The sequence below is a fragment of the Apodemus sylvaticus genome, chromosome X (assembly GCF_947179515.1).
Source record: "Apodemus sylvaticus chromosome X, mApoSyl1.1, whole genome shotgun sequence".
NCBI classification, from domain to species: domain Eukaryota; kingdom Metazoa; phylum Chordata; class Mammalia; order Rodentia; family Muridae; genus Apodemus; species Apodemus sylvaticus.
In genome coordinates, this window is record NC_067495.1 from 57,954,233 (window position 1) to 58,026,321 (window position 72,089).

The 72,089-nt window shown below is 37.1% G+C and overlaps 1 protein-coding gene across 2 annotated transcripts; it reads right to left on the reverse strand.

The window, feature by feature from the left end:
* Window positions 1–11,746: 11,746 nt before the first annotated feature.
* On the reverse strand, window positions 11,747–53,060 carry Eda2r (ectodysplasin A2 receptor). Of its 2 annotated transcripts, none has more exons than XM_052171601.1 (7): window positions 52,986–53,060; window positions 47,163–47,259; window positions 37,776–37,872; window positions 18,088–18,266; window positions 17,474–17,559; window positions 15,834–15,998; window positions 11,747–12,912 (listed from the first exon to the last, which is right to left on the reverse strand). In XM_052171601.1, exons 3-7 carry the CDS (start codon window positions 37,860–37,862, stop codon window positions 12,530–12,532), a joined length of 900 nt encoding a protein of 299 aa, XP_052027561.1. In that variant the 5' UTR covers window positions 37,863–37,872; window positions 47,163–47,259; window positions 52,986–53,060; the 3' UTR covers window positions 11,747–12,529. The 2 variants fall into 2 exon arrangements, with proteins under 2 accessions (XP_052027561.1, XP_052027560.1); XM_052171600.1 differs by having other exon boundaries at window positions 52,977–53,045.
* Between the last annotated feature and the right edge of the window lie 19,029 nt (window positions 53,061–72,089).

Here is a 72,089-nt window from a genome sequence, read left to right on the forward strand (position 1 = left end):
AAAGGTACAAACCGGAAAACTGACGTGAGTTTTAAACACAGGTTTATATATAGCAGGCAGACACAGGACTGAAAATAAGCCCATTGATTTCTTGTTCTGTGTTCTACCTTCTGAATAACAGACAGTTGCTCTACTGGTAGATTCTGGAAGTAAACATGGTAAAGACTGAAGAGTAGTCAGCAATCTTTGAATGATGCTGTATGACTGTGTTATATCCTTATAATCCTGACACTAACATGCTGTGTGACATAGGGATGGCTGTTTAACTATCCTCTATTATGGCTAACCACTTAAAAATGAATGCAGTTCTTTCTGTCCTCATTTACTTCAATTAGAAATCAAGCATGAAAGGTTATATAAGTATAAATGAGATGATGCCAAAAGGAAAGAGACTAGACAAATGAGGTTAGTGTTATGGTATTTATGGGTTTGCCATGGAATTTATTAGTGTGTAGAATGACATCTGTTATACTTGTTTGCATTAACAAACATTTTCTTGCCAATGCAGAGATTCATAGATGGTAAAATTGCTGTGACTTATTGACTATGAGTGTTCATTCTTAAATGGATCATCTATATCAAGGTTCCCTAACGTTCAGAAAACATCATAGAAGAAAAAGTGGAATCCAAGAGTTATAGGATGGAAGAGGAGGGCGACGTTGTGAAATGCTATCTTCTGGTTAAGACATGGCTATTTCATTTATGAGCTCACAACAGCTGGGGTTATCTGCACAAGACTCAGATTAAGCAAGTTAAAATTCCAGCATGGGTGGGAGGAACTCATAAGAGCTCATCCCTAACTAAGATGCTCTTGGAAGTTGGTAGTTGCTGGAAGAGCAGAATCATTATTTCTGAGGATTTGGGTCACAGGGAAGATAAACTGCCAAAGTCTTAGGAGATGACTCCATACTATGCACATATGGGTAATGGTATTTGGATTCAGTAGGTTAAAAAATAAAATAGTAAAAACAGCAGAAAATAAGGATGTGAAGTTGGGAGGGTGATGTGTTTGGTGAGGTCCTGGGGGAGAGTTAGACGGGGGAGTGGATAATAGATAACATGCTCCATTATGTTCATAGCAGCCCTATTTGTAATAGCCAGAAGCTGGAAACAACCCAGGTGTCCCTCAACGGAGGAATGGATACAGAAAATGTGGTATCTATACACAATGGAGTACTATTCAGCCATTAGAAACAATGAATTCATGAAATTCTTAGACAAATGGATGGAACTGGAGAACATTATCCTAAGTGAGGTAGCCCAGTCTCAAAAGAACACTCATGGTATGGACTCACTGATAAGTGTATATTAGCCTAGAAGCTTGGAATACCCAAAGTACAATTCACATATCAAATGATGCCCAAGAAGAAGGAAGGAGTGGCCCCTGGTCCTGGAAAAGCTCAGTGCAGCAGTGTTGGGGGAATACCAGAACAGGGAAGTGGGAAGGGGTGGATTGGGGAACAGGGGGAGGGAAGCGGGCTTATGGGACTTTCGGGGAGGGGGGATCCAGGAAAGGGAAACTCACTTGAAATGGAAATAAAGAATATATTGAATAAAAAATATATCTCTATATCTGTATCTATATCTATAGATCTATGTATCTATGTGTATCTCTGTATCTATGCATCTATGCATCTATCTATCATCTGTGTATCTATATATGTATCTTCTATCTATCTATCTATCTATCTATCTATCTTCAGAAGAAACACTATTTGAGATGCAAGAAAATCAGGAAAGCCTTCTTTTAATTGGTAACATTTAAGAAGAAACTTTGAGAATAATGATAATAGTGCAGAATTCATGTTACACAAAGGGGATGGTAATTCTAAAGGCCCCGAGGTGATAAGCATGCTTGAGATGATTCATAAATGGGCGGAAGTGGCCAGAATGCTTGTCACAGTAACTTAAGGTAGAAGAATTGCAAGTAATAAGGGTTACAAGGAACCTGACACCACAGCAATTGAAGGACATGACTCACCCTGTTATTACTGCCGGCTGCTGCTGCTGGTGTCAAAATGTTTCTCTCAGTCTCTCATTATTCCCTTGAGGTGAGAGACCCCTCCTTGGTCTTAGTAACCTGAAAGTTTTAGTTCATTTTGAGATAACTGTAGATACTAACCTCTCCAAAAAAAAGGGTACTATATTACCTTTTCTAAGATAACTACCACTGACATCTTTGAATGGGGAGAGACTTTGTTACTTCAAGATGGTATTAAATTTTCTGTCTATTTTTCACATAACTTCCACTGAAACTGGCAGGGCCAGAAGTTGGAGGATTGCTCTGTAGCTATGCACCAAGCCTCCACTGAAACCTTAGTGGTATGCTTAGTGGAATGTAATTAGCAACAGACATTTCCGGATTACATTTGGCCTTGTTTGGTAGCAGCCTGCTAAGAAGGAAAAGAGTATGTCATTTTAGGAGAGTAAGGATATAAGCTTTGACTATGACATCACACTATCTACCTGGCAAGGGTAGGCTAAAATAAGAGCATTCTGTATTTGACTTAGGTAATAGAAAAATAGCTTATGATGATGCTATTTGTCTAGATTGCCCCTTTCTTTACATTTTCCCTTGAACAAACAAACAAACAAGCTTTCCTTGATAGCTTTTATTGTCTGTCCTCATTGTTGTATTATTGGCTTTTCTTATATCCAATCTTTACCTTATAAGGTGCATGGACAGATTAATTTTCCTAATGCCTATCATTGAGATGCTTCTGTGGAATAGTGGAATATGCTTAACTCTCAGGGGCATACAGGCTTGAGCTAGAGTCTCAGAACATGCACGTGTTCCAGTATGTTCACAGAGGCCTTGTTTGTGATAGCCAGAAGCTGGAAACAACCAAATGTCCCACAACAGAAGAATGGGTACAGAAAATGTGGTTCATTTACACAATAGAATACTACTTAGCTATTAAGAACGAGGACATCCTGAGTTTTGCAGCAAAATAGCTGGAACTAGAAAATATCATCCTGAGTGAGGTAACTCAGACCCAAAAGGACATGCATATAATATGTACTAACTAATAAGTGGATATTAGCTAAAAAAAAAAAGTATAGAATACCCAAAATAAAGTCCACAGAACTCTAAAAGGTCAACGTGCTGAAGGGTCCAAGTGAGGAATCCTCAGTCCCACTTGGTAGGGAGAAGAACTCAATCACAAGAAGGGAGGGAGGAAGGGACCTGGGAGGGAAGGTGGATTAGGTGGGGTAAGCGTGGGAGAGGGAAACATGATCTGGTATTGGGTTCAGAAAAAGGATTGAAGCCCCTGAGGGTCAGAATAAAGAATGAAATTGGCAACCTCAGGAGGTAGGAGGGTAGAAGATGCGGGGGTGAGGGGTGGGGGGGGTGGAGGGGGCGAAGGGGCTCCAGAATGAACCAGAGACTTGGGTGGTGAGAGGCTATCAGGACTCAAAGGGAGGGACCTCAGATGAAATGCCTGGCAGTAGGGAGAGAAAACTTATAGAGCCCACCTCCAGCAGGAAGACAGGGCATCAAATGAGGGAGAGGGGGCCATCCTACAGTCACAATTCTGACCCATAATTGTTCCTGTCTAACTGCAGGGACAAAAATGTAGAAGAGCTACGGTAAACGTGACCCCCAAAGAACCAAAGTGGAATCCAACTCATTGAGAGGCCCCAAGGCCTGACACTATTACTGATGCTATGGAGCGCTCACAAAAATGGACTCATGATTGCCCCTGAAAGTCCCAACAAGCAGCTGAAAGAGTCAGATGTAGATATTTGCACCCAACTAATGGACAGAAGCTGCTGACCCCTGTGATTGAACTAGGGAAGAGCTGGAATAAACCGAGGAGGAGGGCAACCCTGAAGGGGGACTCCCAGTCTCAATTAACCTGTATTCCCAAGATCTCTCAGACACTGGACCTCCCATCAGGTAGTATACACCAGCTGATATGAGGCCCCCAACATGTATACTGCAGTGGACTGCCAGGTCTGTGTTCATTCAGAGATGATACACCTAACTCTTCAGAGACTAGAGGCCCCAGGAAGTTTAGAATTCTGGTGAGGTGGAGGCTGGGGAAGTGTGGACATCTGGTGGAGACAGGGGTGGGGGTGGGAAGGAGGTATGAGATGGGGAATAGTCAGAAGGTAGACCAGGAAGGGAATAAAATCTGGAGTGTAAAAAAAGATTAAAGACAAAAATTTAATTTTAATTAATTTATTTTTTTACACCCCATATTTTATTCACCCCCCCAGTCCACCCTCTGAGTGTTTCACATCAAAAACATAATCATCAGAACATCATTAAATCTGTAAGAATTTAAGTTTTTTCTGCATAAGATGAAGATTATCAAGGGCAACTACTATCTAAAACTATCATGAGGGTTTTGCTCAATAAAATACAGAGTGGCAATGCATATGAAAGTATCAACTTATGTAAGAGAGCCTTACTGTGTGTGTGTGTGTGTGTGTGTGTGTGTGTGTGTGTGTGTGTGTGTGTGTGTGTGTGTGTTTATGTATGTGTGTGTGTCTGTGTGTTTATGTATGTGTGTGTGTTTATGTGTGTGTGTGTGTGTTTATGTATGTGTGTGTTTGTGTGTGTGTGTGTGTGTGTGCGCGCGTGTTTATTGCTGTGGAAAGGACTATGACTGAAAGGATCTTTTGGAGGAAAGGGTTTTTTGGCTCACATGTCTGGATTCATCATTGAGAAAAGTCATGGCAGGAGTAGGAGCAGGAACCTGGAGGTAGAAATTGAAGTAGAGACCATGGAAGACCCCTTCTTACTGAAGTGTTCTCTATGTCTTACTCAGTTTGCCTTCTATACCCCAGGATCACTTGCCCAGGAGCAGGACCACCCATGATGATCTCGGCCTTCACCTCAACCATTAATCAAGAAAATGTCCCACAGTGTTCTCTAAGGACAATATGAGAGAGAAGCATTTTCTCCATTGTGGTTCCTTGTAAATCTTCTAGACTGGGTCAAGTTGACAAAGAAATTCAATCACCACATACTAATGTTCCATCCCACTTCACTGTCACTATACTATTACTTACAAAAGAAAGATTAAGGAATGGAATCTGCTACCAGGAGAAACCACAGGATAAAGGCCATGCATCTGAGCAAGTTCTCTAAGAAGGAAGACATTTTGTTCAGACAGACAGCATCTGAAATCCCAATACTCATGTACAGATGATTTCTCAGTCCTTAAAAGGCTAACTTCTAGGTATACAGAAACTTACCAGTCATACTGTGAATATAACTAAGGAGTGCTACTAGCACAGAAAAAGGCAAGTGTTCCTATTCACTAATAAAATGATTAATAACCATTTAAAAATTCCCTGTTTGTTGCTGTGATGACTTTATTGCTTTGATCCATCTGTTCAGAGATCTAGTTTCCCCTGTGTCCTTCTAGGGTAGTGTGGGAGTTGATTGCTCTGTGTCTAGCACAGGCACACAGTGACCTCAACAACACAGCAGACAAGGCTCACATATTAACTCTTTCTGTGCCTCCATCACTATGTATATATTTATTGATTTAATCTTCCTTGCTATAGCAGTATTCCTAATTTGAATCAAATGAGAATGTAAGACCTGGCAGGTTTTTTCACACCCTGAAACAGGAGTTGTCTCACTACATTTTCACTTAACAACTAGTAATTGCCAACCAATCAATATTTTGCTCGTTGATAATGCTAATATGCCTTACTGTAGCCTGTACTGGAAGTTCCTTTGCCTAACATCTCTTTTCTTTGTCCAATCCTGAGATTGTAGTGACTTCCCCTGTACTTCCTCCTTTGGTCTGAGTGATCTGCCTGAATGTTCTTCCTTGAAGTTCCTCCAATATACTCCCCTTTTCTCCTTCTCCCTGGCTATGTTGATAGTGCAAAAAGAATAGAACTGAACAAGTCCCTTTTTGCCCTGAAGTCAGTAAGTACATAATATAGAAAAGAAGGAAGAAAAAGGGAGGTAAGTGAAGGGAGCAAAAGAAGGACAAAGGGGAGAAATGGAAGGAGAGAGAGAGAGAGAGAGAGAGAGAGAGAGAGAGACTCAGGCCAGGCAATGAAAGAGTATGGAAAGTGTTTAAATTGACAAATCACAAAGTGAGCTCAGAGATCAGTGATCATGAAATATGTTTTTTAAAACAGCCTTATTTGAATATTTTATATAATAAAATCCATCCATTTCCATTATGCCAGTCAGTAATTTTTTAATAAATTGACTGAGAAGTGCAGCTACCATCATAACATTCTTTTCTTCTAAATAAGACCACATATGGCTACTAATATTAGTTGTTTCTCTTGAACTCAGTACCAAGAGACCACTAATTTACCTTCTGTCACTACCAGCTTACATGTATAAGATGTGCCTTCTGGTACCTGGATTCTTTCCCTTAGCATGCTTTGAGCTTGAACTCTGACATATCAAGTATCATAATTTCAATTATTTTAATTGTTTAATATCTTCTATTGTATTACAACTTTATTCATTCATCAGTTGATGAAATTGGATTACTATAAATTTTGATTGTTATAAACATTCCTTTTAAGCATATTTAGTCAATGCATTATATGTACGTTTTTAATTATCTTGATTATATATTGATGGGTAGAATTATTGAATCATATGGCACCTGAAGTTTTAAATTTTACAAGAACTGCCAGACTGTTTCTAAAAGGTCATGCCATTTTACAATCTCACCAACACTGTATGAATTTTCTTTCTTTCACATCTTTGTCAGTATGTATTTCTATTAGGATTAGCCAATATTTGAGATAGGAAGAAATTTAATTTGCCTGGTTTTAAATAAAATTATAGTAGAGAAGAACATTTCAAATCAAATGCTGTCCCTTTAGCAGCCCCTTGAATCCAATAACACTATAAACAAAAATGCAGCCAAACAATGGCAAAGCAGTGTTTTTAAGAGGCAATCTTACTATCTAGTTTGTGGATGTATGTGGTTGAATGTGCAGGCCTTCAAACATGTGTGTATATCTGTTTTCTTTTTTAAAAATAGTATGATCAAATGGAAATGTGCACATATAAACTACAAGAGATTGTTTTATAGGTCTAAATATATGCACACAGTCTTGAAGACTACATAATCCTCATTAAGAATTGTAAATTTAGGGCCAGGTGTGGTGGCACGCACCTTAAATTCCAGCACTGGGGATTCAGAGTCAGGCAGATCTCTGTGAGTTTGAGGCCAGCATGGCCTACAAAGGGATTCTAGGATACCTATGTCTAGTACACAGAACAACCCTGTCTCAAAACAACAGCAAAAATAACAACAAAAAAGAAAAGGGTTATACATTTAGAATACAAGCATGTCTGGTAGATCTGTAGCCAGACAAGATTCTAAATGTCATAAACAATTTGAAAGCAGAAGAACATAGACTATAACCGAGATCTCCTGGGTTACGAGTCAGAATTGCCATAGCTCTGGTGCTAAACCCAATGATTAGAAACACATTTCTTTCTGTACTGACTAAGCAGACACCCACAACAACCGAATGAGTCACACCAGTTCACTGAAAGCAGAGGAATAAACAAAGCATTTGGATGTACTTCTGTTTATTGATTAATATGAATTGTTTGCAGATTATCACAAACCAAACACAACTTGTCAGTATCCACTCATGCATATGGCTCAAAATTTAACAAAATCTCTATAAATAGCTCATTTTAAGGAAAACAGTAATTAAAACCTACCCACATTGAACACAAAACATGAAAGACCTTGGTAATAAATTGAATGAGGGTGACATCTCAGTGTGCCAGGACTATTTGTTGGGAAGAATGGTATAGTGTTGACATTTTTACTTAATATAATTTTACTTAACGACCTTAGGGAAGAAAGTTGATTTCCCATACTACATAAAACCTTTCAAAATTCGAGTGACATTTTTAAGTGAATGAAAAAAGTGAGCCCTGAAGTCTGACTCACTTCCACTAAACACCTACCTCTATCCCTCGTAAACAAAATATTTTCTATTGCTAGTTTAAATATGCAAAACACAACTACTGTCTAGGCTCAGAGTTATGTTATATACATTTCGTATGAATTCTTCAAATAGAAGACACAAAAGCATAGTACTCAAGTGGTCCCATTTTATAAGGGCACTACTTGAGCAAATATGCAAATAGGAAGTAAGCCAAGGCCAAATATCAATTATAAAGAAAAAAAGCTATCCTTCACTTTGCTTCTACCCAAGATACCATAGAAAGCAAAGCACAAGAAAACTTCATTTTATTTTAATTACCAACTCCAACTGTTCAATTCAAGAAAATTGGAACCAAGGCAATTCTTGGCATGAATGGATAACAACCTTGCTATGTATAGGCGCAGTGAAGCAGGGTGCCTGAGTCATTTAATCACACTGCTATTTTTTTTTTCTGTTTTATCATCATAGTCCTTTTCTTTTGAGAAGCAGTGATGGGCTTGAGATTGACTCAGTGCCAGGCACATGGTGACTTTTCTACAGGTGGAACTCACACTGAATCCACCTCAGACTGGGTGCTAGTTCTTCTCTACCATAAGTATCGATATGACTAATTAAAGTTGGTGAGATAGCCGTAAGCTGTCTCAGAAAAAAAAAAAAAAAAAAAAAAAAAAAAAAGGACAGAGAGCCCAAAGACCAAGGTCTAAACCTTGGCTCACACATATTTGCTAATGCTTACATGAGACCAGGTTGCCAGGTACAGACTTGTGATTCAATCGCTTCTAATACCCTTCCAGGTACAATGGGACCTTTTAGCATTTTTTCACTTATCAGTGGTTTTACCTTAAGGCCCTTAATCAGTGTTTGTGGATGAGCTGTTATTAAAGATACACTTAACAGAATCTTGTAGAGAACATTGTCTGTTAAGGATAAGTCCTGGTGATGAAGTCCACATTTTACCCAATCCACCAATTGCTTGTAGGATAGAAACAAGCTGCATACGCTTCATAAAGATTCAGAGATAAAAAAGAATAATAGAATCTCCAAGGAGATTCTTGTTCTTCTCTGTTCTTGAGATGTACAAAAAGAATTTTCAAAAAGAATCAAATGGACAGTAAAGTAGGCATCGAACTGATATGTCAAAAGAAATACCCCTACCTTGGGGGACCCTTCACAACCTCACTTAAGCTAACTTGAAAAATGCTTTGGGTATCTTTGGAGGCCTGGTGGGTGGTTGGTTGGTTGGGGAGCCCAGATATAGGAAAGGGAAAATTGGCTCAGAAATGTACTGTAGGGTCCTGAAAGATCAAACTGTAGCCTGGCTTTCGGCTGGCGGTAGAGAAATACATAACCTCAAAGATTAGATAAGGCCCAGGAGACCCATATTAAAATTCCTTTATCCAAACTCAGAACCACTGCTCTTTGAATATCCATCAAACCTTCCGGCAGACTCACAGAGTGCTGTGAGTCTAGGGAACCAAGAAACAAACAGAAAAATATTATAAAATATTTTAAAAATATTATAAAGTGTTTAAAAGCTTAAAGCAAGAAAACCTTCTCATATAAGATGAACTCATGTGAAATTTTCCAAAGGAAAAGGCCACTACAGCCTCTGTAGCACTTAGCCAATTACGGGATCTGGTATACTTCTTGATGTTGGAAATGTTTTATTTCCTTCTTTACTTCTCTCCTTTTCCCCCTTCCTCCACACTTCTTTCTTCTGCAATGCTAGGATGGAATATAAGACCTTGTTCATGCCAAATGCAAGTACTGGAACACTATCTAAATTCCTATCCCTTGTGTTTTTGAGAAGGTGTCTTACAATGCAAGGCAAGCTTGCTTCCAAATTCCATTACTCCTACTTCTGCTACCTTGATATGCAGCCATGCCCTATACTTTTACCTTTTAAGAGTCAGCAGTAAGTGTCAAATGAAGAGAAATGATTGAAAGCATTCTAGCCTTTCTATGCACCCCTATTTCACTGAGCAACCCCTGCACTGCCTATATCCACGTTTGTATAATATGTCCCAGAGACAACAGCTGTGACATGAATAATGTAAAGTGCAGCACCCACAGGTTTAGTGCATCTTTACATCTTTGACTCAGAATAATTGTGTGTATTTTTAGTTTGTTTTTAATAAGCTAAGTCACATCAACCTCCAGGATAGTATATATTACTCCCAAGCAAAAAGGTTCACTTGCTTTACTAATTTGACTACTTTTCACCATCGAAACCTGAACCACTATGAGGGAATAGACATCAATTCTAGTGGTTCATTTTGAACATACAGGGATACTTAAAGTCAACACATGATAGTCATATCTAAGTCCTGAGGGTCACATCTAACATATTTCACACACACACACAAAAAGATGAAGAAAAAAGTTTCAATTTAGGCTGAGAAGCATGTAAAACTGAACGTTCAGGCCTAAGAGAAATAGACTGACTATTCTCTAAGCCAAGACAGCACCAAATGGTCCCCATAGTTCCACAGAGTACTACTTCTGCACCTCAGAAACATCACAGTCAGTCAGGACTTGACTGGAAGGGGGGAAAAGGTAAGAATATTGGAGTAATAAAAATGAAAAGAAGTTTAGGAAACAACAATTTAAAAAGCTATAAGACACCAATATGAATCCCCATCAGAGAGTAGTGGTAGCCTGTCTCTGAGAATGAAGAGTCTAAGAAATATACTAGCTTAACAATTATCATAGCTATAGAAGTCTAGGACCTGAGTTGTAAAATCCAGGCTTCAGGCCTCCCCATGATACCATCCTCAATATCCCCTCACTCTGTTTACATGTTTGTGTGTGTGTGTGGGGGGGGAATCAAAGCAGAAAGCTAAAAGGGGAAGTATTTCATTTTTCTCTTCAATGTGGTAGGCAGACGCCAACATAATTCTGTATACTCCTTTTTGTAAGTCTACTTGTCGAAAATAGTCAGGAAACATACACATAGGGGAAAACTCTACCCCATTCATAGTTATTCCCCTCACTTCTATAATTAATTAAAGAGAAAGAACAGGCCCAGCAGTCCCATGGCTATGGAATCTGGATCCCCAGACTAGAATAAGAAAACAAAAAGTGTTCAAGGTCAGTCATTGGGGACTTATTCTTCTGGTAGCATGGGGCTCCGTAGACCCCGTTTTTGAATGCTGGTTATTGTGGGACCTACATCCCAGGCTCTTGCTACTGTTGTTGAATAAAAGAAGAGCAGGAAAGTCCAGCAACAAGCACTGGCAAGGTTGCCAAGAGTGAAAGAGACCTAGAAAAAGAGCAGAGCAAGTTAGAATCCTGTGATGCAAGCTCATTACCACCCTCCTTTTCCTTTTCTCTAAAGGTTAATGGTTAGACCAGAAAGTATTTAGGGCACAATAGCAGAAATACATCACCCGGCTATAGAGATGACAAACATATCCTATTGCAAACTAGTAAGATTGTTTTTTTTTTAAATATTGGGTTATGTTTTAAGCAACATGTTTAAAAAAAAAAAAACTGGTGTTTTCCAGACAGGTGTTGTCTTCAGTTCTCTCACAAGGAAAAGAAATCAGAACAGAACCAGAACCAGAACCCCTAGGTAAGAATGAGATACAATTATGCTTTTTACAGTTGTGAGCTCAAGAACTACAGAAATTTTTAATGAAGAAAGAGATTGGGCATCCTTAATCCAAAATTAAAAGATTCAAAATCAAAAAATGCTAAAAACATTATACTATTTGACATAATACTGTAAGTGAAAATTTTCACACTTGATCACACACGAGTTTGTATTGTGAATACAAGAAAAAATTTCAAGATCTATGTATGTTTTCTTCAAAGCTATTCCTTCATATATATATGTATGTGTATACATACACACGTACACATATGTATATGAGACATAGGTTAAGATACATACATATATATTTCAAATTTAGTGATGGTGTTGAATGAATTATCTATAATGGGAATGCTAATCCTGGGTTCTAGTCTATTTCTGAGATTGGGTTGTTCTGTGATTTTAAGCAAATCATTTTTCACCTCTGATGCTCAATTCCTGCTTGTTTAAAATGTTATTTATTTGCCTACAACAGAGAGTTGAAGTTATGAAGTTCAGAATGATATGTAGCCAATATAAGAGGAATTCCTAATTTTTGACTGAGTGAGCACAGGGAACGGAAAAAAGGGCCTACCATTCAGACACTATAGAGGACACTTGCATATGCTTTCATGCATTCCCAAAAAACTTATGAGCTGAAGGCTCGGTGTCTAAAAGAAGTAAAATGATGTGCACAAGTGTATAAATCTATTCACGAACTGGTATTTCTCTGAATATGGAGCTGCATATCTCTACAGTGTTGTGCTGCTTATACGCACAAAAGGAGAAAACTGAATACTGCTGATTGATAGAAGAGTCCGGATGAAGAAATTAGCCTCATGTCAACCTGCCTGGTCTCTGGACCATTGTTGTCCTAGAAGTCCAATGTAAACTTAGCTCAAAACTTTAGTGCCTCTCCAACCTCTATCAGTCCTGGTTTCTTGATATTCTTCCATCCAAACCCTACGGAACAACAGAACCTAGGTTGGAAGTTTTGTGAGGGTAGTCTGCACCTTTAGGTCCTTAAGCCCTACCTTGGTAGAGTTAAAGGCTGGGAACTTCAAAAGGTACATAGAGCTCCAGCCTGTCTCCTGAGTGTTCAGCTGTGTTCTCTCTCAAGGTTTCAGCACCAGTAGAGGGCACAGAGCTGGAAAACTTTTGCAGGTCCAACTCTGTGCATTCAATGGGGGTATGGACCCATTGAGAATGGCTCTCTGAGGCACAGGAGGCCATGGTAAAGGACTCCTGGGTGGGGAAGCCGCGAGTGGAGCTGCAGTCATCATCTAGGATGGAGTTAAGTGGCTTGATCTCAAAGATGCTCTCATTCATTGGAAATTCAGGACTTGTCTCCTGGTCAGGTGGCACGGGGAAAAGAGAATCCTCCTCCACTGCTTTTTCAGCCTCATATTGCAACGAACCTCCTGCAACTGGAAGTAGAAAGCGACTGAGTCAGCCAAAGTCAGGGTCTCTTTTCAACAGTTTACCACTTATTGAGCATAAAATACTGAAAGGGATGGGGCGAACTAGGGGCTAGAGTTCCTCTTCCCCTCCTGGAAGACCAGAGCACTTATAAGTGAGCTAAAATGACACATTTCAGAAACATTTTCATTGGGGTATCACATTAAGTCTGCTAGATGCTAGATTTGGGAAGACAAATGTGTTCAGATAGAGATAAATGCTTTGCAGAAAAGAGATTTTAACATGTTCCCTTCTTCCATGATCTATGGATATTATGAAATATGGCGAAGGGACCAGACAGAATTAAGGTAGTACATGTTAAAATAGGAAGATTATCTTGAATTATGCAGATGGGTTCATATACCTCCTAAAGCTAAATCATGATTTTTTTATGCCATGCTTAATGATAAAAATTTTAATTTAGTTGCATTTTTCTAGTTACTAGATGTATCCTTAGACGATTTAGAAGGCAAAAATGACACTAGAGAGATGTGGCATAAAACAAAATTAATATTCTATCACTACTTTTAGAAGTAGAAGAGAGCTATGAGCCAAAGGAGATGTTCATCCCCTAGAGCAATGGTTCTCCACCTTCCTAATACTGTGGCCATTTAATATAGTTCCTCATGGTGCAGTAAACCCAACCACAAAATTATTTTCATTGCTTTGTCATAACTGTAATTTTGCTACTGTTCAGTCATAATGCAAATACCCGTGTTTTCTGATGGTCCTTGTGAAAAGGTCATTTGACCCTCAAAGTGATCTTGACCCACAGGTTGGGAATCACTGCTCTAGAAGCTGTAAACGACCTTTAGTCTTATGAATTCATGAGGAAATAGACTCCCATAGGGTGTACAGAAAGAAATACACTCCTGTCAATTTCTTGATTTAGGCTTTATGAAGACCCAGGGAAGCCTGTTAAACTTCTGAGATATGGTAACTGAGATAAACCATTAAATGTGTGATAATTTGCTAAAACAGTGATAAGTAACACAACCTCCCCCATGAGTCTGATTCAATATGCAGTTATAAACTGAGTGTGTATTCATGATTTCTATACTGTAGATAAGGTTCTGCTGTTTGTTCAAATTATTTGTGAGTCCATAGCAAAATTTCATACAAAATTGCAATGTTCTGGATTCTTTGAAAATGTGGAAGGTTTTGCAGTGTTAACCATGAGGAAGAACTAAATAATGGAGTCTTGATTAGATAGGAGATGGTCTTTCTAGTATGTCACAATCTCTTTTTTGATGCATCTACATTAGATTTAATTCACACCAACTTGACCTTCAACTACACAGCCCTAGTGAGTATGTGTAAGTCAGTGAGTACTGATAAATATCTTTCTCATATGAAAATCAATGGGACGCTACCTGTCCTCATGCTCCTGGGAGGGTACTACCATAATATCTTAAGGCTAGAGAGGGCTCCTCATTTCTTGTCTCCCAAGGAAGGAATATGGAGACAGGCATTTCTCAGATGTTTCATTACATTCACATTCTGAGACCCATACATTTCATTACCCATGATCCAGGATCAGGCAAGGGTTCTTATTTCACATACCACCTTTCAAAGTCTGCATGGTTAACGAAACAGAAATACTGTGGTCCACCATTATCTTGAGTGTCTGAGCTACCAGATCCGTCCTAAGTAAATTGAAGTAGAGTTGAAGAAGAATCATTTAGAATCAGGAGGGGAATACTATACCTCATGAAATGCTAGATTCATCTTTGCCTAAACAGAGTATACACAAACTATTGGTAGGCTCTAGATCAAAACTGACTAAGCAAGTTCTAAGAAGGATTTTTCCAGCATAGAGTGAAGCTAAAATAAAGTGTTGCTTCAGTCACGGTATCCATTAAGTAATCCTGAGAGTCCTTGTATCTAGTAAACTGTATCCTTTTCTTTACTAACACAGATCTACTTGTTAGTCTGAGTCAGTTTTGTTGTTTTTGTTTTTGTTTTGCTTTGTTGTTGTTCCTCTCCCTGTTTAGTCCACAGTTCTCTTAATTGCACTGAAGCTGCTTTGGACACTGGTATTCTTGTCTGGAATTCTAATGTCTTAGTCTTGATCCCACCTCTTCCATATTTGTCCCTTAATGAAATGTACTTTCTGACTTACATTATTGTGTGGTAGATGAAGTTGAAAACAACTAAAAGTGTTATCAAGACTTTAAATATAACCGTATATTTTTATTTTCACTGTATAGCCATTTCACATGGCTTTGGCCAGATCTCGTTGGGCAGCAGCATTTTGGACGAGAGAAAAGTATAAGAATTTTGACTAAACACTATATATTCAGTTATCCCATTTTGGGAAATTACTATATTGACAGCATTTACTGCAAGCCTCATCAACTTCTATTATTCATGTTTTAGGTATAGCTAAATCTTCTTTAACTCTGATGTTTCAGAATCTATTTGTATATATGTATACTAATACTATATTAATATATATGTCATATATATATATTGCAAAAACAACATATCTAATCCCATCTATCATTTTGAAGATTAAAATTATATAAATCAAAAATCTAGATAATTTGAGTTAGACTATGATTTAATAATAAAGTTGGATGTTCGGTCTTCACTTTCCATTACAAATTGATTTCCCATAAAGGAAAATGTTCAATGAAGCCTTAAAACTGAATAAACATGTCCATTTAACTTGTATGCAGACTCCAGCCCCTTTGACTTCCTATATTTTTTATAGCATCCCAGATAGTTCTCATAGAGCAACAGAGCATCATTGCTGGTATTTTCCAATGTGTCAGGGAAAGCCCATAATCATGCAATGTCAGAAAAATTTCTCTTTTTACCAAAAAAACCAACCAAACAAAAATAGGTATCTTATTTCTGATTCATGTGAAATGTTAAATAGACATACCACATTGACAATGTCTGTTGAAGATCTGCTTGCAATAGAGGAAGAAGAGTCCAAGGATGGCCAGGGCAAATACCACTAGCAGACTTCCCACCAGTGCAACAAGTGTGGCTTCCTTAGTGGGAACAGTGTGTGCATCTACCTTCACTAAGCTCAACTGGAAGGTACCTATAGAACAACAACAACAACAAAACAAAGTGTAAGGCCAGTCAACATGAGCAGTAAACTGTCATTCTGACAAGGGCCCTAAAGTTCTGTAGGCCACATCTTCTCCTTTAGACCATCTCTATCAGGTCTGCTATCTTTATATTTGAGAAAAGATAAAATTATAATAAAATGAAGTAGAGATCATAGGTTGCAGATATGGTATAAATTAGCAACAGTAACCAAAAGATGCCATATTCTCCTTCACTCATTCTATGTTTAGTAATATAACCTAAAAACAAACATTATCAGATTAAAATGTTCATCAGTGAACTCTGGATCAGTAAATCGTGATTTTCTAAGACGTCATAAAAGACCTTTCATTGATTAATATAAATAACCTAGTGGAGAAAAACAAAGTGAAAAAAGGATAGCTTATGACCTTTATAGAAAATGTTGTAAAACACAAAGTAATAGCAAATATTGTCTAAGAATATGAATATAAGTGAAGTAATACAAACATTTAAATAGCAGTGGAGAATAACACAAAGAAATATGCCAATGGATTCACAAAACTCTGTATATACCCTTACAGTAAAGCCATCAACCTTTAATACCAAATACCATTGCACTTTGAATAGAAACAATGTATGTCACTTTCAGACTGAGTCAGTTAAGAGCTGATACATCTTAACCACTTCTTTCGGTGATAAGGACTTGGACACTACCTGGCCTAGCAATCATAGGCCCATGATGGAAGAAGGCCTTTACCTTATGAAAAGAAGCATGGGATTGCAAAAACATTCTTAAAGTATTTATTTCTGTGGAGAAAAGGATAGAAAACTCAGAAAGGATGTAAAGAGAAATTTATTATGCCTGCTGTTTAAAAATCTGAAGAAAATATACAAAATTTTGGGATTAATTATCTAATAATCTCAGATAATATAAGATTTTATCTTTTGGTTCTATTTATTGTTTTAATGTCTGTTTTATATGTCATGATTTTTTAGGAAAACACCAATAATTTAAAGAGTATATAAGAAGATAGGCAAAAATTTAGAACATCAGATAAATAAGTAAATGTCTAATGACACAAGCCAAAACTAAATTCTAGCTCCTTTTACAGCTTCTAATGTAGTCCAAGACCTAAGGATTTCTATATGCTATATATATTGACTCTAATAGCAATTAAGTGTAGAAATGTTATTTTTAAAATACACTGTATCATTTATTAATCCATCAAACTTAGCCTGGTAGCTCACAAAGTATGAATAAAAATATTTTCTCATTAGATACATTTTTTTTGAGACAAGGGAAACAGGTCAAATGAATCTGAACACTGAAAAGTTGGGATTTAATCATAGGCAGACTGCCTCTGTTCAATATGTCAAAGGAACCAGTGCCAAGGAGTTTTTTCCTCCTACAAGGATAAAGAAGTTTATTGATTTTGTTGACTAATAGTGTTTTAGGGAAGAAGGGAGAGAAAAATAGATACACACACTGAACCTCAGAAGAAGGAGTCTGCTTTGTACATGGGATGCATTCTTGTTCCTGAAGACCCCCAATGCGTGTCTTCCGGTAGAACCTGTGATCAGAGCAAAAAAGGAATGGTAGAGTGGTGAACAACAAGCAATTGACTTGTAACAGCCCTTCTTGACATGATAAGGAATGTCCATGAGTCTTTTCTTAATGGGAGTGACTACTCTTGGGAGATCTCTGCCAAGTGTGATTCAGGCCATGTTTTCCCCTAATTATCCATATCCTATAGCCCAAAAAGGGAGCTAAAGTCATGAGACAGGCAAGCTGTTATATGATGTCAACTTCTTCATGGTTCCTATGTAATCTATCTAACATGACATTTACTTTAAATTTTAGACATAATATTAGTGTGAGCAAAAAGCTTCTAGGTGCTCATCTGTGTTTGAAAATTCCTGGATACTTTATATAGATAGATCTAGTTAGAAAAATACAGATTCCCCATTCATGGAGCTTAATTAGAGCATGAAACTGATCCTTTAAAATACTTTTACTAGGGTCTTAGAGGTATGATGATAAAGGGCATCAAAGACTGTTAAAAATCCCCAGAATGACATATGTAATTTAGTAGGCTTACCTGGGCAGACAGTCTCCACAGATAGCATTAGAGGTATTTGTGCAGTTGGCCTTCTGGACCCGATTGATGACAGCACAAGTGATGCATGTCTGACATCTGTGATGTCCCCAAGTGCTTTTATACTTTCGGGGAGGGCAGGCTATGCAGTACGCATCTCCACCTTCTCCATAACCACAATCCTGAAATATAGAATGTGTTCATAAGAGCTAAGGGAGAGGAACTGTTATGACTCAAGAGAATAGGCTGTAAGACACTATTTTTCAAACAGAAGTTTCATTAAACTTGTTATTACAAAAATTTACCAGCTGTAACCAGCACTGAAAACTGATATGTAACTAAAGAGAATAGTTATATAAAATGATGTAAAGCTAAGTACATCAATCAAAATAAACAAGATTATAATATGGGTAAAAAAAAACAAATTTTAGTTAATTTCTTACTCTTTGCCTATTAGAGACTTAATGAGGGTTGGGGCCTACATTATCCACAATGGGGCATCCCATGCATGAATGGTTTCATTTTGTCATTGCATGATTGGAACATCATGTAAAAAAGAACATTTTGTCCCCAATAAATAAAACACTTCACTTTCATCATATGGCACAGGCCATACGTGACGACTGATCATTATTAAGTATAAAGCATATAAGAAAGCCTAATTATTTTTTTAAATTAAGGGTCATTTGAGTTAAGTTTGGAAACTTGATACAGTAGAAGTTTTTAAAATAATATCCATACATGAAGACAAATAATGGGGTAGCTAGATCCCCAACTGAACATATCTTGTTACCAAATTAAACCTCCAGTAGCAGAACTAGGTTATATTTAATTGAGTTAAAACAGGTCCTATGGGAACCCCCAAACAATCTAGGCTGTGGTCAAGACTATAGGTTTTGTCCACAAACTGATGACAAGGCCAAATTCCTGAAGACAACATCTACACAACTCATTAAACATGGTGAACTCTAGCAAGTGCATGTGGACAGCCTTTACCCATAAGGACTAGTATTCTTGGTATCGGAAGGTGCTCTGTATACTACCAAAGGAGAAATAAGAATAGCAACCCAGGTAGAAACTCTTTAATCTAAAATGGTATCTTACCTGTGAGATATGGTAGGGCAATGGTGGTTCATTGGTGGTTGTGGGAGTAACCAACAAATATCTAATTTCATTTAAGATCCACTACAGAAGATGAAAACCATACCCAATACTGCTTGGAGGACTAAGAGAGTAAGACTAGATATCCGAGGACATTGGGTAAAACCAAATGCTGTTGTTATCATCATGCATAGTGCATAGTAATTGGAACAAGTAACACTACATATTGCTATGTATTCTGAAATAATAAGTAGACCACCTGTATCAGAAAAACATGACATGACTCCCTATTAACTCACTCACTAGAGAGACAATGATGGCAGTTAGACAATACTCACTGATAATTAAATAACAATTTTACTGGTTGTTTAGAATTTTTCTTGATTTTACAGATTAATTTATATAATATTTATTGAGCAACTAATACATGTTGTGACTCTGGCTTGTGTATTGACTGAATAATTAAAAGTATCAGAATAAAAAAAAATCCCTGTATTCAGGAACTTTTATACATGTTTATTCACCATAAAACTTCTAAGATTGCATTATTATCCCTATCTTAAATGTGAGAAAGTTTTTGTGTCAAAAGAGTTGTCTAGCTCATGAGACTTCAACATGCACAGAGATACTAAGTTTTAGGAGACATGAGCAAGACATGATACAAGTACCCAGTCCAATTAGTCTCTTAATCTTGTGGGACTAAGAATACTATTATATAAATCAGTATGGTTGAGTGTAAACAGGTAGCGAGTTTCCTACAATGACTAGAGGTATAGAAATTTTCTTAATCTCCAAAACTGAGTGATGTCTTTATTTCACATGAGATAAATAGAAAAATTTCTCTAGAAACATCTTTCCAAATATCAAATAGTCTAGCAGAGAAATGTAAGACACAGCAGTACTAAAAAGCAATATAGACCAAAATAATGCACCAGGGATAGAAGACCAGAACCTGTATGTTAACACAGCCTGCTAAATGGAAGGTTTTAGCAATACTCTGAGTCTCCTGAAAAAAATCCAACACAATGAAACACAACATCAGACATAAAAAAAAAAAAAACACCCATGATAACAAGAATCAAGAAATCAGATTAATGAAAAAAAGACAATAAACAGATATCACCAGCTAGATGAATCAATTAGTAGAATTATTTAACAAGGATTTTTAAAGCACCCAAAAATGCATCAACAAACAATTATAAAATTTATGTAAATATGAAAGAAAATTAAAATATCACAGCACATGTATGGAATTTTTAGAGCAAATTTTGTTTTTAAGATATCATCTCTATAGCACTATTTAGCCTAGAACTCATCGTGTAGCCCAATATGGCTTCAAGCTTGAAATCATTTTGCTTCTGCCTTTAGAATGCTGGCATTAGAGCTGAAAGTAACTATATTCATCCAGCTCAAATAAATTGTTTTTAAGAGCCAAATAGAAGTTATAAAAATAACTAAATAAATGAACAAAATTCTCTGGTTGTACTGATTATTAGAAAATTAGAAAAATCACTGAACCTGAAGATAAAACTATAGAAGGAATACAGTTCAAATAGACAATTAGACTAAAATAGACAAAAACAAGAAAATGACTGGAGAAATTTGGGAATAATATAACAGAGCAAGAAATAAAACTACCAAAATCATATAAAATCAAAACAAAGTATGTGTCAGGAAATAGTCAAAGAAACAAAGGCCAAAATTTTAATAGATTTGGAAAAAAAATCACCAAATATTGCCATATTTAAAAACAGAAAGTAAGTTAAAACAAATACCCACATGCAGAAAGAATCTTTTGTGTGCTGTAAAGATGCAGGACTTATCAATAAAATGCTGTTTTGTCTATAAGCTTAGACAGAAAATAGAAAGTAGGACATAGAGTAGAGTGAGTGAATTCTGGAATAGAGACAGGGGAGAGGACACCCTGTAATATGAAAGAGAAGACCATGGAACTGGCACAGAAGAAACTAGTCACATGGCAGAACTTAGATTTAAATAAATGAGATAGTAACTCATGAGCTAGTCAAGGGAACATGCATAGCTATATGGTCTAGGAATTTGTAAATATATTTGATTCTCAGAGTTGTCATTTTTCTCAACAGGAGCATGGGTTGAAAAACATTCTATAACAGACATGTATTTATATACCTCACATATGTATATTAAATGAAATCCCCACACACTCAGACATGCATTACACATGCGCACATGCACGTGCATGCACTTGTATGTGCGCACACACATACACATACATATATATATATACATGTGTGTATGAATATATATGTATATATATATATGTGTGTGTGTGTGTGTGTGTGTGTGTGTGTGTGTGTGTTTGTATGTACTGGAGATTATGTATATGTGTATGTGTATATAATGAAACTTCTTGGCAAAGGTCAGTGTTTTAGTCAGGGTTTTTATTCCTGGACAAAACATCATGACCAAGAAGCAAGTTGGAGAGGAAAGGGTTTATTCAGCTTACAGTTCTGCATTGCTGTTCATCACTAAAGGAAGTCAGGACTGGAACTCAAGCAGGTCAGGAAGCAGGAGCTGATGCAGAGGCCATGGAGGGATGTTCCTTACTGGCTTGCTTCCCCTGGCTTGCTCAGCCTGCTCTCTTATAGAACCCAAGAACACCAGCCCAAAGGTAGTACCACCCACACGGGGGCCCTCCCCCCTTGATCACGAATTGAGAAAATGCCCCACAGCTGGATCTCATGGAGGCACTTCCCCAACTGAAGCTCCTTTCTCTGTGATAACTCCAGCCTGTGTCAAGTTGACACACAAAACCAGCCAGTACAGTCAGTTTTGAAAATATTCAGCAAGGTATGACATTAACTCTAAAACAACAAACACTGAAATGACAGTGATTTTTTTCTGAAACTTTGAAAGTTTTCTTAAGCCATATTTTTAAAATATTGAGAATACATAACTGCCAAGTGCAAATTGTAATATCCTGTGAAACTTTAACTTATGAAAGAAGGGAAAACAAAGATATTCTTCAGGCAAGAGAAAACTCCCATGTTTCCCAGAGGACACACTATAAAATAGTATCTACTAGAAATTTTCAATCAGAAAGAAATGATCAAAACTGGTAGCTTGTAAAGCTTCAAGAGAGATGAAAATATTGGATCATAAAAATACATTTATAAAAACTGGGCTTTTACTCCTACTTTAAGCACTAGCCAGGCAACTAAAGGCATAAAAAGGAAATTAAAGAGATACTAATTGGGAACCATAAATTAAACTATCTCTATTGGTAAATGACATATTTTATGTTAGAGATTGCAGATATTCTCCAGAAGATTTGTAGAAACAAGTAAAAATGAGATCCACTACTACTACCATCAACCAAAAATTCTATAGAGACAGAGCACATGGAAAAGCTCTCATTCACAATAGTCTCAAAGAAAGTTAAATGCCCAGGAATAAACCAGACCAAGAGATGAAAGACCTTTAAACCTCTATAGAAAGAGATAAAGACGTAAACATAAATCATGGTCATTGATTGGTAGAATGACTATTGTGAAAATGAGTGTTCGCTCAAATGCCATTTAAAGTTTTAATGCAATTTTAATCAATGTCTCCATCTTATTCTTTACAGAAATAGAAATGATCTATCCTAAAATTCACATGAAACCACATGACTCCAGGTAGCAAAACTCATTTCAGTTTCAAAATATATTACTGGGTTGGTCAAGTAATGAATATAATATGATAATGGCACAAAATAAATTTATTGACCAATGAAAGAAAACTGATGATTGAGACACAAGTACGCATAACCACATTCATCTGATATTCTACAAAGATACCAAAAACTAACACTGGTGAAAATACAACATATTCAACAAATGGTGCCAGGAAAAGAGGATGTCTATATGTAAGAGAAAGATATCAGAACTATATCTATTACCTTTGACAAAGATTTAAATCCAAATGGAGCAAAGACCTAAATACAAAATATCAATTGGTAGAGGAAATATACAAAGTACTCTACATAAAATGAATGTAGGAATGGATTTCCTATATAGCATACTACTTTAATCAGGTATTGAGGGTAATAACTCATCTTACAGAATGAAATGAATATCCAGAGAATTAAAAAGTGGAACTCATAAAAACTAACAGGCTTCTTCACAGCTAAAGAAACAATCCCATGATGAGTATTCCCAAATAATAAGAATTTTTGCCAGCTATACATTTGAAAAAGATTAATATCCAAAATATGTAAAGAGCTCAAAAAATAAGAGGACAAACAACCCACAAATAATATTAAGAAAATTGGCTTAAGATCAGAACAGAGGGAAACAGCAGGATCCAAATGATGTGATCAGGGAAATGGGAAAAAGAGGCTCAAATTATGGGAGGGAAAGGAAGATGAAAACAGAATAGGAAGGATAAAATAACAGTAAGCATATCTGAAAAGTTCACAAGGAATCATATTATTAACTACTTATTATATTCATGTATATTTCTTTTTTATAGGTTTACTGATTATACAATGTTAAATGTTAGAGTTCTTAAACGGTCAGAACCATGCCTGAGAACCCAAAGAAAGAAATGGTGCAATGGACAGCCTCATCCACCCAGACAGTGTATTAAAACTTGATTCATATGCATTTTGATGATTTCACAATCTTAAAAAATTGTAACAAGACTTGGAATTTACATCTGTTGCAGGTCTTCAGTGTTCTGGTACAGTATGCCATTAAACAAAGCCCATCATATGTCTCTGTTCACTTCTTAAATCACAACACCAAACAGAATTTGTGTGTGTGTGTGTGTGTGTGTGTGTGTGTGTGTGTGTGTGTGTAGCTGTGGTAAAGCATATTGTAAGGGAAGTTTGTGGTTCATGGTGTGAGATTACTTGTTAAGATTTCTGGTGCCCAAATTAAGTCTTCAGTTTAACTATGCTCAGGCTTTTAATCACCCAACCTCCTCCTGGCTAGCTCAGATCATGCCAACATTATTGCCCAAAAGCAGAGTACAGTTTAATCAGGAGACACTGGCCTACACCCCCTGCTTCCTACACTAATCCACTAAACTGCAAGACATGCTCTCCAGCTAGGAACACTTCCCCCATTTACCTGTTCCAATTCTGTAAGTAGTAAGTAAGTCTGAACTGTGTTTGGCAAAGAATTTATTTACAGAGAGAAACCCAGGCACTGCCATTGTATCACATTGTCATCTGCCAATATAGAGTATGTATACTGAAACATTTGTAGTGCCATAAAAGTAGGTAACTGACAGACTATTTCATTAGGTGTAAAGAAATTTAGTAGTAACCTCTTCTAAGAGGCAAGTACTACTAGATAGTTAAATTGTATCTACTAACAACACAAGTGCTACATTGCTGGATATTCCCCTACCTCACCAAGTGAATACCACAAACATACTCCTAAGGTGAATGTCAAGAGCTGGCTAAACAATGAATGGATCTACAGAATAGTCGGTAACATTTAAATTTGAGGCACATACAAGGGTTTATCTGGATTGGCAATGCTTCCTCTAAAAGCCAAAGACAATCTAACACAAATTCAAAGAGCAGGCATGAGAAACCCTCTTTTGAGTTTTTGTTCAAGATTATCCAAGAGACTCCCCCAAACAAGCAGCTTATTGCTATCAACAGTGATTGCCCTCAAAAGTAGAAGGTAAGTCTCTGTTTCTATACACATTATGCACTTCAAGAATAGGGTTTAAAGGAGCTGGTGCTACAACTCACTTGAATACCTCATCCACAAGGACTAGTTTTCACAATACTAGAAAAGACCATGGGGCATTACAAGTTTCCAAAGGAAGGACACAACTAACACAATCCTACCAAGGTATGATGTCTATGAAACACAGCAATGATAACCATGGCACAATAAGCCTAATAAGGTACAGCAATGGCACACATACTTAGTGGTAACCAACAGCTTTCTAATTTCGCTTAAGACCTGCTCAACAAGAAGGAAATCATGCCAGGTACAGGAAACCTTTTTAACTACTTAGTATTAGTGCAATCATAGAACTTGGATCTAAGTACATATAACTACCACTTCACTAAACCACCAATAGCTCTAACCACATTCTGTATAATGTCTTTATATCCACAGATAGTAATAGTGTTGTTGTTACCCCTTATCTAATAAAAATTATCTTTGCTACAGGACACCATTACAGAAAACCATGATTAATTAAAATGCAGTGATGTGATGTCCAGCCCCAGTGGATACATCTACAAAACCACTCCTGTAGCTAAAACACAGTGAATATTGTGAAAAAAAATATTAGAGCCTAAGAAGGAGAAAGTTTGCTATAAGATTGTATATCCTAGTAATGTCAGAAGTACACCAATAATCTTACTAACATCAGTGCCTCCTAAACATGAACTGAACAAGAACAACAAAATGGACATATTAAAGTTAATGGGGAAACCCAGGAGACCTTAACCACACACAAAGAGCTTTGGTCAACTAAAAAAATGCTCCAAGTGAGAGAAATAGTCTTGCCTAGAGATGATCACACCAGTAAGATGGGGGAATACATGGTAATGGTTGTAGGGAGAAAAGGGAAGGAAGAAAGTTATGTAATGACATTTTTTATTCGATATATTCTTTATTTACATTTCAAGTGAGTTTCCCTTTCCTGGATCCCCCCTCCCAGAAAGTCCCATAAGCTCTCTTCCCTCCCCCTGTTTTCCAATCCACCCCTTCCCACTTCCATGTCCTGGTCCTGGTACTCCCCGACACTGCTACACTGAGCTTTTCCAGGACCAGGGGCCACTCCTTCCTTCTTCTTGGGCATCATTTGATATGTGAATTGTGTCTTGGTTATTCCATGCCTCCAGGATAACATTGATTTATCAGTGAGTGCATACCAGGAGTGTTCTTTTGAGACTGGGTTACCTCACTTAGGATGATGTTCTCCAGTTCCATCCATTTGTCTAAGAATTTCATGAATTCATTGTTTCTAATGGCTGAATAGTACTCCATTGTGTATATATACCACATTTTCTGTGTCCATTCCTCCATTGAGGGACATCTGGGTTCTTTCCAGCTTCTGGTTATTATAAATAGAACTGCTACGAACATAGTGAAGCATGTATTCTTATTACATGCTGGGGAATCCTATGGGTATATGCCCAGGAGTGGTATAGTGTGGTCCACCAGAAGTGTCATGCCCAGTTTTCTGAGAAACCACCAGACTGACTTCCAAAGTGGTAGTACCAGCTTGCAACCACACCAGCAGTGGAGGAGTGTTCCTCTTTCTCCACATCCTCCGCAGCACCTGTTTTCTCCTGAGTTTTTGATCTTAGACATTCTGACTGCTGTTAGGTGAAATCTCATGTTTGTTTTGATTTGCATTTTCCCGATGACTAATGATGTTGAGCATTTCTTTAGGTGCTTCTCAGCCATATTCCTCAGGTGAGAATTCTTTGATTAATTCTGTACCCCATTTTTAAGGGGAATATTTGGCTCTCTGGAGTCTACCTGCTTGAGTTCTTTGTATATCTTGGATATAAGCCCTCTGTCAGATGTAGTGTTGGTAAAGATCTTTTTCTAATTTTTTGATCGCCATTTTGTCCTCTTGATAATGTCCTTTGCCTTACAGAAACGTTGTAGTTTAATGAGGCCCCATTTGTCAGTTCTTGATCTTAGAGCATAAGTTATTGCTGTTCTGTTGAGGAAATTTTCCCCTGTGCCCATATCCTCAAGGGTCTTCCCCAGTTTCTTTTCTATTAGCTTCAGTGTGTCTGGTTTTATGTGGAGGTTCTTGATCCACTTGGACTTGAGTTTAGTACAAGGATATAAGAATGGATCAATTTGCATTCTTTTGCAGGCTGACCTCCAGTTGAACCAGCACCATTTGTTGAAGAGGCTATCTTTTTTCTACTGGATGGTTGTAGTTCCTTTATCAAAGATCAAGTGACAATAATTCTCTGGGTTCATTTCTGGGTCTTCAATTCTATTCCATTGATCTACTTGCCTGTCACTGTACCAATACCATGCAGTTTTTAACACAATTGCTCTGTAGTACTGCTTGAGGTCGGGGATACTGATTCCCCAAGAATATTACTGTTGAGAATATTTTTAGCTATCCTGGGTTTTTGTTAGTCCAGATGAATTTGAGAATTGTTCTTTCTACATCTATGAAGAATTGAGTTGGGATTTTGATGGGAATTGCATTGAATCTGTAGATTGCTTTTGGAAAGATGGCCATTTTTACTATATTAATTCTGCCAATCCAAGACCAAGGCTGAGGTCTTCTTCGATTTCTTTCTTCAAAGACTTGAAGTTCCTGTCATACAGATCTTTCACTTGTTTGGTTAGAGTCACACCAAGATACTTTATATTGCTTGTGGCTATTATGAAGGGTGTCATTTCCCTAATTTCTTTCTCAGCCTGTTTATCCTTTGAGTATAGGCAGGCTACTGATTTGCTTGAGATAATTTTATAACCAGCCACCTTGCTGAAGTTGTTTATCAGCTGTAGGAGTTCTCTGGTGGAATTTTTTGGGTCACTGAAGTATACTATCATACCATCTGCAAATAGTGATAGTTTGACTTCTTCCTTTCCAATTTGTGTCCCTTTGACCTCCTGGTGTTGTCTAATTGCTCTAGCTAGAATTTCAAGTACTATATTGAATAAATATGGAGAGAGAGGGCAGCTTTGTATAGTCCCTGATTTTAGTGGGATTGCTTCATGTTTCTCTCCATTTAGTTTGATGTTGGCTACTGGTTTGCTGTATATTGCTTTTATTATGTTTAGGTATGGCCCTTGAGGAAATCCAAAAAAATTATCATATCCTACTACAAAAGCCTATACTCAACAAAACTGGAAAATCTGGAGGAAATGGATAATTTCCTAGACAGATACCAATTACCAAAATTTAATCAGGATCAGATAGACCATCTAAATGGACCTATAAACCCTAATGAAATAGAAGTGGTCATTGACTGTCTCCCAACAAAAAAAAAAGCACAGGACCAGATAGATGGCTTTAGTGTAGAATTCTATCAGACATTCAAAGGAGACCTAACACCAATACTCTTCAAACTATTCCACGAAATAGAAACAGAGAGAACATTATCCAACTCGTTCTATGAAGCCACAATTTTGCTGATACCAAAACCACACAAATATCCAACAAGAAAGAGAGCTTTAGACCAATTTCCCTTATGAATATCAATGCAAAAATACTCAATAAAATTCTTGCCAACCAAATCCAATAACACATCAAAATGATCATCCACCACAATCAAGTAGGCTTCATCCCAGGGATGCAAGAATGGTCCAGTATATGGAATTCCATCAATGTAATCCACTACATAAACAAACTCAATGAAAAAACCACATGGTATTTTCATTAGATGCTGAAAAAGCATTTGAAAAAATTCAACATCCTTTCATATTAAAGGTCATGGAAAGAACAGGAATTCATGTAATCATATTTCATTTTTTTTGTTTTTTTTTTTGCTTGTTTGTTTTAGAGACAGGGTTACTCTGTGTAGCCCTGGCTGTCCTGGAACTCACTCTGTAGACCAGGCTGGCCTCGAACTCAGATATCCCCCTGCCTCTGCCTCCCAAGTGCAAGATTAAAGGTGTGTACCTCCACCTGGCTTCATCTTTTAATTTTGAGAACTAAAGAACATCTTTGAAATAATAAACTTTATTTTCACATATTTTATAAATCCTATGTGGTGATTATAGCATAATATCACATCGATATCTATGCCAATTATGTATAGTATGAATACATTGGGTGTAATGGCACAAATAAGAATGGTCAACATACACTCATACATTTCAATGTTTAGTCACCAGGGAGTGGCACTATTTGAAAAGGAATAGGAGATGTTGCCTTGTTGGAGTAGGTGTGTCTTTTTGGAGGGAATGTGTCAATGAGGGAGTGGACATTGAGGTTTCAAAAGCCCAAGCCAGTCCCAGTGTTACTCTCTCTTCTTGGTTCCTATGGATCTAGATATAGAACTTTCAAGCTACTTCTCTAGTACCATGCCATCTTCCTGCCATGCTAATTATAGACTAAACCTCCGAAACTGTAAGCAAGCCACAATTAAAATATTTTTACAAGAATTTCTGGGGACATAGTGTCTCTTCATATCAATAGAACACCAACTAAGATATTGGGAAAGTAATGACACTTAAATAGATGTTTCTACACTCATAATGGGGAAAAGTTGAAACTAGCAGACCCTAAAACGTTACTTGTGTGTATTTTAGTATTTAGAACAGCTAAGTAAATAATACAAAAAATACAATAAAATTGGCACAAATACATCAAGGTAAAGTTCTAAAATAAAGCTTTGTAAAACCAACAGGGAGGCAAGAAAAGACAAATAAGGGAATAGGAATGGAGAGCCCAACAATAAAATAGCAGCCTTCAGGCTTAAAGTGTCAATCAATAGCAATCTTAAATTTAAATCATGTAAGCAAAGCAATTAAAAGGCGAAAATGAACATTGTAGATAAAATCAGATACTATCAAATTACCCCCCAGTAGCCATTTCTTTCGCTGATGAATGAATCATTTCCCAAGAATTAAAAACATGCAAATTATCATTTAAAACTCTTGGTGAGAATCATCTTTCATAGTTAGGAACAAAAAGTTTTGTTTTTTAAATTATTCAAGTTTCCAAATGCTTTTGCTGCTAATCAGTTTTATAACCAGGAAACATTTATCTTAATTTTATCATGCTTTCATGATGTTGACACAAAATTTTGATGCTGACCTTGGAGTAAGTATAATTATTTCTTTTTAAAAGTTGTTTGTATAACATGCAAGAACAATTAACTGAAAATCATAATCAAGAATGGTTTATGCTAAAAATATACAATATTTTAACCTTAAGAACTTATCACTATAGTATCAAATAAACATAAGAGAAAATATATTAAAAACTGCATACAAAATAATGAAATTAAATAGAATCTAAAAACATTTCTGATTTTAATATATTTATTTAATATAAAAAGGATTAAAAATACTTTATTTTATAACATCTGTCTATTCAAGTACTTTACTTGAGTAGAAGTTAAACAATAAACATTTTACTAAGAAATAGTTCACAGGTTAGTATATTTCCCTGTCAAATATTTGAAAAGTAAAAAAAAATTCTCAAAGCTTCATAAATTAGTAATTAATATTATAGAAGAAAGCACAAAAGTAACAAATGATAGAAATACATATTATTTACTTTTGAGTTTGACTTTTGGGACATGAGAATTTCATGCATTATTGAAAATACATTCAATTGTCATGGAAATCAGTAAAAAAGTTCAAATGTGATGTCTATGTCTTTCAAGAATATTAAAATTGTATTTAGCTTACAAATTATATTTCTAGAAAAATATCCCAAGGAAGCACTGTTAATCTTCTATAATAATTTGTTCACAGCAATGTTTATATTTCATTGAGTGAAGTATAAAATTGAATACCGGTAACTGAACAGAAATGTTGTCTTGGATGTGGTTCGCTACTATTCCAAATGTCACTGGCCTCTCTTAATCGATTGCTCATTTCATTTTAAGTAGTAGAATGACCAGTCTCAAAAATGGTTTCTTAATTTGTTTAGCAAACCATGCAGGAATCATTCTTGTGGGCCAAACATTCATTCATAGTCACCCTTCTAGGTATACAGAAATGCATTACCCAGTTTTGTATCATAAGATGCAAGGAAAAGTCTTTTTGGAAACTTCCGGGGAAATTTTATTCCCTAATGTAAAACTAGCTCTTTTTCTTTGTCTGTGCTTTATGATTTTTGAGGTATGCAGATTTGATGCTTTGGTATTATATGGACATAGATCTGGTTTAATTATTTCACAGGGGGATATCCAGCTTGGCAGAAACATTTCTTGGTGAGGTTATCTTTTTTTTTAAAAGAATGGTTTTTAAAGCAGTATTATAAAAAGTTATATTTGGCTGTAGCTGTGTAGGCTTATATCTGGGTCCTATATTCTGATGCACAGATCCATCCATGTGTCTCTTTTGCCAGTCCAGTGCTCTTTTATTACTATGGTTCTGGAGAACAACTTAAAATGATGTGCGCATGTACATTGCTGTGATATGTGTCTTTCATTTTTCTTTTTCCCAGAATTGATGGCACTCTCCAAGGTCTTTTGTGCTACCACATGAATTTATTTATTTTTTCTGCTTCTTGCATTGATATTTTGAAAGGAATTATATTGACCATGGAAGCTTTTTGGCACTATAGCCAATTTCAAAATATTATTTTCTCATTTGTGAGTATCAGCAGTCTTTCCATCTGCCTTAAAAGGTTTCTATTGCTGTGGTAAAATATTATGACCAAAAGCAACTTAGGAAAGAAAGGGTTTATTTCAAGCGGATAGTATTTACATCACAGTCCACCATCCAAGGAAGTCATGGCAGGAATCTGGAGTCAGAAACTAAAACAGAAGTCATGTAGAAGTGATGCATACTTGTTTCCTTATTGGGTCCTTTTCATCCTACTTTTTTTTTTTTTATAGAACCTGAGACCATCAACCTAGGGGTAGCACCACTCAAGTGAACTGAGGATTCTGATATCAATCATTCATCAACCATAAGACTGAGTATGGGGACCCCAATGGAGAAGTTAGCAGAATGACTGAAGAAGCTGAAGGGGTTTGCAACCTTATAGGAAGAACAAGTATATCAACAAACCAGACTCTCCAGAGCTCTCAGGGACTAAACCACCAGCCACATATATAGGAGAAGATGCCCTTATCTGGCATCAATGGGAGGGGAGGCCCTTGGTCCTGTGAAGGCTTGATGCTCTAGCATAGGTGAATGCTGGGCACTAGGGTGGTGAGGACGGAGTGGGTGAGTGGGTGAGTGGGTGGGGGAGCACTTTCATAGAAGCAAGGAGGCGGATAGGGGTTTTTTGAAGGGGAAACCAGGAAGGCGGATAATATTTGAAACGGAAATAAATAAAATAGCTAATAAAATATTTTTAAAAAGAAAATGGAAAAGCTACAGAAAATTGGTGCAATTAAAATTGTTCTTTGAGCTGGGCAGTGGTGGTGCACGCCTGTAATCCCAGCAGTCTGGGAGGCAGAGGCAGGCAGATTTCTGAGTTCGAGGCCAGCCTGGTCTACAGAGTTGAGTTCCAGGACAACCAGGCCTACACAGAGAAACCCTGTATGGAAAAAAACAAAATAAAAAAAATTGTTCTTTGAGCATTCTTGAAAAAAGAAAAGAAAAAAAGAAAATGCATCACTGTCTCTGTCTCTGTCTCTCTCATTTCCTTTGTCTTGTTCTTCTTTACCCATACTCTCTTTGCTTTCTTCTCTTGCTTCCCTGGCCTCTTCTCTCATCACCAAGTTCAGTTGCTGGCTATATTCAGCCTACTACATTCTTTCCCTGCTTTGGATGGTTCCAGATAACTCAAGCTGCACTCTCCCTCATATCTACATTAAAACCTTGCATTTAACCATACTTTGTAAAGATCATTTCATCAGTTTGTACAATAGTAACTGAATTCCCAATTATTGTCCTTCAGCTCTTGAAATGCATCATTGTATGCTCTCCAGACTTTCAAGGTATTTCATCAAAACTCTATTAGAATTCTGATAGGTTTGCCCTTGGTGCTTTTTCCTGTGCTTTTTCCTTCAATCCTATCTATCTATCTATCTATCTATCTATCTATCTATCTATCTATCTATCTATCTATCTATATCATATTTGGTACTTAGGAAAGATCTATTTTCAGGTCTTTCCCATTTTGACTGACATACCTCCTGATCCTGAATAGTCAGCCTGTTAATCTAGATTTTGAAAGTTTTTAAGTAAAGACAGCTTTCTGAGTTGATTTAGTATTATTTTTATATTTATGATTTCAGGGTTGACCACTTGGCATTGCATAACCAATTAAGAAGCTCATCCTTCAGTAAGTCGAATTCTCTTTCTCTCAGCAGTCCTAAGTTGCTCATAGCTCTTAGTTTTGGGGTGGGACTCCCCTACTTGTCTTCATGTGCTATTTATATTGCCATTGTTCAAGTTGTGTCTAGGCAATCATATCACTGAGGTGTTGTGGCTGTAGCTTTCTTTTTATTTTTTTTAGGCATTATGGTTTTATTTAGATAAAATTGATTTATTCAAATAAAGTAATAGAAACTATATTCTACATTTTTCATATATTATAGAGTTGACATTGTCTCATATTCAGCACATTGTTTCATTCTTCTGGGAACTTCATACATGAGTACTATATTTATTTCATTTTCCTCATGTACATACTATCTTTCATCCAACTATTCTATATATAACAGGGAACAGAGTATTACTGGGTTGTCAAAACAAAACAAAACAAAACAAAACAAAACACTATAACATATGCAGGCAAATGGTTCCAAATAGAAAAGGAGATGCAAAAAGATAATTGTGTTATTCATTCACTTACATGTAGATAATAACGGTTAAACAAATGATAACTAAGCTACAATTCATAAACCCAGAGAGGTTATATATAAAGGAAGAGACTGGGAGGGAGTAATAAAACAGAATTTATCAGTGGACTGAGAGTGGGTAATTGGGAATGGGATGATGAGTGCTATATGGAGGGGAAGTGGTTTGAGGTAAGGAATGTAAGGAGAGAATTGAAGCTGGTTTGACAGGTGGTATGCTGGAATAGAAACTTCCTAAAGTATATGAAGGTGATCATAATGAAGTCTCCAAATAATGAGGTAGATACCATATAAACTGGCCATTCTTTTTTTTTTTTTTTTTATTTCCAAGACCGGGTTTCTTTGTATAGCCCTGGCTGCCCTGGACCTCACTCTGTAGATCAGGCTGGCCCAAAACGTAGAAATCTGTCTGCCTCTGCCTCCCACATTCTTGGATTAAAAGTATGTGCCGCCACTGACTGCCGTCTTTAGTCACCAAGAAAAGTGTCAAGTGGTGAGACTGGACATACATTCGAGAAGTTGGCCAAGTTGCTCCCACAGTAATCCATAAATCCAAGGTAATAAATCATTCTCCTCAAACTGACAGCAAGATCTAATTGTCGAAAAAAATAACTATACAACTCATTGAACTTGGAGAAGGAGAGCTTGTCTCCACATGGAACTTTATCCCTATTCTCTAGTATCTTTGGTATGGATATGCCTTTCTTTTGAATGCTACCAAAAGAAAATGTAATCACCAACCCATGTGATAGAAGTAATAACTAATATTGCCTCTGTGACCAAGAACGAGGGATTAGACAGCTCATAAAAGCAGGTTAAATGCAAATACTACTTGTCTATAAACAATAGTAACAAAATGACTCATATTGATATTAGTTGTCATCAAAGAAGTTTCCTTCTATAAATGATGGGCACTGTCATTTCTAAAAGATGCACTTTCACAGCAGACTTCCTTGTCCTCTGGCATGTACAAATTTTCTGATACTTTCCCAACTGTCTATGGTGTTCCCTGAGTCCTTGGTAGGGTTGTGCCATGGGAAAAAAATCAGTCTTTGCATGGTGTCCCATAGAACTCTGTTTAAGTTACATTTTCTCATTATTTTGCGTTTGTTGACATTTTCAGTATTTCTGTTCATCTGTCTCTAGAATTCTTTCTTCCACATGATCCATTGTATTATGTAGGCTAGAATTCTTTCTTCCACATGATACATTGTATTATTTAGGATTTCAATTGAGTTTATTTTGCATGCTGACTTTTATATAACTAAAAATTTCCATTTTCCATATTTCTGTTTCTTCATTAAATTCCAGTTTTTATATGCTAGATTAACTTTCTTATTACATTCAACTGTTTATTTTTACTCTTCTTCAGTTCTTTCAGGATTTTATTTTTTTCCTCTTTTATTAAACAACTGCACTTTTCTGATATTTTGTCTAATTCCCTCTCACTATGGACCAGTACTATATTTTCCAAGGGGAGAACATCATTCTTCCATGATTTGTCATCTTTTTTGTTCTATTCTGTTTAGATTTTTGCATCTGGGTTATTTTATTAGATTTTCTTGTAGTCAAAAATATTTTCTGTATTCAAGTGATAGAATTTATATGTATAGTTTAGAATTTACATCCCTAGTCATGTACTAAGGGACCCTGGTACAACCAAGTATTTGAATATCAGCTGTAGAATCAACTACAATTGCTGGATAGAATGCTTACAAAAATGTCCTTCTAGCCAATTAACAGTGATCTTTTTTAATCCAATAACTATTGGAAGATTAATATACAAGAATAACATGCTATATAGTAGAGCATTATGAAGATTACAAGCAGACAGAATGTGGTAAGCATAAGAATTAATGTTAGATCAACTGGAAGAAAGTTGAGATGAGGAAAAAATACTGGGAGGAAAGAGTTGGGATACTGTTAGTGTCTAATAGTTTTATTAAGTTTTGAAAGTTTTAAAAGGCTAGAATTAAATGAAAGAAGAGGGGCAGCAGGGAAGACAAAATTGAAAAGAAAGTGGAAATTAGGAAGAAAGTACATGGGTTGTATGTGGGAAAAAATACTAGAGTATGTAAGAGTGTAATGGGTTTAAAAGCATGCAAAACAATCATGCAAACTAAACAACGTGTGACCTAAAGCAAGATAATTTCAAAGTATTTATTCAAGAATAAAGACTTAAAAATGAAAAGAAAACCTAAAAATTATCAAAAACATCGACAGGAGCAAAAAAGACAAAGTGTAACAAAAGCACTTTGGATTTTAGAAAAATCCTATCAGTCACTATTTCTTTCATCTTGAATGGGTTTTGAATTCTTTCTTTTCCCTTCAAAAGTTTCCTCTGGCAAATAGTACTAATGGGGGAGATGCAATTTGTTTCTTATTCCAGTAGAAGCTGTAAAGCCTGATTTTGTGTATGTATTGTCCCATAGAGATCATATAATAACACATTGGACTGAGTATTTGGCACAGCTGCAGTGAGATGAGCAGTGTAGTTCTCAATTCCCTTCTTGGTACTCTGTGTGGTTTGGCATCACTGTGCTGGAGAAGCCAGGGTGGGATCCCTTGCTGTGGATTCCCATAGAGTATAGCTACAAACTTGGGATAAAGAGGGTGTCAATTGCACTATCATGTTTCAGCCCCTGGACCAACTCAGGTTTTGTGGCCAGACTTTCCTCAGGCTGTGCCACCATGCTGGTGTATGGGGAAGGGGAAGGAGGTGTAGGCTTTGTCCTGCAAGTCCGACTTAACCTCAACTGGAGCCCTGCTGTGAGAACTAAGCTTTAGTTCCAAGGCTTCATCTCCAATTGCTATCCAGTCCTTGGTTATGAGCTAACTGTTACTGCAGTGCTGCTGGGTGTGTGTGCTGTAAAGTGCCTCCCTGTGGTTTCCAATTACCTCACCAGAGCCAATTTGTGCAGCTAGGCACCAGTTCACAGCCACTCTTGTCTGCTTCCCCACAGAGATCTCACTTGGCTTAATAAGTCCATTTACAGCTACTGTCTCTTGCAAGAATAGAGATTATCCTGTACTATCCTGTTTTCTTCCACTGAGTTGCATCATAAGATCTCTAACCTGCCAACTTCCTTGAAAATGCCTATTCTTAATTTCTTGTGGAACTCCTGTGCAATTTTACAACTTGGCTTCATTCTTACCATAGTGTACCATCATTTTTAATCAAATTAAGTATACTTTGCTTAACAGATTTTTTCTTTTTTTTTTATTCGATATATTTTTTTATTTACATTTCAAATGATTTCCCCTTTTCTAGCCCCCCACTCCCCGAAAATCCCGTAAGCCCCCTTCTCTTCCCCTGTCCTCCCACCCACCCCTTCCCACTTCCCCGTTCTGGTTTTGCCGAATACTGCTTCACTGAGTCTTTCCAGAACAAGGGGCCACTCCTCCTTTCTTCTTGTACCTTATTTGGTGTGTGGATTATGTTTTGGGTATTCCAGTTTTCTAGGTTAATATCCACTTATTAATGAGTGCATACCATGATTCACCTAGACAAATGGATGGAGCTAGAGAACATCATACTAAGTGAGGTAACCCAGACTCAAAAGTTGAAACAGATTTTTTTTAATGCAGTAAGTTTAGAGATCTGTATTGAAATATCACTTCATGAGGTTCCCTAATATTTCATTAAACTCTTCCCTGCCTCTGAGCCTGCTTGCTTCGCTTCTTTTGAACAATGATTACTATTGAATACTATTTGCATCTCATTGTATTGGCTGAACTGAACTATTCATAGCTGTGATTAACTGTATTACTAATACTGGCTTTTCTCAGATCTTTTTCTGTTTAAACCTTCTTTACCCCTTTTACAAAACACACACACACACACACACACGCACATGCACACGCACACACACTCACTCACATGCATGCACACATACACACAAACACACGAATGCACACACATACTTCCAGGTTCCTGAGGTTTTTTTTTTTTAAGTACTGATCAAAAGGAGTAGAGGAATACCAGGACAGGGAAGCAGGAGATGATTGATTGGGGAACAGGGGAAGGGGAGATGGCTTATGGAATTTTCAGAGGGAAGGGGGGACCAGGAAAGAAGACAACATTTGAAATGTAAATAAAGAATATATCTAAGAAAAAAAGAAAAGAAAAGAAAAGAAAAGAAAAGAAAAGAAAAGAAAAGAAAAGAAAAGGTTTTACCTTAGAGAGCTCCTGTCCAGGGCCACATTGTTGGCAGGTGACACAGCGCCCCCATTGGTCCTGGTACTCATTTTCTTGACAATCCATGATGAAAAAACTGTGGGTACAAAAATAATCACTACAGATCTTAAAGAAAGATTTTAAAGTAGTGACTTCCATGACATGTGACTTCTGTGTCTTCTTTACTGTGTGTTCTAGTGAAAATGGCCAAGAAAGCCAACATAAAGCAGCTAAAACTTTTAGAGTACTGATATTAACTCTTCTAAATGCTTTCTAGATGGTAATACATTCAATTCTCCAAAAAGATGTCACAAATTATTATTAATTTTATTTTACAGGTAAGGGAACTAAGGCAAAGGGACAAATGTACAGCTTGTGGTTATATCAGGAGCTTTACTGGCAAAAATTAATAAATAAATTAGAAAAAAACCATTGGCTTCCTTCTACTGGCTACAATAAAATATGTGAAAAGCTCTTTAAAAACTGTACATTTATTTTATTTGTCAATATTTTCAATAGTTTTCTAGACTTAAGCAATATGGAAAATATAATCCTTATTTGTGAATGAAAAATTTGAAACATGATTTTCCTTTGCCAAACTATCTGATTATTTTGAAGGGGCCATTCCATTTCAACTTATAGTCTTTCATGGATTACTTATGGCTTCAGTTACTTAAACTGAGGAAAAGTTACATTGTGATCCTCCACTACAGCAGATAGCTTGAGAGGACTGAATGTGTTATGTTTTTTCAAGTCATCATGAAGACATTGAAGAACTATACAAATTAAAAAGATAGGTATGGAGCTAGGTAGGCTTTTTAATTTTTTTATTATATATATTCTTTATTTGCCTTTCAAATGATTTTCCCTTTGCAGGATTCCCCCCCTCCCCGAAAGTCCCATAAGCCCTTTTCCCTCCCCCTGTCCCCCAATCCTGCTTCCCTGTCCTGGTATTCCCCTAGACTGCTTCACTGAGCCTTTCCAGGGCCAGTGGCCTCTCCTTCCTTTTTCTTGGGCATCATTTGATATGTGAATTGTTTCTTGGGTATTCCGAGCTTCTAGGCTAATATCCATTTATCAGTGAGTGCATTCTATATGCGTTCTTTTGTGATTGGTTCGCCTCACTCAGGATGACATTCTCCAGTTCTACCCACTTGCCTAAGAATTTCATGAATTCATTGTTTTTAATAGTTGAGTAGTATTCCATAGTGTAATACACCACATTTTCTGTATCCATTCTTCTGTTGAGGGACATCTGGGTTCTTTCCAGCTTCTGGCTATTATAAATGGGGCTGCTATGAACATAGTGGAGCATATATCCTTATTACTTGCTAGGGAATCCTCTGGGTATATGCCCAGGAGTGGTATAGTGGGGTCCTCTGGTAGTATTATGCCTAGTTTTCTGAGGAACCACCAAACTGTTTTCCAGAGTGGTTGTGCCAGCTTGCAACCCATCTGACAGAGGGCTACTATCCAAGATACACAAAGAATTCAAGAAGGTAGACTCTAGGTAGTCTTATATAAACACAATTTTTTTTTATAACAATGTCTCAATGAATATATACATGGTACCTGTCTCTCTAATATAAAACTCTGGTGGGACATTTTTGTCACTCCTCTGTAATCTTAAACAAGGCGGTATTTCATGTGGTTTCTCAACCTATGGAAAATCCTTAATATATACTTTTAATTATAAGAGAGGATGATGTGACCCCAATCATCTCCTCCAAGGTCACCATTAGAAATTGGGTAAGACGTCCTGGGTGCCATTTTTGCTAAAGTACAACTTTTCTCATAACTTTTCCCCATTTCTTCCCTCAACAGAAGGTAGCCTATGAAGTTCACTTTTTGAACAAAATGTACACACTTTCTTCTCTGTTGTTAAACTATCACCCTCAAAAGACAAGCTTCCCCTCTTTGCTCTCTATCCTTATTATTGAGGGGAAAACCCATTAGTAGTCACATAACCTTCACTAATAAGGGAATTCAGTATTATGGCAGCAAATCCAGCATAAATTATCTAAAGGAAAATTTTCCTGTATAGTTTTCTTTCCCAGAAAACTGAAAAAAACAATTGATAGGGTGCACAAAGCAGACCTCCTTTAGAGATACATTCTTAACATAAGCACCTAAGATATTGTGAGAGCTTCTGTCCATGAAGCATAGGTGAGACCTTATTTTCCAGACTTCAACTCACCCAATTGGCATCAAATTGCATGTAGCTTAATGTCTCTCATTAACCTTGGTTTGAAATTGTTTTCTATGTAGGCGTCCTTCAAATACACGTACCAGGACATAGTAAATAACACAGAGTTTCTTTGTCCCTCCTTTTCATACAAATGGTTATCCAAAACAAATTAAATTGACTTTCAATTGGAGTTTAAGAAACTGCTTTTATTAAAGAAAATGTGTATTATGAACTGTTCTGAAGAATCCTGGGTATACAAATAAAACTGCCTAATAAGCAATAAATGTCATCACTCATGGATAATATGAGGCCTTATACCCTATGAATAGCAGTATCCTACAGCAGGTGTTAATTTATGGTAAAATAAAGAAGGAATAATTAAGTTTTGAGAATGTATAGCTATCGCTGTTTTCATCTTTCTACAAAGTGTTACAGAAGATGTAGTTTTAGAAAGGTCAGCAATTCACAATCAAACCTATGAATTTTATAGTTAAGAACAGTTAATGCCCTAAAACAAGTTAGTATAGAAATGGTAATCCAACAGTGCTTGCTGTTTGTTAGTTTGTGAACATGTTTACTTTCCTTGCCTATGGATATGCTACCTAGGAAACTTAGATTGTTTACTTTCCAATAGTGCCTTTCCAGAAAAAGCATTATAACCCCATGTCAGTGATATTTGGGTCTGAAACACAACTCTATCATTTACTGACTTTTAAAATCGTTTTCTTTTTCACAGCATCATTCATTTTACCCATAAATTTAGTATTTTAACAATAGGTACTTTCCATAATAATTTACAAAGGGATAGATATAACAGTATAATGTTAAAGCATCTAATACAAGAGCTTTCTGCAAGTGTTACTACATGGTAATTAGTAGATTTGTTCCTAATTTACAAGAGACTTTTCAAAAGTGTGTACAATTCAAGGGAATCCACATTTGTCATTCCCATGATTTGTAAGAAAGGAAAGGGAAAAGCACAGAAAATGCTTCAGTGGCCCACTGCATCAGGTACATGGACATCATGCCAAGAAAAAGGTGTCTGCAGACCTCACACATCCTCAGCAACTGCTCCTCCCAATAACCTGAGGCTAAGAAACAAGTTTCTGCCAATGTGTGTAGTGTCTAAATTACCTTGGTTCAACTGACCATTGGTTTGGTGTTTATTGACTATGTCTCCTCAGGATATTTCTACACAAGAAGAATTAAGTAGACAAGGCTTAAAAACTTTGCAGGAAAAATTATTTGTAAAATGGAAGTGGAAAGAAAAATACACAAATGAATTGGGGATGATATTAGGGATATCACTGGGCATCAGTTCATTTCCCACAGATTAACCACTCCCATTGACACAACCTAATGTTGTAGCTGATCCCTGACATGGGACTGTGTTCTTTTTATAACATTCGATTAGTGGAAAGAGGGGAGATGGAAGAACTTGTAAAGCATCTCTGGTCTCTTCCTTTGGAGCATGACAGAGGCTAAGTGGGGTTCTTTCTGCTTCTGTCAAAGTTCACAGTCCTTTCAACTGTACTGTTTAGGCCACAATCAAAAATTCCGCCTATGCCTTGAGCAACAACAAAGGAAGAAAAGTACACATAAAGAAAACAGATCAACATTGAACAAAGCCCAGATGCAGTGGATAACATCCATGGTTTGTGACAGGAAATACTCTTCAGGTAAGATGTACAGCCTTTACATTGCCTACGCAGGTTCCCCTGTATCCCTTTCACAGCAAATACGACCCCTTCCCATAGGAAATTGTCATTCTAGTTTCTGCCATTATATGTTATCACTGTCTTTTAAGTCACTTAATTCCAAATATAGAACATCACATTTTTGTATATAGTTTATATGATCTTTCTCCTAAGAGATGTTAAAATGTGTAATTTAAAATTGCTTCGATCAAGCACTATAGATATAAGTTTTTGTGATCTTAGATTATGGTGGGAAGACAAGTTATAGTGAAATTTAGTACTTAAAAATTCAAAACATTTTTTTGTCTCAAAGCATGATTATGAGCCTAAGAAAGAGCCTCCTTTCAGATCTGAAGTTATCAGGAACCTCTGGAGTCCCAAAGTACAATTGAACTTTGGCCACCATTGAGCAGGAAACTAAGAAACCGAGATTCTGGTAGTCTGTTGACCAAACACCTTTAGAATATGAGAAGTTGCTGTCAGTTTTAGATATGCTTGTTTTCTGGGAGCAACAAGCATTTGTCACTGTTTTCAGAGTCTGAAAAAATTGAAGGCCTATTATTATTATTATTATTATTATTTCCTGAATTATGCAGACAAAATATGAGTAAAGGGGAATCATAGTGCATTATGTCACTGCCTGAGTATAGTGGCGCCTACTGCTCCCAACAGACTCCTACCCCTCAGGGAGCATCTTTCTTCTAGCCAGAGAACATGATTTGCAAGAAGGTACCACACAATGCCATTAGGAAAGCCTGGTATTCCAGGAATGCCCATGACTTTTAGTGAAAGCATGATGTCCTGCAGTGAGTAGCCATCTAGGGTCAGCTTCTAGTGGCATCTCAGTTATGTCCACCACCAGTGCCCCTGACAGTAACTTCTACCACAACCTCTTTATCATGTGAAGTGAAATGGTACCAATACCAGGCATGCCTTCCACTCAGGCTCAGGCTACTTTCCCCTCTATGGGTCAGATGCTATTTCTCAGAAATTCCTATGACTTTTGGATTACTGTGTTTGGGCTCCAGTAGTTGCTGACTTTAGTATCTCAGGACTCACTTGTGAACCAACCAGACTGCCAGGAAGGCCCTCTTTGTCCACAGAGTACATAGAACTTCAAGGAGCATCCATGAGGAAATCTCAGTTTGAAGGCCCTATTCCTGCCAGTCTGACAACTATGGGAAAATATATACCAAACATTCTCACCTTATCAGTTACCAAATACAGAGCAGAGTAAGAAGCCCTGCAAATGTAAAACAATGTACATAGTCCTTTTCTGCCCTGATATGTTTATATGTTTTAATGTGAATATACTCTAGATACGGACCTCATAGATTAGATGAATATAGTTGACAGTTCATTAGATATAACCATCTAGCTAATGTGAAAGGATTCATCAGTGGATTTTAGTTTGCCTAGAACCTCAGGCCAAATGTGGAGGGGCCTAAGGTCATTTTACTCCTAGCCAGGATCTTTAGGTAATTTTCTTCCTTTGACTCTCTAACCTGTGACCTCACTATCTCAGGCCAATTCATTTCTTTGATATGTAAAGACTTACATGGAGGAAGGAGTGTCAGAATGTTCAAGCTCAAAGCTATTGACTTCATTAGGGATACCTCAAAACCCTCAAAAATAATTTCTGACACTTTCATCTATCAGAACCACATACTCTACCCTTTAGCCACATGAATAAAAACTGGAAAAGAGATAAGGGGTTTTAAAAAGTTCTTATTGTCTGTCGCTCTTTACCTCAAAACCCTTTACTGACTTGTTTTCCAGCTCCATAAAGTGCAGGATCTCTCCCTAGATCTCCCACAGTCTCCAGCATCAGGTTTATGTTCAAAATTAAAGCTATCACTTACTGGAAAATGGCCTTGAGAAAGGGCTTTGAACACACCACATTTTATTTCATTATCTTCTGGAAAGTAACAATAAGTGGATTTGACTAAAATGAACATGTCATATAGAGTCCTTCTTACATAGCTAATCACATATCCAGAGTTCCTGTACTTTCCCACTAGATTTAAATGGAATTCTGTGCCACAGGCAATGTGATCTGGGATCTGAAATTCTGTACAGTCACAGACTACCTGTGGGACAAGTAATATTCATGGGTAACATTTGAGTAATGGTTAAAGGGTAAAGAATTAAACCAAGAAGGCAAATTTTGCCTAACTTCTCTCAGATTTTAAACACTTCTGAAAGAAGTACAAATAACCAATAAACACATGAAAGTGTGCTTGGTAAGAATGTGAATTAAAACCACAATTTAATATTTCATTATACTCTGTAGAATTACATATTTCTTAAATATGGATAAACAACTATCATGGAATATGTAGACAGCTAGGATTTCATACAGTGTTGTTGAGAGTTTAAAATAGTGCAACATTTATAGAAAATGATTAATCAGTTCTTCAAAAAGTGAAGCATTGAGTTATCATATAACAATTATTCATAAATATAGATTCCTAAATATATATGCCAAGAGGTGAAAACGCATGTTCACACAAAGCCTTATACATAAATGTTCCTAGAAACATACTCATAATAACAGAAAAGTAAAAAAAAAAATCAAATGTTCATCAACTCATAAATAAGGTTGATAAATAGAAATTAGTTTGTAAAATAAAATACTATTTATCTAGAAAAAGGAATGAAACACATTATGTATGACATAATGTATAATCAATCTTTATTATGATTAAGAGAAGTAGCTAGACAGGAAAGGGCAATAATGTGATTTTATTTACATGAAATGTCCAAAATAGACAATCCACAGAGACAAAAGGCAGATTTATTATTTGCCATAGGCTGGCAAAGGAGAAGACAATGACTAATCAATGCACAATGAAATTGACTTGGAATTACATGGTAGAAATTTATGAATATATTAAAAAGCATAAAGTTGTGTACTTGAAATGGTAAAGTTTATGTTCTATGAATTATGTTTCAGTTTTTTGGAGAAAAAAGACTGTCATTTTTTAATACTTGAAATATCCCATATTTTTCTAGTGAATATTGCCAAAGTTAGCACCAAAATTAAAATAAAATTTAAGGCTACTATAAATAGTCATGATCCAACTGACTTATTTTATTCTACTTTTAAGCCAAACTTGGTAATTGATGTATATTAACACATGCATATACTTAATGTTATATTGTTAAATTAATATTTTATTAAGTATATGTACATACATATATTTATCCAGTAAGGCTGGAGTGACAACTGCAAAAGTGACTAGGGCTTCTTCACTTGTCCTATCTCTGCCATCTGCATAATCTCTGAACCTGTTCCCATTGTCTTGATTCCCCAGAAAGTAACTTAGAAGTGAGTGAATGCAGGCAGATAGGAAAGAGAAAAGGAATGACGTAGGCATTAATAATAATCTCAACATTAGCTCACTGTGCCCTGAATAAATGATGTTGGCTAAATTTCTTCTGGATGTAAGGCACTCATGCTGCTGGGTGTGCAGCTGCTTCTAGCCACCCTTTGTGGCTGTTGGTCTTCTCAACTTGCAGAAATGCCTGTGGCATGAAGCATGGTCTCTCTATCTAGGATGGGTAGAACTTGTAGGATGACAAGTCTAAATTAAGAACTCAGGACTTTAGGCTATTTGCTTTGCCTGGGCAGTACACAAGGCCTGAGATTAAAAAAGGGTGATGAAGATAGCAGCTGGCCCATGCCCTTCCCATTCCTCTCCTGCAAGCTCAGTCACCACCCATGTGCACAGGTTTGTCACAAATCAAAGCAGTTGCTCAGCTTGGCCTGGAGAATAATTTTTTCCTTTAAAAAATCCAGCTTCTAATCTGTATAGTAACCTCATCAATTCCAGATGTTTGGCCTGTAGCTCAGATGTTGCTCCAAATGGTTAGATACTGTCACTCAGTTTTCTCTTTTCTGGTCTGGCTCAGATTCATTTCTAGCACAACTTTCTCTTGTCATTTTCTTATTTTCATATTATCAAGCATCATATCATCTTTCTAGCTCACTCTTTGTGAATTTTTATTTCTTATTTTACTTATAGTGAATTATCCCAGGTACAGCTCTGCCAAAAGTAACATTCATACTCATTGCTGACTCAAGCTACACAGTATCAAGAGAAGGTTGATTAGGTTAAACACTTCAGATCAGTTGTCTTTATTATTAGTTATATTTTGGAAGCTCTAATATATATTGATACCTCAGTATAACTACTGAGTTTCTGATATAATGAGTCAAATTCTGACCTAAATTTCTGGAACTTATACAGTTTATCCATTGATTCTCACGTCCAGTTATTCTAAATAATAGTGTGGATTCAAGGGTTTTTTTTTCTTTTTCTTTTTTTTTTTTTTTTTTTTTTTTTTTTTTAGCTTTCTGTGTTGCTTGAATAAAAGTCACAGCCAATAAAAGGGAATTCTTATTGTTCCACAGTCAGAGGTAATCCACCAACATTTTCTTTTTTTATAGGAGAATGAGAAATGAAGAAGCAGAAAATAAGAGAATGGATCCTTTAGAACATATTAGATTACATTCTTTTCAACTCTTTCATTAGTTTTCATTTCTACTCACAAGAAATCTGAAGTTCTTTTAACCGTGGTGGTACTTTACATAATCCTGCTACCTAATCTTTCTCTGTTATCTCTAGCCATAGGCTTTTCTGTTCTTCCCCTTACTCTATTCACTGCAGTCATAATGATCTCATTGCTATTGCAATTAAGCAGGGATTTTTTTCGGTAGAAGGCCAAAATACTGAGTCAAGCCAGGAATCTTCTCCCAAATACATACATTTGATTACTTCTTACTCCTTCAGTTCTTTATTATTATACCATCTTCTTAATTAGGGTTCTATGGCCTCTATTTAAATTGCAATTTCCTTAATCATTCTATCTCTTTTCATTTCATTATTCTCCATAGTACTTATCATCTTCTTATACATTATGGTTTTCTTATTAACATTTGTACTATTTTTTCTCCAACTAAAGTGGAATCACTATGAGATCATTATACGTATTATGTTTACTACACCATCCAAAATATTTAAAACAGTGACTATTATACTTTAGGTACTAAATAAGTATTTATTATTTGAACAAAGGATAAAAAGGACTTCTAGATAATAATAGTGATAATATTGTTACAGTAATATTTTGATACAGGCATGGGCAAAAGGGTTATGATATGTAGTTTTGATTTTGGTTTGTGTAAAAGTAAAATTTCATTCAGCAAAATAGCTCAGTGAGTAGAGCAATGGATTTATCATGAAAGCCTGACAAAGGCTTTGATCCTTAGATCAAAAGGCTTGATCCGTAGAACACATATTTAGAAAGTAAATTGTCCTTTTGTGCTTAAATGTCTTAAAATATATGCCTGTGATGAAAATAATTGAGAGAACATGGTTGCCTATTGTAGATTTCATTGGCTTCTTTTTCAATTTTCCTAATGAGTGTAAAATTTCATCTATTAATGATATCAACTTCAAGAAAATAAAAAGGAGTTATATATAATTAAAGACTCACCTGTTTGCTTTGCCGTTTATTACAGTGCACACAGCAAGAGGTGATGTCCCATCTGAGGTAGGCAGAAATATAGAGTTCTTTTTCAAGTCAGTTGTCACTGCAGAGGTAGAATTAATACTTGACTAGGGTCACATTTACTTATCCAAAGGCAAACTGTAATATATAAGTTAAATTTCAGAATGTGTGCATGCACACACAGCTACCACACAAAAGGACACAGATTTTTCAAAAAAGACAAATACAACTTAGAAAACTGTAAACTGACCAGAAGAAATGGCCAAAACCTATAAAACCATATAGAAGTATGATTAATGAAAGCATTAATAAAATTAAGACCAGTCAATCCCAGGCTGATTATGATTTCTGCTGAAACAGTCATCCCAAGCAAAAGGCACAGAAACTACTTTGGATTATGTTCAAGGGAAAAAATGAAACAATGTGTGTGAAAGTGCTGTGGAAAGTCCAGATTGTGCTTCATATGTGAAGAGTTGCTATGACTGTTAGTGCTCCATTCCAAGCAAAGTAGGAAAGGGTAGTAGAGAAAAGCCACAGACAATGTCAATATTGAGCCAATATTTTAAGCCTCTGATTTGCTCTATTGTTACCGAACCTTAAATGAGTCACTGGTTTGTGTATTGACTACCATAAGACAACATGAAACTGTGCCATGAACAATAATTAGTTATCTACCCATTAAGTGCTCAAAGTGGAGACTCATTAGCTAATCAAGGAAGTTTGCCAGAGCGTCCCAGAAAAAAATCAAAATTATATGATTTCTTTATGTGGATGACTCAGGAAGTATGGTCTAATTTCTGATTTCCCTTCCTATTGTTTGGTCTTACATCATATTATTTCTACTCTGTTTAGATTACCAAGCAATCTAGAAGAACTGGATCACCTTGACTCTGTTAGTCCTTTTTACCCAACAATAATCAAATATGCCATCTCTCCCTCTCAAAGCCAGGGAATAAAATATCCTACAGAAATAGTGGGCAAGCCAGTAGGCATGTGTAACACAACGCAAGGCAAAACCATACAATAAGACTGGGAAAAATCAGCTCAGAGATTGAGTCCTATTTGTAGAAAATGATGTTCCATTGCTAAAGTAGTTCCACCCTCTCTTTTAAAGACATGCCCAAGAAACAGGGAAGGGTATACACTTATAAAAATGTCACAAAGAAACTCAGTTTTGTATGCTAACTAAAATCCTTACAGAAAAGAAAATGTGAAAAATGCCTATGAAGAAGACAAAATATAGAACTTGAAAGAGTTGACATTATAAAAATATCTGGTAAAAATAAATCTATTATTTCATATATAATTATGCTCTGTGAAATAACTTTCAGAAATAATTTCAGATTTCTAAAACTCCCACACAAGAGGTCATAATAGCCTCATCTTTTTGTTTAGAGGAAACTACCATCTATCGCTATTTGACATCCTTAATAGCAGGCAACTAAGTACTCACAATATGTCTTCATTATGCTTTTTTTTCTCCTTTTTTCACAAATGGATAAAATATAAGTTAGAACTGATTGGACTATATAGGTATGAAATTCTACAAGGGTATATCCAGGTAACTTCAGTCCTTAGGATCCAAGTCAGAAAACTGGAACTAAAAGAACAAAAAATATTCCTCAAAGTTATATAGTGTATTGTCTGTTTCCAATACACAAAGAAGTAGGCCACCTTCAGTCTGATTGTCCACTATATTACCAAAGATCAGCTTCTCTTTACCTCTTATTCTCCCAACAGAATATTGGCTCTGTAATATCTCAACCAGAAAAAAATTTCAAAGGGTAGACTGGTTCAGGAAAGGTAGTTCATGAAAGGGAAGTAGTACTGCCCACACTTTCTGGCTTAGTCACAATAGTGACTAACAACCTCCTGGAAATAATGACATTTTACTGTTTGATTCCATCATATATTATATGGAAACCACTTCACTTTTTCAGTGTGGGTTGGCGTCTCTTAGGGATACTTATATAGAGTAGCTTTAGATGCTTCAGGATAGATGATTAGTCACTAACCACTCAGTTGATGATTGTTTTCAAAGTTAGGCATTCTGTTAGAACTTAGTCAAAAGAGAGAAAGCCACACTGGAATGAAAAATCCTTATTATCATCTATAAGAGAACAGGTCTAGAGAAACACTGAAAAACATAGTTAATTCTAATCTAAGGCAGACTAGAGCCATCCTTGTATCTCTCATATTTATCTAGTAATTTTCCTTCTAGTATAAAGAATGATGATAAAACTGACCAGTAGTCTTCCCATTAAGCACCTTAGGTGAGAATATATAGGTGGAGCCAGTCTTCTAAAAGAAGCAGAGAAAAACTAGTTTCTGCTTCACAAACTTCCGTTCTGAATAAGGAACTTGTCTGCAGGGAATGTATCAGGTAGCCATCTAAGTAAAGAAAGGCTATATGGCCTGCCTGAGGTTTCTACACCGAGTTATTATTTGTTTTTCTTTTGGGTTTTGGGACTTTTTCTCCCTGTTTTTTCTTACCAAAAGATTTCAAAGACAAAATACCTGGTACAGGGCAATTGAATGATTATCATCCTCTCTAGTGTAAGAATTAACCTAACTAGCCATCATTTTATATACAAACAGCTGCTGTAAATGAAGAAAAAAATGAATTAGAAAAAATGTGGCTTGTAGTTATGACTCAGACACATACAGACCAAACAATCTTGAGCAGGTTTCATTTTCTTTAAGCACTGTCTACAAAGAAATGATGCAATTAAAGAATTGAAGGATATAATACATTATAAAGAATCTTGTCACATGCTCCCATCGTGTTTCTTTTAGAGTTATTGCCATCTCTCTGAAGATGTTACCACTCAACTTTTGTATAATTTAAAACTTCAGACTTATATTTATTTAATATCAAGTCAGCCTAGAAATGGAAGAAACCAGCTGCTTTATCAGGGAACATAATATGAGGGAACGTTGGTCTCTTATCTTCAGATCTCTGAACTTTCAGAAAAGAGAAGTAGGTTGCTGTAAGTATCCCCAGCAAGCTCTCCTAGAACATCTGAATACAAGTCAGAGAGGCATAATAAACGCAGCCGGACAAAGGAAACAACTACCAACAGGCCAGGATTTCCCCACGCACAGATGATGGGTTCTTTCAGAGAACAATGAAGACTTTTCCTCTAGAAATGTTCAGACAGAGATGAGATGGATGCTTAAAGGTGAAGTGAGTTGTTGTAAAAGGAAGCATATGACTCACAAAAGCCTGCTATTCATCAAGCATTGGGCTAGGTCTTTTACAGGGATTATCATTTTTAATCCATTCAGTAAGAGGGAACTATTTCCCATTTTTCCAGAAAACAGAAGCTTAGGGAAATTTTAATTTTCTCCCCAGGCTTACTCATGATTCCATAGGTAGACAGAAAAAAAACCTCTTTGTTATATACAACTAGTAAATACTAATGCAGCAAGAAAATGCTGTGCACACAATGCACTTAGGATTCCAAACATCAGGTAAGTCTACCCAAGATTTAAAAACATCTGTCTGTAACTCTATCCAGAGAGATGGGATGAAAAATAAGTGCTCTTTCAAAAGTATAAGCCACCCATAAGAGACCCACCATCCTTCCCTTTTTAAACCCCATGCAATTCATCAACTTCAAATTTCTAAACAGTCAGAGTTCCTATGACTTGATCAATAGATTATGTAGCCTCCTTTTTGTTCTCATAGCCACTACATCGGGTCCGGTGGGCGGCAGAGGGGGGGTTGTTTACTTTTCATTTGTCCACTATTGTGTATTCTTCCTCAAGCCTTGCTTACACATTTGCCTGAAGTATAGATCTGACTTTTCTTCAGTTCAGCAGCAATTGGGATATAAAGTGAATAAATAAATAAATAAATAAATAAATAAATAAATAAATAAATAAGGAAAAAGAAACTCACAGTGGCTCTATGATCCTCTGTCTAATAAACAGAACCTCAAGAATCCAGTCTTGTGTTGTTTCCCATCAATCTAACTTGTACTTTTCCCTAATTGTACTAAAACATCCACCTCAACTATTGCTCCTTTCTCACACTCTGTGCTCTGAGTTCCTAGCTGTCAGGCCGTTACTCATGTTTTCTCTACTTAAAATGCCTTCTCTCCTTTTTCCACCTGTTGAAATCCAATCTGTGCTACATAATCTATCTTAAATAATAACGGCTAACGTTTATTGAGTGCTTATTTTGCACTGTGCTAAGCGTGTGCAAGTATTTTGCATGGATTATTTCAGAGCATCCTCACAATAACTCGATGATGTTGGTACTATTATTAACTCAACTGTTGCCTGTAGTAAAATGAAGCTCAGAGAGGGAGAAATGTTCCTTTTCTCCAAGGTCACACAGTCACTATATGGTGGAATGAGATCTGAATACAAATACTTTCGCTCTCTAGCAAGCAAAGGTGTTAGGATTGAACCACAGTCAGCTGGGCAGAATGAACACAAACCTATACTTAAAGTATTAGGACTTAGAAGCAGGGAGATCGAAAATTAAAGTCCTCCTCAGCTAATAAGTATCATTCAATCTAGCCTTATCTACATGGGACTGTATCAGGTCCCAAAGAAACCTGAGGCTAGTCTCCCTCAATACTTCTGGTGAAAAATGAAACAGTCAAAAGTGATCCAAAAACAAACAAACAAGCAAACAAACAAAAAACAAACAATCCCCTTTCTGTGTTTCTCTAGTTCTAGTTGATATGGTCCTTACTTGACAACTTCAGAGCATTTTGCTTGCATGTTTAAAGCTCATCTTGTGCAGAATTGGTTGTCTTCCTATACTAAAGATGGGTCTGTTAAGGCCCCAGAGGGAACAGCCTCTAATAAGGCTTAGTACTTCAAACTTGGTGATAGAGGGCAAATATTCAGTATGCATCTTATGTTGGATGAAAGGTATGGTGGGTCAAGGGGGACAGGAACGTTACCTCGACAGAGAGTTCCACAATTTACTACCTCCTATCGCCCTACACAAAATTGGCCAGCACTGCCAAAATCTGTCAAAATGAGATCTTACAGCCTGTTTTCCCAGCCTAGTCTCTGGCAGGTCCTTCTGCTTTCACCCTGCCAGTTCTTGCAGCTGTCTGGGCCTTGGCCAGTGTTTGGGGTGAGGCCGGATCAAAATATCACTGTCCTGGGCTCGGCTTCCAGCAGCAAGTGATCAAATGAAACTCAGTCGCACTGGTGACGGGGCTGGATTGAAAGCCCCCATACACAGTGCCAAATTGCTTTTTACACAGGCCCGGACTTGCCCAGGCACCACGTGGGTGGGCTAGTAGTTCAGCTTTCCACAGGATGCTCTGCACATCCAATCCATTCCCTCCTCCTCTCCAACAGCTAACTCCCAGGCTCCTTCTCTTCCTTATCTCTGGATCCCATATGCACAGGGTTGTTGGACAAGTCCGGGCATATTCCCAGCGGCCATCTGGCCCCTGTTCGAACCTGCACAGGCAGGAACTGATTACCCAACGCCATAGGGATAACAGCCTAAGTTTCTGACATCTAGGAGAGTGCTGTCAGGGCACAAACAGAATGACTGACAGCCAAAGAATCCCTTCTTCCCCCAAGTCATGCTGACTTTGTAGCACTCTTACAGGGACATCTGATATAGTCCTCTGGTGGTCCTCTATTTCCGTCCCTACGTGCCACAGGTTCCAAGTGATTTACCACACGAAGGATGTCCCCACACTTACTCTGTCAAGATCAATGGATGGATCTTGCAATGGGATTCTCTGAACAGAAATCATTCGAGTACAGAGCAGACACCAAGCCCAACAGCCGCCCCTCAGCCCCCAGACGGCATACCGCTCTCACAATTGGTGGAATCCGTTGCAACCAGAGTTCTGCTGGAGTCATTTCACTTCCACGTGTGGCAACAACAGATCAAATACATCCTCTATTTCTTTCATGTTACGCCTATCCCCCTCCTCTCCCCAGCAAGGAATGCAGGACAGCTATTGGACCATTTTATATGTCTGGGAGTGGTTATGCAAATAAACTCCGCCCCTGAAAGGACTGTGTGAGTCTGGCGGGTAAACACTGGCCAAGTCACAAGTCTGGCAAGAGTTATTAAAGCTCCAGGAACTGAAGCTGGGCCTAGGGAGGGAAGGGCCCAGAGTTAGATCTAGCCTAATCTGTGTGGAGGAAGGGAGGAGGCAGCTAGCAAAATGCAGCTCAGTTTTCAAAGTTCTGTGCATGATTTAGCAGGCTTGGGGTTCCAGAAAAAAACCAAAAGTTGAAAAAGTAAGGATTCTCAGACACAAGTTGAGAGGAGAAGCCACTTTGTGGCTCTGGCTTTGCATTTTTATATTAATACCTTCAGAAGATTAAGATTTTTAACAGAAAATATGAAGCTTGAGAAAGACTACTAAAAATGAAGAAAAACTGGATCCTTTGAATTTAAGCCATCCTTTTACCTCTGTTGAGTCTCTGGGTCTCTCTCACTATATATAGTTACATGGTACACACACATATGTATGTGTGTGTGTGTGTGTGTGTGTGTATGTATATATATATCACATATGTGTGTGTATACATATATAGATCATATATATGATCATATATATGAGTATAAATATATGAGTATATATATAAGAGCATATACATACATATATGCTCTTCCAACAATGAGACTTTCTTAGAGTCTGACTTCACAGACAGAATTAGGGGATGTCCTGAAATGCCTTATAAATAAGAAGAAATGGAAGCTTGAGTCAAGGTGTAGAGGAAAGAACCAAACAATGTGCTTGAAAAAACTAAGAAACCTCCCCTGGTCTGAGCCGTGCATAAACAGGAATTTAGAATCAAGTCTCAAAGGCTGAAATCCTTTGGAGGAAAAGAGCAGAACTGGATTAGAATAATGACTAGAATTTAGTTATAGACAAGTGAAATTTGAATATAAATACATGCATGCATACAAATCTTTATACATACATACATTAATATGATTTGGGGCCATCTAACATCATCTCTGAGAATAAAATGAAAATTCCTAGCCTACATAGCTAATTTTGTCCTGAGTAGGGAGGAGGGGCAACTAATAGAGGAAGAATCTGCCTCTTCTCACAAAGATGGCAATTTTTTCTAAAAGAGGGAGTCTCTGATTTTCCTCCATCTTCTACAAATGAGAATGTCTGAGCTAGCTGAGTTTTGAGACTCCATTGTAGTAAAAAGAATGCTGTTTTGTGGATTAGAACACTTGGCCATGCCAACTTCATGTGTAAACTCACATAATGTCTATCATATATAATATCATATATTGCTTTCTGTATTTGAAATTTTAACAGGTTCTGAGCCTTGAAATTCTTAAGTGGTGCTTCTCACATGCCAATGTACACACACAGTCGCGTAGGGTTTCTGATAACACAGAAATTCAAAATAAGTATCACTGATGTGAGGCTGAGACGGGTTTTCTAGCAGCATTCCCATTTGATATAGTTGCATCTGAGTCTCAGACAATGTATTTAATAATAAAGATCTAGATAGTGGACAAAAGCAACTTTAGCTGCTCATCTCTGTTAGCCAGATTCTATAAAAACAATGATCAACTTGTGAAAAACACAGGCTTGCTTGGGCTCATAGTATTGGAGCTTTCAGTCCATGGTTGGTTGCCTCTGTTTTTTTTTTTTTTCCTGTTTTGTGGTAATTTAGCTTATCATGTCAGTGGCACAAAGCCATTTACCTAATGACCAGAATTCAAAAGAGAAACCTTTCAAATGATATGGGTCTCACTATCTTTTTCAAAGATAGACTCTCGAATACTAATCTATCTCCCACTAGACCTCACTTCTTGAAAGCTCTAGCATTTTCTAGTAGCACCATGGGCTGTTGTCCAAGCTGTGGACAAATGGGCCCTTGGGAGACATTTCAGATTTAAATTAAAACAATCAATCATGTAATTTATGTTATTTTGTCACTAACAGTCATATTTTGAGGTAGGGTTCACTACACAAATTTTACAGCCAAAATGAATCCTAGTACTCCATGAAGATATCTGGTAGAAAACTAAGAGAAAAGTTACAAAAATAAAAATAAAACTCTTCAGAGTTCTTAAGTTATTGTCATTATTTGGAAAATGTCTCTAAGCAACACTGCCTCCTTCTATAATTTGTCCAATAATAGAATAATTGTTGATCTTCACTGAGAACTTGACAAGCATTCTTTAACTCATTTTATCTATTAATGTATTTATCCTAACAACTTATGAGATCAGAAATAACAGAATAATCTCTGACTTTACTTTTTTATTTACTTATATTTTATTTTTTATTAAATGAATAAAATTTATTTTAAAATATACAGCTCAGTATTGACATTTTAAGCCATCAAAATAATTTATAATAATTAAATGCCTCTTAAATATACATGATATCTTTTGAAGGTAAAAGTAATATGCACTCAACCAGTTTTTAAAATCTTTTTGGAACATTAAGCATGATAAAAGTAGAAAAAATCTGTTATGAAGTCCTCTGTGAAAGGAAACTATAGCAAGCTGCTAATTAGACAGAAACTGTTCCATCTCCAAGGGAGAATACTCAGCATAACTATGGCTTCATAGAACCAGTTCCTTCTGTTTCTAATTTGAGGAATAGTTTGAAGAGTATTGGTATTAAGATTTCTTTGAAGGTCTGATAGAATTCTGCACGAAACACATCTGGTCCTGGGTATTTATTTTTGATTGGGAGATTTTAATGACTTCTTCTATTTCTTTATGGGTGATGGGACTATTTAGATGCTTTATCTGATACTGATCTAACTTTGGTATTTGGTATCTGTGTAGAAAACTGTCCATTTCTTCCAGATTTTCCATTTTTGTTGAATATAGGCTTTTATAGTAGGATCTATAACTTTTAAAATTTCCTTAGTTTCTGCTGTTATATCTCCCTTTTCATTTCTTATTTTGTTAATTTGAATATTGTCTCTGTGCCCTGTGGTTATTCTGGCTAAGGATTTATCTTGTTGATTTTCTCAAAGAACCAGCTCCATTTTTTTTGTTGATTCTTTTTGTTTCCACTTGGTTGATTTCAGCCCTGAGTTTGATTATTTCCTGCCATCTACTCATTCTGGGTGTATTTGCTTCTTTTTGTTCTAGAGCTTTCAGATGTGCTGTCAAGCTACTGTAAGCTCTCTCCAGTTCTTTTTGGAGGAACTCTGAGCTATGAGTTTTCCTCTTAGCACTGCTTTCATTGTGCCCCATAAGTTTGGGCATGTTATGGCTTCATTTTCATTAAATTCTAAAAAGTCTTTGATTTCTTTCCTTATTTCTTCCTTGGCCAAGGTATCAAGTAGAATGTTCTTCAGCTTTCGCATGTATATGGGCTTTGTGCTGTTTTTGTTGTTATTGAAGACTAGTCTTAGTCCGTGGCGATCTGATAAGATGCATGGGATTATTTCAATCATCTTGTATCTGTTGAGGCCTGTTTTGTGACCAATTATATGGTCAATTTTGGAGAAGTTATTGTGAGATGCTGAGAAGAAGGTATATTCTTTTGTTTTAGGATAAAATGTTCTATAGATATCTGTTAAATCCATTTGGTCCATAACTTCTGTTAGTTTCACTGTGTCTCTATTTAGCTTCTGTTTCCATGATCTGTCTATTGATGAGAATGGGGTGTTGAAGTCTCCCACTATTATTGTGTGAGGTGCAATGTATGCTTTGAGCTTTAGTAAAGTTTCTTTTATGAATTAGGGTGTCCTTGCATTTGGAGCATAGAAGTTCAGGATTGAGATTTTTCTGGTAGATTTTTCCTTTGATTAATGTGAAGTGTCTTTCTTTATCCATTTTGATAACTTTGTGTTGAAAGCTGATTTTATTCGATATTACTATGGGTACTCCAGCTTGTTTCGTGAGAGCATTTGCTTGGAAAATTGTTGTCCAGCCCTTTAGTCTGAGATAGAGTCTTTCTTTGACACTGAGGTACATTTCCTGTATGCAGTAAAATGTTGGGTCATGTTTTCATATCCAGTCTGTTAGTCTATGTCTTTTTATTGGGGAATTGAGTCCATTGACATTAAGAGATATTAAGGAAAAGTGATTGTTGCTTCTTGTTATTTTTTATGTTATTTTATGTTTGTGTGGCTATTGTCTTTTGGGTGTGTTGAATAAAGATTACTTTTTTCCCCTGCTTTGTCTAGGGTACAGTTTCCCTCCTTGTGTTAAAGTTTTCCCTTTATTATCCTTTGTAAGGCTGGATTTGTGGAAAGATATTGTGTAAATTTGGTTTTGTCATGGACTATCTTGTTTTCCCCATCTATGGTAATTGAGAGTTTTTCTGGGTATAGCCTGTGCTGACATTTACATTCTCTTAGGGTCTGTATGACATCTCCCCAGGCTCTTCTAGCTTTCATGGTCTTTGGTGATAAGTCTGATGTAATTCTGATAGGTCTGCCTTTATATGTTACTTGACCTTTTTCCCTTACTGCTTTTAATATTCTTTCTTTGTTTTGTGCAATTTGTGTTTTGACTATTATGTGATGGGAGGAATTCCTTTTCTTGTCCAATCTATTTGGAGTTCTGTAGATATCTTGTATGTTTATGGGCATCACTTTCTTCAGGTTAGGGACATTTTCTTCTATAATTTTGTTGAAGATAATTACTGGTTCTTTAAGTTGATATTCTTCATTCTCTTCTATGCCTACTATCCTTAGGTTTGGCCTTCTCATTGTGTCCTGGATTTCCTGGATATTTTGTGTTAGGAGATTTTTGCATTTTTCATTTTCATTGACTGTTGTGTCAATGTTTCCTATGCTATCTTCTGCATCTGAGATTCTCTCTTCTATCTCTAGTAATATGTTGGTACTGCTTGCATCTATAATTCCTGATCTTTTTTCTAGCTTTCCTATCACCAGAGTTGTCTCCCTTTTTGATTTCTTTATTGTTTCTATTTTCAGTTTTAGATCCTGGATGGTTTTGTTCAATTCCCCCACCTCTTTGATTGCATTTTCCTGCAATTCTTTAAGGGATTTTTGTGTTTCCTCTTTAAGTTCTTTTACCTGTTTACCTGTGTTCTCATGTATTTCTTTAAGGGAGTTATTTATGTCTTTCTTAAGTCATCTATCATCATCATGAGATGTGAATTTAAATCAGAGTCTAGCTTTTCTGGTGTGTTGGGGTATCCAGGGCTCAATGTTGTGGGAGTACAGAGTTCTGATGATTCCAAGAAGCCTTGGTGTCAGTTGGTAAGGTTCTTGTGCTTGCCTTTTGCCACCTGGTTATCTGCGGTGCTAGCTGGTCTTGCTTTCTCTTGACCGTGACTTGTCCCTCCTGCAAGCCTGTGTATCAGAATTCCTGGGAGATCAGTTCTCTCTGGGGGGAATTTAGGTATGGAGAGGTTGGCACAGGGTCAGCTCCAGGGTACAAATGGAAATCAGAAAGATTCTGTCCCTGGCTCTTCCTTGGTTCCTGTATCCTAATAGCTCAGGTTAGGACCCTCTTGGGCCAGGTATTTGAGCAGAAGTGGTGGTCTTACCTGTGCTCACAGATGTGTCAGTACTCCTAGGAGACCAGCTCTCTCCCAAGGTATTTGGGTATGGTGCACTGTGGCACAGGATCTGCTCTGGGTACAGATGGAAACGGGAAGGCTTTATTTTTTTTAATAACCCTGTATATAATTCACTAGTTCTTTCTGTCTCTAAAATTCATTCTAAATTTCATAACTCAGAACATTTACTTCAACTCTAGCCATGTGTTCTCCTGCCTTTTGTAATTCCCCTATTCTAGTCATATCTCAGCATAGAAGTCAGATTGGCCCTTTTAAAGTATTAGTAAATCCAACCATTCTGTCAGTGGGCTTATTCATAGTAAAAAGCCAAATGTGTTAATTGTGATTTATAATAATTTATAATCTACTCTACTCCAATCTGACAACCACCACTTCCCATATAACTTCTATCTAATCTACTATTCCTTTTTACCATATGGTCAACGCTTTTAGTATCTTTATAATACTTGTAATGCTAAGAAGTGGTCTTCCTTAGACTTCTTTCAACTTAAACATTTCTTCCACAGCCATCATCATTACCCTATGCCCAGTCACTATTATGCCTCTATCACTTCCTCTAGTTCTTCATTCAAATGTTTTCAGAAAGAACTACCAAGAATACCCTAATATAAGCTCATGGAATTACCCCTGCATTCGGGATTCCAATGAACAAATGAGCTTTTCCTCAGCACTAGCTCCAAATACCCTAGGCATAGTATGGCACTGAGTCAGAGTAAAGCTCTCACCCATTTTATCTATATGGAATCTATGTGAGTTCCATGGGCAATGGAAACTGAACTGTGTCACTCCATTTTTTGGGGCTCCCCCAAATCCTGGAACTTATTTCATGAGAACAAAGAATATAATCCTTGTTTCTCTGGTTATACATCATTGTTAGATCCTACCTTACATACCCAACTGGAGAATAGGCAGTTCCAGCCTCCCCTATGCATATATATGGCTGCAAATAGGTCCTTCTTGGACCATACACAGAGATTTAGGGCTCTCTAATGCCAACTTTCCGATATTCCTCATGCCACTTAGGAATATTAGCCTTACTAAATTCTCCAAGAAGCCAGAATAGCTTCTAATTCAAGGGTAAAATGTAGTTAGAGTGACTTACTATAATAGAAAAATTGCTATTCAGTTATATGAAGGCTCTTTCAATCTGTAAAGTCTGAAGAGTGCAAATGAAAGTCATAATTGTTGCATCTTGAGCTAGTAGGGCCATAGAGTTGATTCTTTGGTTTCTCATAAGTCTAGCAACATCCCTGACATACACAGTCATTTTCTTTTGTATATTAATCCGCATATGTAATATGTGTAAATAAGTTTGTCCATAGCTGTCTCACAGAATGGCTTGGGTCTTCTAGATCAGAAAGCTAGGGTATTAAAATAATTACTTTTATTCATGTCATTTTTCAAACTTCAGCTAAGTTCTATCACAGCAAATTAATGTATTGCCTCATCCTGAATCATGATTCTTTCCATTTGCTAAAAATAACTATTTCAAGCTCATTCCTTTTAGTCAAGACTCAGATGCTACTCTAAAACACTTAACAGACCATTTCATTTTCAAAAATAAAAGAGCCGTGACCTCTCCTTCCTCAAGCTCATGTTTCTATCACATTTAAGTGTTTCATTTTGTCTCAAAATGATCTGTCAGCATTCATTCCTATTGTCTGTTTCTATTTCTCATGTATCTTTGTAATCATTTTGCCATCAGTGGCTTCTTTGTCTTTCTATTTTAAGCCAAGATGATGCAAAAATTTACCATAGGTATTGGTTTTATATGATCACATTTACTTCTTCATTTCTTTTTTTTTTTTTTCAGTTTTGGTTTGTTGAGACAGTGTCTTTTATAACCCATTGTACTGGCTTGGCACAAGTTGGAGTTATCACAGAGAAAGGAGCTTCAGTTGGGAAAGTGCCTCCTTTGAGATCCAGCTGTGGGGCATTTTCTCAATTAGTGATCAAGGTGGGAGGGCCCCTTGTGGGTGCTATCATCTCTGGGCTCTATAAGAAAGCAAACTGAGAAAGCCAGGGGAAGTAAGCCAGTAGGTAACATCATGCCTCTGCATCATCTCCTGCTTCCTGACCTGCTTGAGTTCCAGTCCTGATTTCCTTTGGTGATGAACAGCAGTGTGGAAGTGTAAGCTGAATAAACCTTTCCTCCCCAACTTGCTTCTTGGTCCTGATGTTTGTACTGCAATAGAAACCCTGACTAAGACACCCACCAACTATAGAATCTCTAAAGCCGGCTTTAAAGATATAAACCACTATATCTGGCTCAACCTGTTCATTTTTGAACTCACTATATTATGTTCTCCTTAAGAGTACTCATGGATAACTTGCTATCAGACTTAGAGACTCTGACTTATTTAAGTTCCTTAGAACTTCTGGAATTGTGGGGTCCCTTTCTTTTTTGACTCTTGCCTTGACTTTCATAAAAATTATGACTCTTGTTTTCCTTACTTCCTCTATACTTTCCTCAGGATTTGTATTCTCTATTTACCACTCAGATACTGGAATATCTGAGAGTTTATTCAATTGACCCTCTTCTCTGACTCTAATTTGTCTCTCTGGAATGTAGATTTGTGTTTCAAAAACATATTGTATCATTTTACTGTTTGATATTCAGGCCAAAAATAGCACCTGGAGTACATGTTTTGACAAATTACATTAAATCTATTAGAAGTCTTTAATAAATGAATTAACATATGAATAGATGAGAAGGCCAAACGCTCAAAACTATTATGTTTAAGTTGATCCTTGAGACTGACTCCCTTGAGGCCTCACAGTAACCGCCACACACAATTTTCAATGATCCTCAATTTAAAAAAGTAAATATCAAAAGTATATAATAAATAGTAGTGACAACTAAAATTTTATCACTTCATCAACTCTCCATGTTAGCTCCTGTGTTAAATGTTCTATGTGCAAGATTTTACTTTGTGACTGAGAAAATTGAGGCACAGTAATGATAGGTAATTCTACATAGTGCTACAAGTAGCAAATCATTCAGGACACTTAAAAATATATGATCCTTGAAGTTTTCACTGCTACATTTTAAAACAATCCATTTTATTCCTTCCCAAAATGGACCATCCTATCCTACCGGGAAAACTTCTGTGTACTTCATATCTTTCCTTAAATTTCCCACTCAGAAATGAATTTTCAGGATAAAAGACAGATTTTGCCATTTTTGGTCAAGGACACCTGCTTCCTTCACTTAAATCCATAATAGTAATGTCCTCTTTGCTCATCCTGGCCTTCCCTCTGAGAGGAGAGGAGGGAAAACGAACCGCTTCTTCCTGCCACTTGTGGACAAGCACCATCAATCATCTACATCTTCACTGGTATCAATATTAGTTTTCTTCTCAGTTTTGGTCACCCTCTCTACCCACAAACTCATTTGAATCCTCCTCCCATTATAAAGTTAAGGAGAATCTAGATCTATACTATCTCCTCCTTAATGAGCAAGTTAGTCTCTCCTCTTTTCTTAAAGTTTTGACCAGATACTGGGCCAGATACTATAAAATTATACAAAGTCCATGCCTAGAGAGGCCAAAGGCCCTAGTAGGAAAGACAGTGCTTTTGCTAGGATAAACTGGCATAATATACTAACCAAATCTCTTCTGAATAACTATGTTTAGGCCTATATATAAGTGCTATTGTTAGCTTTCATTTGAGAAGATTCTCTTTTGCATGGAAAATGCAACTAAAGAGACTCAGCAAATCAAATTCCTGAGAATAAGTAATTGTTGCATGCTTGGCTATGAACTGGACATCTCTATCCCTCCCTCCACTGCTCAAGAAATGCCATGAAAGTAGGAGAAAGACAGTAAGAGCTAGAAGCAGAGGCAAGAACATGTGAAACAAGGTCTTTGAAGGATAATATGGCTGATGTACTCTTGAACTGTAAAAAGCCATAATTTACTTGCATAAAATCTGCACAAGACACTTCATGAGGTAAAGAGGATATCCTGCATCTAAACTTTGCCTGATAATTTATTCAGTCTGAATGGAATAGTTGATGGGGGAGACAGTTTCCTCAACATCACAGTCACTGAAAGGGTGCCTGTATTCCTGTCAACAACCCCTCATCTATGCTTCTGTAAATAAACAAAAAACCTCAATGAAACTCCCTTCCCCCCCTCTCTCTCACACACACACACACACAAACACACACACCACCCCCTCACCACCACCACCACCACTACTACCACCACCACCACCACCATAAAAGTAGAAAGGAGCTAGTTTGTAAGAGTGAGAGGAAAAGAAATGGAACAAGAGAAGGTAATAAGGCATAAATGTTTGATCAAATTGTAGTAGGTACTTGTGTGAGAATGTAAAAATTAAACCTATCACTATATGTAATTCATATATACTAGTAAAATCATTTAAAACTTCTGACTAGAGTACTCTGTACGTACTCTTTCCATATGATCATTTATCAACAGCCTAACACAGTATAACCAGGCTTCTTACCCCATGTGCTCTCTTTTGGCCTACAGGAGAATTGTTTGTTCCCAATATTAGGAAACATTTTTGATTATTTTCTTTATTCACAGCTTTTTCCAGTGTTAGTCAGTTTTCTCCTGGAAACATTCTTTGGTTGGGATAAAATTTCCATCTCCCAGTTTCCTTCTATTTCTTAAAATAGTCCCTCTCAGATCATGTCATAGAGGTTTTTCTTGTCTTATCTCTATGAGCATTTGTTAAGGTGAATCTTCTCAAAATATTTTATACACATGACTCTATTTACCTGATAGTCAGCCATTTTCCATATGTATTCTTTTCACTATTTTATAAAGTAGGAAACTCAAAATCAGAGAACTAGACTAAAATGCCCAAGGATGCAAAGTCGCATAAACTCATTCCAAAATGAAAGCCAGAATCTGATTTCAACCATGTCATATTATCCTTCTCAAACAAGAATGATTATAACTTAGCAATACATGTATATTTTATTTTTGATCCAAAAATGAAGTTTTTAATCTCTCACTAGTTTACATTGTGATTTTGAAACATTCACTTAAACCTGTTTGAACCTCAAGGGCCATATCCTTTAAAAAGGAAACCAAACAGGGAATTTGAGGAAGATTAAAGAGAATTTATAGACTCCTTATATGCTTTCTAAGTACAGGAATTCAATAACTGAAACTAGCACCACTACATTATGATGATAGTAGTGAATATAGTTATGAACCATTTTACCTTGTTATTGTCTAAATGTTTATACCCCTCCCCAAATTATATTAAAACCTAAATTCTAATGGCTGAGTATTTGTAGGTAGTCCTTTAGAAAGGGCAGAGACTTCATGAAAAGATTTAGTATTCTTATTAAACATCATATAGATAATAGATATTCCTTGTCCCATCATGTGAAAATACAAGAAGACAGCAATAGAGGAAGTGGATATGGACCAAACAATGAATCAGCTGATATCTTAATCTTATTCTCCAAGCCTATAGAACTATGAGAAATGTATGTTGTTTATAGCCTACCCAGGTTAATAAATATTGTTTTGACACCCAGAGTACATCAAATCATACCCCACCAAACTAATTTTCTAGCCCACTATTAGTAAAATAAATGAAATAATTCATATAACTAAAAAGTTATGTTGTGTGACTTGAAATAATGTAGTGCTTGCAAGATAGGAACCAGCCACAAAGTATCCCCATATAAGACAAGCCCAACACAGCCTTTCATATGTTAATAAACCTGACTTACCGTGGCATTGATACACTAGTGAACACACACTAAAGTGTGCGAACCCCATAGCACAAAACTAACACCATTTAAATACTATAAAGATGTGGATATTTGGAGGTAATTTTGGTATCACACTGACATGAGATGGCATCTAAAGTTTCTGTACTGATACCCATCCACAAGAAGACTTTGAGAACAGCCTTTATGCAACAGTAGCTTTGGTGACTGTTGAGTTTCAGTCACTGTAGCTGAGTTCCCACATGACCACCTGTCAGAACTAGCACCAATCTATACTCTCAAGGTCCTTTTATGGCCTCTATCAATGCCATCCACTGGGCCTTCACAGCAAAGTTGGCCAGACCTGCAAAAAACTTTCTAACAGGAGAGGATTCCTCAGTGGAACCATGCAGCAACTTTTTACCTGATCAATTGTTCGTTGCTTATTGAGATGTTTGTTTGCACAATATTGACATAGCCTGTATTATAGCATGGCATTGTAAAGAATGTTGGTGTGAATAAACCGAGCATATCCAAATGGTAAATCTTGTATAGACATCCTAATTGCCAAGTTCCTCATAGTCTGCCAACCATGGTCTCCACATGCTCAGTGAAAAGATCACTTATTAATCTACTTCCTTGTCTATACTTCCTGCCTTTATTTGTTTTTTCATTACTCAAACAATGACTGAAATAATACAATTTTGGCTCAGGCAAGTAGCCAAATCTGTGGATTTTCTACATACAACACTAAAAGATTCAAGCCCAGAAGCATACATGCTGCATATATGCTTATTAATAATGTAACTTTAAAGTAACTTGGCAGTGAGTATCCCTTCTCTGTCACTCAGTTTTAATATGATCAGAAAGTTGGCATATTATAATTATGCTAATTTACTAATTATAGATGGCTCAATTGCTATCCATGAGTAACCCTTTGCTGTAGTTTGTTTAAATGTCTCTCATAGGCTACTATATTTGAATACTTGGTTTATGGTTGGTGGTGCTATTTGGGAAGATTATGAAACTTTCTTGATGGAGGAAGTAAGTCCTTCAGGGAGGGTTTTCGGGCTTTGCAGCCTCATCCTAATTCTCCTTAGCTATCTGCTTCTTGTGTGCTTTTGAGATATGACCCCAGCTTCCTGCTTATGACAACAGGTCTTCCTAAACATTATTAATGCTAACCTGTTGGAATCCTAAACCAAATAGTTCATTTTCCTATATGTTGCTTTTGTTCAGAATGTTTATTGCAGTGACAACAATGAAAATGAATACAGTCTTTTACAAAAGTTCAAATATTAGTTCCTTTAAAAACATAAAAACAATAGGGAACAAGATAGATGGCACAATAGTTAAGAGACCTTGCAGATCTGATTTGTTTCCCAGAACATACATCAGGCAGCTCACAACCACATGTTACTTTAGTTTTAGAGTATCACATGTTCTCTTCTGGCTTCCTATGGTACCATGTATGGACATGATACATGTGCATACATGCAGGTGCTCCCACATACACAGAAAATGAAAACAATTTTTTGAAAATGAATAATAATAAATACAATTATTTATACTAATTATTATAACATAATATTTATAAATATTAAAATATTTAAAATAAATATTTTAAACTGAAAAGAATATATAAAATATTAAGTAGTAACAGCATCAGCAACATAGTGGAATAGGACTTTTCAGTACATGTCTCCTTGGAGAAACCTCATTTTGATAGACTATCCATATACAAAAAAAACCTTCAGGAGAAATAAGGAGTTTGTGTGAGGGATTATTGATGTGTTTTTGAAAAGATAAAGAGAGGGGGATATGTTTGGTGAATGTGTGGTGAGGTGTGAGGAAAGGGGGTTCCTCCGTAGACCCATGGTGGGGCATCCCTTCCCCTTGAGGAACCAGCCACAGGACAGTGTAGCATAGAATAGAGGTTATTCAGGGCATGGGGGAGGGAAGTCAAGAAGTTAGTAGAGGTAGACAAAGGCAGAGAGAGGGAGAGAGAGGGGGAGAGAGAGAGAGAGAGAGAGAGAGAGAGAGAGAGAGAGAGAGAGAGAGAAGAGAAGTAGAAGCTGGCCATGAGCATGTGAAGAAAGGGGGAGAAAGAGAATGGGGAGAGAGCAGGAGCAAGAAGGCAAGGGTGAGCCAGAGGGGGGGGGGAGAGAGAGAGAGAGAGAGAGAGAGAGAGAGAGAGAGAGAGAGAGAAAGAGAGAGGGAGTGAGTCATGCATACCTGGCTATTGCCAGGTAACTGTGGGGTGGAATTTAGACAAAATGCATTAATTATGGTATAGGACAAAATATAAACTCATTAAAAATAGTAGAAAAGGAAAATTTACATTATTCACATTACATATCTTCCAATTCCAGTCAATATACTATGGAAAGGGATAGCCTAAATGTGGAAAAAGCAGTGTGAAATGAGGATTAGAGTTTGCAATAGACCCCTGAATGATGTGACCTATGTCTAATATTTTAAGTCAGGATAAGAATATCCTTGGGCTGGGGCAGTCCTATGCCCCAGCTCACTTCCTTTCAATACATGGACTCTTTTAAAATATTTATTATACATACACAAATAAAACCTGCTCAGATTCATATATATATATGTTTTTAGGCCTAACTACTTGGTACTGGAAAAGCACTTAGAGGGGGGATCAACTCTGGGGAAGACAATTTCTCCCTCTCTCAGTAGTCATTAATTGGCTGTAGCTCTTTACCTAGGTATGGGGCCTTGTGAATTTCTTCCCATCCATCTTTTATTCTAACTCATATTGTCACTGTTTGAATCTTCTTTGGACGGCCTTACTGTTGAGATTTCATGGGTGCAGCTTCTTTTTCATATTATAACACATTATCTTACATCAGACTTCCTGGTCTGGTTATTACAGTATTTCCACCCCTTCTTCTGCAATGTTCCCTGAGGAGTTAAGTTTGCCTGTACTTCTCTTTATCTGCTCTATAAAGAAGCTTCAGTGAGGAAGGATGAACGTTACACTTATCAATGGGTATAAGAAAAAAATGTCTAATATAGTTATAAACTATACCAGGGAAGTTGCAGATGTTCATTCTCTTCTAAAATCCATAATCTTATTAACCACATGTAGTTTACTAGGTTAAAAATATGTGCAATGAGAATTTTGCTTCTTAAAAATTTCAGTTATGCACATATACATGTACAGCAGAGGACTTCCAGGTCTGGGTTTAGTCAGAGAAGATGCACCTAACCCTCAAGAGACGGCAGGCCCCAAGGAGCAGAGAGGTCTGGATTTGGGGGAGGTGGAAACATACTTGTGGAGATGGGGTGGGGAAGAGGTATGGGATGTGGAACAGTTAGAGGGTGGCCTGAGAGGGGGATAAAATCTGGAGTGTAAAAATATAAGATTAAATAAAATTTAAAAAAAAAACCTCAGTTATGTTATAGGAATATGTTTTTGTTTTAATCCCATGTGTGGGATAAAAAGCTGCTTCACAGCAGGTGATTATGATTTGCATTGAACAATATCAGGGGAGTGATTTCTGCCAGCTGCAGATAGTTTAAAATTTGAGACCCTGGAGAAGATATAAATGGAAGATATAAATGGAGCCCTTAGAGGGTTCATGGTGACTGCTGCTCCCCCTGCTGTTTCCTGCTGCTCTGTTTGCTATTGCTCAATTGCTGGATGTTCTGTCTATGAAGATTGGACATGCCCCAAGGAACACAATGACCCTAAACAGCAGGAAGTAGTCTGAAGAAGAGTATATCCCCTTTCCCCTAAACTTCTTTCTCAACTGCCTAGTGTTGTAAAGTTGAAAGGGATTAGGATGGAATAAGGGTTAGAAGAGAGGTAGAGGTATAAGAAGCCAACAAAATAGGGCAACAAGTACCAGACATGATTTCCCTCCTAATGAGCAAGACTTAAGTCCAATTAAACAGCTGTTCATTTCCATCATGCAATATTGTACCTTTAGGGATATTTTATCATGCAGATCACTGTGACGGTTCATAGAAATCAGAGCTGAGAAGGACCATTGATTGTTTTCTCTGTTAGGCTTGAATAGCTCCTTTGGGTAATATGAACATTGGTCGTCATGGAGGAGGCTTCTGTTAGGACCTATCTTTATTCCTCTGAATTCTGTGTCCTAGTTGCATCGTGTCTTTAGCAATAGGGACATAACTTCAACTTCTGGGAGTCAAACCGAGACAACACCCATAGCCTAAATTGTTTTAGGGGTCTTTTAGACTCCCATGATCAACAACTTAAATAGATGTTTCTCATGCCTGGTGTTACAATTTTGTTAGTGTATTGCTTTTGGAGAAGTATCCCAAGTGGCAAATCTTCATTTAAACCATGTGTATTTTAACTTCATTTTTTTGAATGGGACATTTTACAATCATAGCATATCACTCATGATCTCCCAAAATTCATACTGTCACATATGAAACAGAAACACATATTTCCATTGCACTGCTTATTCCAGCACCAAATATAAGTGAAAAATCCAGAATTTCCTGTAAACAAACTATGAATGAGACTTGGTCATGATTTTTCTAGAAGAAAATTCCTCTACATTTTTGAGCCTGTAATAAAGAACATTTGGGACAGGCACAAAAATGATATTTCTATTTCCAAACAGAGTGATAGAAAAGAAAAAAGAAATAAAACAGCCCCCAAAGAAGTGCAAATTATAATAGAAAGAAAACATTAATCTTGATAAATGAGAATAATCAGTGTTTTCTGCCTTCTGGTACAGACTGGGCACCCAAGACTCCTGTTAACAATCCTTATGTTTCTGAGAGAACCACATACTGCAGATCTCATTGGTTGAGCTATTTTTTCCTGAACCTTTTCAAAAAATGGCATTTCATGCTATTGTTTGAGAGTCTTGGAATATTTAAATTCACTAAAGATTGCACCATGAAGAGCATATCTCCCTCTCTCTCTCTCTCTCTCTCTCTCTCTCTCTCTCTCTCTCTCTCTCTCTTTCTCTCTCTGCCCAATGACTCTCATCTCTCATGGGCATTCTTTGAAATGGATGTGGAGCCAGGTACACTGCTGTAGCTCTTGTATCCTACAACTTTGCACAACTGGAAAAAATGTTCACAGATCTAAAATTTGTAAATGTTTGCCTTCAAAGTGACAGCCTGGAGGTATTGGTTTTGCTGTTGTTGTTGCTGCTGCTGCTGTTTGTGTGTGTGTGTTTGTGTGTGTGTGTATGTGTGTGTGTGTGTGTGTGTGTGTGTGTGTGTGTGTGTGGTGTATGTGTGAGAGAGAGGGGGGGAAATATAAAGAAATGTAAGAACATGAGAGGGTGGAGAGGTACATATAGATAAGTTATGAAAACAGACATCTTATACAATGAATATATGTCAGTGCTTTAAAAAGGAAAAGCTAAGGTACTTATTCTTTCAACACTAAGGAATTAGTGAAGGAAAATTGATGAACAAATGAATATTATGATGATTATTTGACATATACATGGACAGGGATAAATTCATGGTTTTGTTTTGTTTGTAGTAATGGACATATCCAGTGTCCTTAAATTCTCCAAATGATTCCTATAGGAAAATACTGTGTAATGGATGACATCCCTTGTCTTGAAAGGGTAATTTCAAATAAAAAGATATGCACCAAATGGTTTTAGTCAATATTCCATTGCTATGAAGAGATTTCATGATCAAAGCAACTCTTTTTGTTACACACACATGTGTGTGTGTGTGTGTGTGTGTGTGTATTACTTTTGTCATTATTTCAAACGCAAAATATTTGGCTGTGCTTTCAGGAGGTCCTCTCTCTTTTTTTTCTAATATTTTTATTTTCTATATTCTTTGTTTACATTCCAAATGATTTCCCCTTTCCCAGATCCCCCCTCCCCATATGTCCCATAAACCTTCTTCTCTCCATCCATTCTCCAATCACCTCCCTCCTTTTTCTCTGTCCTTATATTCCCCTCCAATGCTATATCAATCCTTTCCAGGATCAGGACCCTCTCCATACTTCTTCAATGCTGAAGTTGTTTATCAGCTGTAGGAGTTCTCTGGTGGTGCTTTCCTGTAATTCTTTAAGAGATTTTTGTGTTTCCTCTTTCATGACCTCAGCCTGTTGACCAAAGTTCTCCTGTATTTCTTTAAGTGATTTTTGTGTTTCCTCCTTATTGGCTTTTGTATTCTCCTGAATTTCTTTCGATGATTTTTGTGTTTCCCTTGTAAGGGCTTCTAACTTTTGATCTATTTTCTCCTGAATTTCTTTAAGTATGTCCTTCATGTGTTCCTGTACCAGCATCATGACCAGTGATTTTAAATCCAGATCTTTTTTGTCTGGTGTGATGGAGTATCCAGGACATGCTGTTAAAGGAGAATTGGGTTCAGATGCTGCCATATTGCCTTGATTTCTGTTAGTGACGTTCCTGCATTTGCCTTTTGCCATCTAGTCCTCGCTGGTGTTAGTTGGTCTTGTCAATGCTGGACTCAGCAGTGCAAGCTGCCCCTTCCCAGCTGGCCTCTGGTGCACAGCTGACCTCCTGTACTGCCTGGAGACAGGGTGCTGTGGCCCAGGCTGTTCAGATCCGAAGCAGACACCTGAAGGCTCCTGCCTTGGGTCTGCTGGACTCACCAGATCACACTGACTCCTCCCAGCCGGCCTCCCAGGTGCCCCTCTGGCCTCTTGCCGGACCTGGAGATGTGGTGTTGTAGCCCAGGCTGTTCTGGATCCCGAAGCAGAGATCTGAAGGTTCCTGCCAGAGGCATCAGGACTGGAACTTAAGCTCTGTGGTGCTGACCCACCAGAGCAAGATGTGTGCTCCCAGTCTGCCTCCGGGTGCACACCAGGCCTTTTGCACTTCCTGGAGACGAGTGCTGTGCCCCAGGCTGTTCAGATCCTGAAGCAGACAACTGAAGGCTCCCGCCCGGGCCTGCTGGACTCACCAGAGCACACTGACTCCCAAAGCAACTCTTATAAAAGAAAATATTTAATTATGACCTAGCTATATTGAGAGGTTTAGTACATTATCAATGCAGCATTGTGGCTTGGGGGCAATAATGGTGCTAGAGAGGTAGCTGAGAGTTCTACATCAGGACCAGCAGGCAGCAAAATGAAGTTACTCTGGGTCTGTTTTGAGAATTAGAAACACCAATGTCCACCCCCTCCCAGTGATACACTTCCTCCAACAAGGCCAAATCTATATAAGGAGTGGTTCTATGAAATCTAGGGATGAGAGCTATAGATAAATCAAAGAAACTCACAAGCATGGGAACAGTTTAGGTGAGTTAAAGAAGAGTCAGTGTGATTATGACACTATAGATAAAGACTTGAAAGATCGAAGAAATGCTTGGTGAAAGGAGCCTGATATGGCTGTCTCCTGAGAGATCCCAACAGGGCCTTACAAATACAGAGGCAGATGCTCACAGCCAACCATTGTACTGAGCACAGGGTCCCCAATGGAGGGGTTAGAGAAAGGACTAAAGGAGCTGAAGGGGTTTGCAACCTCATAGGAAGAACAACAATATCAACCAACCAGACCTCCCAGAGCTACCAAGGACTAGGCCCTCACTTCAACCAAGTGGTACACATGGCTCTAGCTGCATATGTGGCAGAGGATTGCTTTGTCAGGCATCAAGGGGAGGAGAGGTCCTTGGTCCTATGAAGACTCAAATGATGCCCCAGTGTAGGGGAATCAAGGGCGGGGAGATGGGAGTGAGGCAGGTGAAGGAATACCCTTATAGAGGTAGGGGAAG

Coding starts and splice junctions, on each gene's coding strand:
- Eda2r (XM_052171601.1), bottom strand. CDS start 37,862: ATGGATTGTCAAGAAAATGAGTACCAGGACCAATGGGGGCGCTGTGTC. Junction 17,560..18,087: donor TGTGGAGACTGTCTGCCCAG/GTAAGCCTACTA, acceptor CTCTGATCACAG/GTTCTACCGGAAGACACGCA. Junction 15,999..17,473: donor TCCTTCTTCTGAGGTTCAGT/GTGTGTATCTAT, acceptor GTTGTTCTATAG/GTACCTTCCAGTTGAGCTTA.